Raw genomic sequence first — 68,262 nt, 5'->3', positions numbered from 1 at the left:
GAGACCACATCATGTTTTTTCAAAATACAGTACTCTAATTATATATACGTAGGAAAGAAATTGTGTTAAGATAGAGTTGCTGAAAATTTTCTTTTTTGTAATTGCGTACCTATTATAACATAAAGGAAAGGGTAAGAAACGGTAAAACACCTTTTCGCGAATTATTTCCCTTTCTCAAAAGAACAAACATGCTTTGCAGAGAAGGGGAAAGGCCACAGCTGCATGTAGTTGATTGTTAACACTTTCTGTATATTGCACTTCTGGTTTACTTAGTTGTTTCCTCTACTATCTAGCATCTGACCCAGTGGCGTGCCAACCAGGGGGAGGCAGAGGGCCCCTCTAAAGTTTAAGTGATGGGGCAAACGATGAGTTTCGCCCCTCCTGAAATTTAGACACTCACAAAAATAAAGTAAAATCGGAAATTTAAATTTTTTTTTTTTCAATTTTGAAGCTATTTTTGAAATAAGAAAATTTTATATTCCACTAACATTTATGTGCTTTGCCTCTTCTGATATTTAGTTATTCGCCAAGACGAAGTCCATTAAAATAGGTAGTTTTAGAGAAGAAAAAAAAAGCTATTCTTTCTCAGCTTTGAAGTTATACATCAAGTAGGAAACTTTATTTTGTTATGGGCGATAAATGTGTTTTTTGACTTATGGAAAAGTAAAGTGAAAGTGGAAAAAATATTTTATTTCCAATTATCACTCTTCCGAAATAGAAATGAGGGGGCGAACATAGTGTTTCGCCCCTTTTGAAATTTCAAAGTGCTAAAAATTAATAGAAATTGGTAACTAAAAAAAATTTCCTCTTTGAATCTATTTTCCAAATCGAAAACTTTATTTTCTTCTGAAATAAAAGTGAGAAGGGGGGGGGGAATTTGCTTTTTATCTTCAGAAATTTAGACATTAATAGAATAAAATCAAGTAAAGTAGGAAATTTTAGAAGAAAAAAATTGTTTTGTTTCATAGCTTCGACGATATTTTCCAAACAGAAAACTTCATTTTCCTCTTAAATTATAGTAAAGGGATAGGAAACCTTATTTTCTTCTGATATAAAGTAAGGGGGCTAAAATGTGTTTTGTTTCTTCTGAAATTTAGAGATTTGAAATAATAAAGTCTAGTAAAAGTTTTTTTTTTTTTTTAAAAAAAACTTTGAATCTATTTTCCAAAAAGAAAATTTTATTTTCCTCTTAAATTAAAGTGAAAGGGCGAAGAATATACTTCACTCCATCTGAAATTCAGACATTCGCAGGAATAAAGTCAAGTAAAATATATATTTAACTCTTATTTTCGACTTTAAAGCTATTTTCCAAATCGAAAACTTTATTTTCCTCTTAAATTTAATTGAGATGGAAGATAATGTGCGCCACCCCTTCTGAAAATTTGACATTCGCTACAATAAAGTAAAATAGAATTGAGAATTTTAGAAAAAAAAAACTACTTTTTTTCCATTTTACTAGCTATTTTCCAAATTGAAGTAGAAATTCCCCCCCCCCCTTCCCCACAAGAAAAATACTTTGGTTTTGTTTCAATTTTTTTCTACAAATTACGACTTTTAATTTATTAAAAAAATTTAAAACTAAAACACGAAAGGAGAAGAGGAGCACATCATAAGAAAACATAACAAGTGTTTCGAAAACTAAAATAAGTACCACTGTTTTGCATCCTGAAAAATGCATCCTACACCGAGACTAATAGATATATTTTAAAGAATCTTTTGATTGTGGGTGGTATGAAGGTGTTAAAACCTTCATATCACCCACAGAGTTGACCCACAGTTATCTGACTCCTCAAAAAATAGCCATCTCATTTTACACCATGTGAAAATGACCTTTTGCTTCTTTAAATTGCCTTAAACTAGCAATTATCTAGATGTTCTAAGAAAATAGATGTAAGCTTTTAAGGGATCCAAGGGGATGACTCCTGTTGACATTTACTTAGGTCATTTTGTCAAGAGATTTTTTCTGAGACAAACGCAAAACGTTCCAGTTTTTAGCTCATTTAATTGCGTCATTTAAATTAACCATTTTTAATTCAGATATAAAATTTCTGCTAGCTTTTATTTTATTCAATTTTTGAAATTAAAATTTAACTTTAATTAAGAGTTATTGAAATTACTTGCAACTTCCTTTTTTTCAAACATAAATCATGATATCAATAATTCCCATTCTTAATAAAAAATTTCTTTGGAAAACAAGAAAACCAAATGTAAATTTATTTAAAAAGAGGTAAGAAAATGTTTGCATTAACTCATTTAATACATTTAAATTTCATATTTATATACTGTTTGAATTCTTTTTTAAGAATGGTAACATAAAAATTGCTTTTTTTTATGTTCGTATATAAAATTTAATTTGTATAGTAAATACTTTAATTGATAATTTTACTGCTTATTGTGTGCATGGATTTTGTTCTTATTTTATATTTCTCAAATTATTAAGACCTTTAAATTTTTTAAATTGGAACTTCGAATTTTTAGGGTTTTTAACAATTTTGCTTTCATTAAAAAGTGAAATGCAATCTTTATTTTATATTTAAAAAATCATATTTAATTTAATAAAAGAACGCATTTAATTTAATAAAAAAGCTATGAATATCAGCTTAGAAATCCGTAGCAATTAAAATTCGTTTCCAAGACTAACAATTAAAAAGAATTTTTTTTAAATTAGCAAATATGCTTTGACTTTTTCTCATTTTTCTTTCATAAAAAAAGAAAAAAATATTACTCTTTGTCATAATTTTGTCACATATGACTACATGGCGTCATGAATACATAGGCCATATATTCAAGAACGATTTTCTAGGGACCTGTCCATATTGGAGTAAGGCAACTTTGTTTTTGTTAATCGATGTATATAGAGAAACAATTTCTGAATATTTTTTCAATTAGGACTATAGATCAATTAGGAATATTTTTTCAATTAAAATGTGGGTACATGTGCAGATAGGAAAAAAAAGTCTATAATTTCCATCAGTTTCCATAACGCGATCAAAAACTTTTAGATTTGAAACTAAAAAATTATTTTAATTTTTATAATGATTTTGTCTTGAAAAGACCTTCCTAACGATATAGTAACCGGATTCAACAGGTTTATAAAATTGGTATTTTATGATTAGCATTATATTTAGAGGGGAAGGAGGCTACTGTGGACATGGGGGACAGGATTGGACAACATGAATAGCTATTTTCCCCCTTGTCAAATTCCCTCGGTGAGATGTCGTAAATTGGTAACATTTACGTACAGTGAACCAAAAAAGTACCACACTGAATAACTTTTGATTTAATGATCGGATCTTCACGTTCTAGGACACCATCTTAATAATTCGAGGGTGGGACATCAAATATGCAAATTAATTAGTGCACGATATTTTATTTTAAGTTACGTAATCAGACACAAAAACATATTTTCTCTGAAGAAACATAACTTTTGTTCAACAGATTCGATTTTCTAACCCCCGTAATATAGGAGGTAGCTGTAATCTGGGGAATAAGCTCCCAATAGTTGGGTCGAGTGAGCTATCCAAAGTTTGGACCCCCAAATGTTAGTTTTATTTTTTTGTATTTCACTACAGATCGAGAGCTTTTTAAGGGAATTGAAAAAATTTTACACATGATTAGATAATTCTGTTATCTAAAGATAATTCCATGCAAAAAATAACTTTTAGTAAATATTTATTATTTTTTATTTAATAATAGTCTGATGTTGATCATTTACGTCGCACTAGTGCTGCACAAAAGACTATTGGCGACGGTCTGGGAAACATCCCTTGAGGTTTGATCCTTTGTAGGGATGGCACCCCCGCTTCGGTAGCCCGGTGACCTGCACCCGAAGTCGAGCACTTTATCGTAGAACAGTTTAACGAGGACCAATACCGCACACCCTCGGTCCCTAAGCAAAAATTATATTTTTTTAAATACTTTTGAAAAATATTTTTAATTATTTTCCATATTTTCTGAATATTATATTTTATATATATATATATATATATATATATATATATATATATATATATATATATATATATATATATATATATATATATATATATATATATATATATATATATATATATATATATATATATATATATATATATATATATATATGTATATATATATATATATATATATAGAAAAATTTTAATGGGAAAACGTGAAGTTCATCATCAGGACGCATCCTTTATTATGAATGCTATATTCCTGAATATAGAATAATTATCCTAAGATGGAAAATTATCATACCGCTGGAACGGCTTTTCGCAGAATGTTCTAATGTCGACAGAAACCTTCCTCGTGCTTTGAACTATCTCTATGCCAAGTTTCACAGCTTTCTGTCAGAAGGTTTAAGAGTTTATAGAGGACAAACAGTCAAACACACATTCACTTTATATATATATAGTCGGACCTCTATTTAACGAAGTCGCTAAATCCCGAAAAAAAGTTCGTTATATGGAAAATTCGTTAAATAGAAAATCATCTTTTGAAATACTTACACAACGTAGAATAGGTTTTAAATTCATGGATACTAGAAATAATTAAAATTGCAATTGATGCACCTTTATCTTGTAATTTTTTTCTTTAATAGTCAGGCACTTTCGCTTCGACATTTTGCAGCCGTAAGAAAAGCAACAAGCAGCACTCTGATCAGCAATCTTAAAACAGGAGCTCTACCGAGTGAACAACGAGAAAGTTGAAAGTTTTTCTAGAAAGGAAGTGAACAGTGGGGGTGGAGATAATAGGACATGTCAATAAGGGACCAGGGACCACACACTTTGATGACCCATTCCTTTTATCTTCTCTGCTCATTTCCTATACAAGGAATTTGACCCTTTCCCCCCTTTTCTAGTGAGATTGCATTTCCTGTATGAAATGCAAACAAAAAGGGAAAGGAATTTTACTGCTTTCTCTAAAAGTTAAGGGGATGCGAAAATCAGTTCAAGGTTATTTCCCTCATAAAATGCGTTAACTAGTTAATAATTTTCTCAAATATTTTGGGAAATGGGGAAAGTAGATCTAAAAAAAAAAATTCGTTAAATAGAAAATTCACTTCGCTATTTAGAAGTTATTTAACGAAGAAATTTCCAAAATGTTCTTTGTTCCACGAAAAAATTCGCAAAATAGAGAAATTCGTAAAATGGAAGTTCGTTAAATAGAAGTCCGACTGTATATATATATATATATATATATATATATATATATATATATATATATATATATATATATATATATATATATATATATAATATAGTATATATATATATAATTAATTCTTAATGGAACTAATATTAGTAATTAAATTTTTTAAACAACAAATTTGTAAGACAACAATTTGTAATTTGTAGAACAAATTTTTTTAAATTTAGCTCTTAATATTAATGAAGATAACAAAATTATATTTAAACTTTTTGACGAAAGAAATGATTTTTAACATTCCAATAAGAAAGAGCATTGATTTTAATTCTAACTTAGCCAAAAAGGCTTTTTCCGTCATTATTAATAATCAGATTCGTAGGTTTTGCAGAAATAATTCGAACTATAATGAGTTTTTTTGTAATAAATAAACTGATACGTTTAAAACAGATTTAATTAATGCCCATTTTCCTAGTTCATTTCTTCAATTTAATTTTAAAAATATTTTAAACCACTTAAAACCTTTTTTTTTTTTGTTTTCAGAATTAGCTCTGATTTATTTTAAGGTAGGAACTATCTATGATAAGCTATTCCTAATGCCACAGGATGGAATAGTTTGGATGTATGACCTTTTATACTGGATTAGTTAATTTATTAAGTGAACTTCCAAGTAAATTGTAACCCCAGATGAATGCAGGTAATACGTGTAGACTTTAAGATTATGAAAGGTTGTATGAATGAAGGATAAAGTCTATGAACGGCTTTCTATCCATGTATGCATGCTCTGATTTATGAACAATCACCCTATGAAAGAAGGAATATCAATTAAATGGTTTACTCTTAATTTAAGTCTGCAATTTAAACTACAACGATTGCCTATTCGACTGTTTTCCCTAAATTAATTTAAAATGTTTTGAAGAAATTTGAAATTTTGAAATTTTTATTTATTTATTTTTCCATTATTAAGGAAATTTTCTTCCTATGAAGGGTTTTGTTACGTAAATTTTCCAAATAATTTTTAATAACTACATTTTTTACATAGATGACAGCACTGACATGTAGTTTGTTTCATATTTTTTTCTAAACAATATATTTTAAAAATTGTTTTGTATGATTTAAGCTATAAACACTGTTTTTATTCTTTTCTTCTTTGCGAAATTTCGCTAACTGTTAAATTATTATATCTATTTTTAAGTCATTTCTTATTTTGCTCCACTTCGGTAAGTTTGTTTTCTGCTTTCTTTCATCTCAAACTCATTTTCAACTTAATTTTAATATTTTTTTTAGTGATATAGATACACTATAAAGAGTAATTTTCATCTTAGGATAATTATTCTATATTCAGGAATATAGCATTCATAATAAAGGATGTGTCCTGATGATGAACTTCACGTTTTCCCATTAAAATTTTTCTATTTTTTCTATATATATATATATATATATATATATATATATATATTGTACTCTCAAACCAACCAGAATCTGGTAAAATGTATCTTGTTTCTTGCTCTATGGGATCACCAAAAACGCTCAGAAATTTTTTCCACAGCGCTTTGGTAATAATTTAGTTAAAATTAACGATAAAATATGGTCTTATAATATGTGATAAAATTTTAGCATGATTACATAGGGCATGGCCTAAAAACCATTAATTCGGTTAAATTTACTTTTCAGTTATGCATTTTTTACTAAATGTGTGGTAATAAGAACTAAAATTATGGAAACTAGAATTTCGGGTAAAACATTAATCATATAAATGAAAAAATTACCAAAAAAATGGCTTAAATACCGTATATTTTGGTTTTATTTTCCAGAAAAGTACGATAATTTTAACCAGTTTTTTTTCCGAGTAAATTTTAATATCGTTTCAAAAATTGATGAAAATTTTGGTTCATTGAATGCGGCTATTATTAATAATCGTTCTTTATAGTTTTTAGTTTTGGATTAATCAAGGGAAGTGAGGGTCATTCCCCGTTTCCTCTTACACTGATATTTTCTAAGGTTACGTGTTACTGTAGGCGCAAAACTTTAATTTCAATTCTCGATGTATTGCTAAAAATGAAAAATAAAAATGCTGCATTTTCGAATGCTACCCTCTACTTCATTTGTTTCTTAAAATTTAAATAATCCGTCAAGTAAATTTTGAACATTTAATGTAATAGCTTAAAATAATCTGTCAATTTGTATACCATAGAACTGGAGAAATTTTTTCATGATATAATTAAATCTTTCTTTGTTTTGCACATTCAAGGTTAAAATTTGGCGGGATTCAGCACTTTAAACATAATAGTTATCAACATGAATATTTATTTTTCAGAATATAAAAGGCTGAAATTTCGAAAAATATAGGTTCAGGTAAAAAAAGGAACATTTGATTTTTATTTGTTAAGATTCAACTTGATAAATAATATTTTGCTAAAAAGATAATAAATAAAATAAAAAACTATTGCAAAAACTTGTAAAATGAACAATTAAAACAACGTTCCAGCATAATAGTGTATTAACATATTTTAACCAATAGCGTACTGCTGAACATAGTGAATTGAATAAGCACGCAATGAGTACATAAATTTTTATATGCGCATATGCTAAAAATATATATATAAAACATGTTTAAAAAATATTATATTTTGTCTTAGTCACTCGGCATGTAATAGTTAGCACAGGTGTCGTTAAAATCGATGATGTACGATATGACTTGGGTTAAAAGTTTCTGTTTAGCATGCATTTAATGTATATTATTACCTACTTCGGTTAGAGGCTCTTCATTGCTTTCTTATTATTATTAATAGCTTCTTTTCAGGGGATCAGTTGGTGGAGACTTTAATATTTTTTCATTTATTTTTGGCTCAAATGAGAACTTTGATACTAATACCAAGTCAAAGGATAGGTGTCGAAATTTCGAAAAACATGTACATATACTAAGAAATATTTATAAAACATTTTTAAAAAATATTTTATTTTGTCTTTGTCACTACATAGTTAGCACAAGTGTCTCTTAAAATGAATAATGTTGCAAATAACATATGAGGCTGTTTGAAAATTCTGTATTGCCTACATTTAATGTATATTATCGTCTACTTCAGTTAGAGGCATTCCTCTCCATTGCTTTCTAATTATTTTTAATAACTGGTTTTGAGCGGATCATTTGATGGACATTTTATGAATTTTTTACAATTTTTTGGTTCAAATGAGAACTTTGATATCAATACTATGTCAAAGGATGGGTGTCAAAATTTCGAAAAACATATACATTTGCTAAGAAATATTTATAAAACATTTATTAAAAATTTTTTATTTTGTCCTTGTCACTCTTTATAGTTAGCACAGGTGTCGCTATAATCGATGTTAAAGCAAAATACGATATGAGACGGATGAAAAAATTCTGTATAGCCTACATACACTCATGTCCATAAATTAAGGATAAATGAAGTTCAGGCACAGAAAGAGACAGAAGCCAAACAAATTTGACTTATTTGTTAAGTCTATGTATTAAACAAAAGGTAAAGAGAAAAAAAGATGCTATATGTTTGACATAATTAATAAAAATTGCGATTTTTACTCCCTGGAGCAAATTTCAAAAAAGAACCTATTTACAAAAAACAGTATAACATGGTTAGTATGATGGTTAATACGGAGTATGTCTCCCCGACGATGCAATACAGGCCGTACAACGCCTAGGCATGCTGATTATCAAATTATCAATCTGATCTTGTGGAATATTACACCACTCATCAAGCAGTGCCCTCCGAAAATCCGGTAGACAGGTGGGAGGGGGTTGACGGGCTGCAATTCGTCGGCCAAGCATATTTTACACATGCTCTATTGGATTCAAGTCCGGTGAGTATGCTGGCCAATCCATACGGGTGATATCCTCCGATTGAAGGCATTCGTCTACAATGTTTGCACGGTGAGGACGGGCGTTGTCGTCCATGAACGAAAATTCAGCACCCATGGCGCCCCGAAACAAACGTACATGTTGTTCCAGAATGACATCCCCATAGATGTGGCCTGTCATCGTTACACTCTGAACATGCAGGTCAGTTCTGGAACCAAGAATAATTCCTCCCCAAACGAGCCATCCTGCACCTCCGTAACGGTGTCGTTCAATGGTGTTGTCTTGGTGGTAACGGGTACCTGGCGCTCTCCATATGAAAGTCCGGCGAGAATCAGACTGGAAACTAAACCTGGACTCGTCGGAAAACATCACACAAGACCACTGTTGCGGTGTCCACAATGCAAGCTCTCTACTCCAGGCTAATCGCAGGCGACAGTGAGTTGCGGTAAGTGGAACACCGAGCATATAGACCAATGTGCCCTAAGCGTCTGTACACGGACTGCCTTGAAACTGTCGTAATGGTAGCTGAAGAGAGCTGACGAGACAGGTCTGATGCTGTGCTCCGTCTGTTTCTTTTGGCAGTAACTGCCAAATACCGGTCTTCATTCGGTGTCGAGAAACTGCGATGAACAATCTAACTTTAAAATTTTAACTGTAACTGTAGCGAGGCGGAAGTTTTGTAAACAGAAGGGGAATGATCGCCTCGAAGAGGTTGATATGTTATGCTCATTTCAAAAAAAGCTTAATGTTTCGTTTTCAATTATGTTTCTTGTTACGTTTTGTGTTAAATATTAAATGTTTTAAAAAGAAATAGTTAATTCCTTTAATGGCAGAACTTGTTACTTTTTATTATTGACATCTTTTTATTTTTACAAGAGTAGCGATCCTTTTTAAAGCGAAAGAAAAGCTTTCCATCTTCTCACCAGGAAAATTGAAGAACAACAGAAATTGCAGGTAAGGTAATTTTGCCTTTACCTTTAATTAAGAATTATTATTGAATTTATTTTGAGTTGATTGATAAATAATTTTTTACATGGCATCCCTGCCGGGATTGAGAAGACCGATTAGTTTTTCTTAAAAGATCGTGTATTTATCGAATTGATATATAATTTAAAAAGATGTCGGCGGATGAGAAAATTAAGCAGTTAAAAAGAAAACGAGGTTCCTTAAGAACAAGCGTAACTAATACACTGACTAAATTAGATGCAGAACTCTCGAAAACGGAAGATATAAATGCCAGTGTAATCGAAGAAATAATCGAAACATTAACAAACAAATTTGATTCTTTGAGTTCTGTTGATAAAGAACTAGAACCACTCTTCAACGATGACGAATATCAATCAGAATTTGAAAAAACAGAAGAGTATCAAGATAAGGTAGTTATTTCTAAACTAAGAGCAAAAAAGAAAATAAATGAAATGCAAACGTCAGTAAAGAGTATGGAAAGCGAAAATATAACCTTACAACGTTCAATAAATAAAACAGAAATAAACGAATCAGCAGCAGAAAAGGTGCGCATTCAACTCCCGAAACTGAGTATCGCGAAATTTTATGGTGATGTCAGCCAATGGCTAACCTTTTGGAATAGTTATGAAACAGCGATACACAATAATGAATTATTAGATAAAGTGGACGAATTTAACTATTTGAAGGCGCATTTAGGTGGGTCTGCTTTAAATACGGTTGAGGGTTTTTCAATTTCAAACGCATCATATGATTCCGCAATTGAATTATTAAAAGATAGATTTGCTAAGAAAGATTTACTTATTCACACACATATGAGCGCTATTTTAAATATGCAACCGTTGAAAAGTTCAAACGATATTCGCGCGTTTAGAAAATTTTATGATAATTGCATGACACATATACGCAGTTTAGAATCATTAGAATTAAAACCGGAAAATTATGGAAGTGTATTGTGTCCTATGTTGCTTAAAATATTACCCCAAGATTTAGTATTAGAGTATAATAAAATCGAAAATGAAAATGTATATTCAGATATAAAAGAGCTTTTAAATTTTCTTTCGAAAGCATTAAGTTGTAGAGAACGCTCAATTCAGATGAGTACAGTAAGTGACCTTGGAAATAAATATCAAGTGGATCGGAGAAATCCGAGACATATCAGTCGGCGCCATAATGAAGAAATAAATTTCTCCCCCTCTAGTAGAAAGTTAAATATTCAATCGCGTGAAAATGAGAAGCCGAAATATACGGCAACAGATTTATTGAGCTCTGAGATGAAACAGAACAGGAATAAAAAATCTTTCTGCGTTTTTTGTGAGGAACCGCATGATTCAGCGAGTTGTAAATTAGCAATGAGTTTATCGTTAGAAGAAAAAAAGAATATTTTGAAAAAAAGACGAGCTTGCTTTCGCTGTTTAATTATGAATCATAGGGCGGATCAGTGTTATTCAAAAATTGTTTGCACATTTTGTACGAAGCGCCATGCATCAATAATGTGTTATTTAAATCATGATTTAAAAGGGAATGGATCCGATAATTCTGATAATAGTAATAAACTTGTTGAAAGTAGTGTTTTAACTAATAATTGTTGTTCTAATGAAGTTTATTTACAAACTTTAATTGTATATGTTCATGGTCAGAATTCTAAACATTTAGTAAGAATAATTATTGATTTGGGTAGTCAAAGATCATATTGTAGTAAATTTATTGCTAAAACAATGGGTTTAAATTGCATTGGGCAGGAAACTGTCACCCACGGACTTTTTGGAGGTATTGAAAATACTGAACAACATAAGCGGTATAGTGTTAAGCTAACTAGCCTAGATGAAAAATTCAGCTGTGAATTTGACGTAATGGATCAGAAGCAGATTTGTGCTCCTATTCCTAAATTAAGTGATTCCAACTGTAAACATGAATTAAAAGGTATGGGTATTTTTGCAAGTGATATCGAAATAAAAGGGAATTCTTGTTTATATGAAAAAAACCCAAATGAAATTCACATACTTATTGGGGCAGATCTTGCAAGTACCTTGCTAACGGGGAATATTAAACATCTATCAGCAGGGTTAGTAGCTGCTAATACGCGTCTTGGGTGGACAGTGCTGGGAAAATCTGTACGAGAAAACGCATTTAATACTCCTCAGTTATTACTAACTTTACATGTAGACTATGCTAAAATATCGGATCTCTGGGAGTTAGATTCTTTAGGAATTCACGATATGAGTGAAAAACAAACAAAAACAGAAACACAAGAAATTGTTCTAAAGCATTTCCAAGAAACATTAACCAGAGATCAAAGCGGTAGGTACCAGGTTTGTTTACCTTGGTTGGAGGGTCGTGTAACATTGTCGGATCATAAAGAATTGGCCAAGAAAAGGCTTAGCAATACCGTGCAATCGCTTAATTGTAGTAATATGTTAAAGGCGTATCAAGATGTATTTAATGAGTGGGAAAAAGAAGGCATTATAGAGCAGGTTTTGTCAGATCAAAGCAATATAAATAAAGCAGAGTCCACTGAGCACTTCTTACCACATAGACCAGTCATCAAAGAGAATTCAACGACTAAAATTCGTCCCGTGTTTGATGGGTCAGCTAAAACTCGTAATTCCTTATCGTTAAATGAGTGTATTGAAAAGGGGCCAAATTTGATAGAGCTAATACCATCAGTTTTAAATCGCTTTAGATGGGGTAAAATCGGTCTTACAGCCGATATTCGCAAAGCCTTTTTACAAATAAGCCTGCAAGAAAGTGATAGGAATTTTTTGAAGTTTTTATGGTGGAGAGACGGTGACCCTCGCAAATTAATTACTTACAGGCACTGTCGCGTTGTTTTTGGTGTTTCGTGCAGCCCTTTTCTGCTAGCTGCCGTTTTAAACCACCATTTGGAAAACGTACCTGAAAACTTGAAGCATTTGGCTAAGAAACTAAAAGACTCCATGTACGTGGACAATTGTGTAGCAAGTGTTGATTCTGTTACAGAACTAGAATATTTTCGATCAGAATCTCAGAAACTGCTAGCTTCTGCGAAATTTGACTTGCGTGGCTGGATAGATAATGCACACACTTCAGAATATAAAGTTGAGGAAAATTTACAGATTGCGAATTCCGAAAACGTTAAAGTCCCAGTTTTAGGGCTTTTGTGGAACTTTAAGAACGATACGTTGTCTTGCGATATTAACGATATCAGTATCGATGATAAAAGCATAACTAAGAGAAAAATATTATCATTGGCACATAAGATATTCGACCCTATTGGGTTCACGTGCCCAGTGACTCTAATACCGAAACTACTTCTCCAAGATTGTTGGAAAGCTCAAGTCTCTTGGGATGCTGAACTGCCGAAAGATATCGTTCAAAAGTTTAATAATTGGAGAAACCAAATCTCAGATTTGAAAGACATTGAAATTCCTCGAAATTACTCATGCTTGGATTTGAATGACGCAAAATTGACTTTGCATGTTTTTTGCGACGCATCCAAACTTTCTTATGCTACTGGAATTTTCTTGAGATCAGAACGGGGAAATGAAGTGACTTGTCAGTTACTACAAGCTAGATCACGAGTGGCACCATTAAAGAATGTGTCTATCCCGAGATTGGAATTACTCGCCTGTAACATCGGAGTGAGACTAGCAACATCTGTAAAAAATGATCTGAACTTGAAGGATATCCAAACATTTTATTGGTCTGATTCCATGGACGCATTGTATTGGATAAAGAAAGAAGGTCCATGGGTTGTATTTGTGACCAATAGGGTAAAAGAAATAAGAGCTTTGTCCCAAGTTAGTGAATGGAATTATGTTCCAGGAATTCAAAACCCGGCCGATTTACCTTCTAGGGAGTGTTCGGTGAAGACGCTTATCAAGGGAAAATGGTGGCAGGGGCCACCATGGCTGAAAGACTCTAGAGACCGCTGGCCTAATTACAAATTGATTCCAGATGAAAAGGTGATAAACTCTGAGAAGAAGAAAACTGTCGTGTCTTCCTTGAATAAAGAAAATGACGAATACTATCATCGCATTTCTTCGTACAAAAGAATAATAAGAATCACCGGTTGGATTTTAAGATTTTCCAGAAATGCTAAGACGCCTAGTGATAAAAGATCTGGACAACTATGTGCTGAGGAACTGAAGAAGGCCGAGCTGAAAATTCTAAAGAAAGTCCAGGATGAAGAATTCTTTGGAGGAACAGAAAACCAATTGAAGTCTCTAAAAATTATAACAGACAATGATGGTCTCCTAAGGGTTAAAACCAAAGTTTTCATGAGAATAGATGAAGAGGATTTTAGACTTCCACTACTTTTACCATCAAATCATCACGTGGTAAAAAGTCTAATAATCAGTAAACATCAAGAGTTAGGACATGCCGGAGTACCATTTTTAATGACTGCCTTAAGAGAAAATTATTGGATCTTAAAGAGTAGAAGAACCATAAAGAAGGCCATAAAGATGTGCGTTGTATGCCAAAGGTTCAATACAAGACCAGCTAGTATTCCTGAAGGACCATTACCGGAAGATCGAGTAAAGGAAGCGTCTGTTTTTGAGATAATTGGTTTAGATGTGGCAGGTCCTTTGTACCTTAAAGAAAGACAAAAGGTGTGGATACTTTTAATAACATGTGCTATCTACCGAGCAGTTCATTTGGAACTTTTGACTGCTTTATCCACTGACAACTTCTTATTGGCTCTAAGAAGGTTCATTTCACGACACGGAAGACCTTCGAAGATCTATTCGGATAATGGGACTAACTTCGTCGGATTTGAAAAACTGCTGAGAAATGTTGATCTCGAGAGATTGAAAGGTGAAATCGCTCCCATCACTTGGAAATTTATACCACCTTCAGCTCCATGGTGGGGTGGTTTCTGGGAACGTTTAGTAGGTCTTATGAAGCAGATTTTGAGAAAAGTGCTGGGAAGAACTTCGCTAAGTTATGAGGAAATGGCTACTGTTTTGTGCGAATGTGAGTGTATTCTCAATTCAAGACCACTTACCCATGTTTCTGATGATGCAAATGACTTGAATCCAATTACACCAGCAATGTTTTTGCAAGAAAACAAAAGTAATGATGTTACAGATCTTGACCAATGCAGCCAAACAGATGGAAAAAGTTTAAATAAACGTTTGGCATACCGGTTAAGAATTTTAAAAGATCTACGTTCGAGATTTCGAGTGGATTACCTAGGACAACTACGAGAAAGTTACAGAAAGAAAAATAACGTCCCTGTTCCTAAAGTAGGTGACATAGTACTCGTATGGAGTGACAACATCAAGAGACTTAACTGGCCGATGGCACGAATTTTGGAAACATATCCCAGTCAAGATGGACTTGTTCGTTTAGCGAAAATAAAGACAAAATCTGGTGTCTTTATTCGCCCTGTTCAGAAACTGTGCCCTATGGAACTGGATAGTTGTGATGTTATTGCCAATAATACTCCGAATGATTGTGTCAACCCTAACCCTTCAGTGACTGATAACTGCAGAAAAACTGATTCTGTGACCACTCGAGCTGGTAGGGTTGTGAGAGTGCCTCAACGTTTTAGACAGTAATATTTTGAGTTTCAGTGATCGACATCTCTAAAACTCAAGAGGGGAGTGTTGAGAAACTGTGATGAACAATCTAACTTTAAAATTTTAACTGTAACTGTAGCGAGGCGGAAGTTTTGTAAACAGAAGGGGAATGATCGCCTCGAAGAGGTTGATATGTTATGCTCATTTCAAAAAAAGCTTAATGTTTCGTTTTCAATTATGTTTCTTGTTATGTTTTGTGTTAAATATTAAATGTTTTAAAAAGAAATAGTTAATTCCTTTAATGGCAGAACTTGTTACTTTTTATTATTGACATCTTTTTATTTTTACAAGAGTAGCGATCCTTTTTAAAGCGAAAGAAAAGCTTTCCATCTTCTCACCCGGAAAATTGAAGAACAACATAAATTGCAGGTAAGGTAATTTTGCCTTTACCTTTAATTAAGAATTATTATTGAATTTATTTTGAGTTGATTGATAAATAATTTTTTACATTCGGCGTTGTAACTCGGGGGCGACCTGTGCTGTAACGTCAACTCACATTACCATCATCTTGGAATCGTTGCCAAAGCCTGGAGATGACACTCTGGGTGATTCCAAGTTCCTCGGATACTTCCAGCTGGGTACGTCCACATTCCAGTCGTCCGATGATTCTGCCACGTAAAAAATCACCCAAATGCTTCCTTTGTGCCATAACTATGCGGTTATTGCACTGAAAGGCTGTTAAAGCGCTTGTGAACAATTTTACTTCTTTGCCACCATTCCTTATATACCCCTCTCTTACACTCTCGTCATTGTGACGTACTACCAGCGTGATCTAGTGGTTTCCTGTAATTTGCATATTCTTCTTCAGGATGTGTGTGATAATTCTACAGGTGAAATTTTAATTTTAGAGTTAAATTTCCGTGTGATTCTGAATTATCCTTAATTTATGGACAGGAGTGTATTTTGCATACTATTGTCTACTTCGGCTATTGACATTCCTCTCCATTGCTTTCGAATTACTATTAATAGCTTTCTTTTGATTTTATCATTTGGTGGACACTTTAACAATTTCTTATAATTTTTTGTTTCAAATTAGAACTTTGATACTAATACAAAGTCAAAGGATAGGTGCTAAAATTTCTAAAAACAGTAAATGTCATTTGATATCATTGGTTTATCTCAAAGGTTGTGAAAATTAGATTAAATATATTAAAAAAACGAGTGAAAAATCAAAAAATTCGTTGATCTGCCTTACAATAGCACTAAAAAGCTTCCATTTCTTAACAACAATAAATGAATAGTGCGCTAAATAAAAAGCAAACCACTTTTAATAACTTTCAATCTAATAACTGGATCCTCATGTTTTAGGACTCCTTCTTAATGATTCAAAAAGGTAACCCCAAATATGTTAATTAATTAGGGCAGCCGATATTTTAGGGCAGTGGTGGACTGCGCTCAGTAATTGCCTCAATTATAACACACACCCCTAACAGTACGCTGCTAGTTGGTTACGTTTCTTGGTATATCTCTCTTCTCGCTGACAAGTGAGGGGTGCAATTTATAAAAATCAAGCACGAACTTGGCGATAAGCTTCTATTAGGCCAAGAAATATATCAAAATATATTATGCCAAGTTACTAAGTTCGAGATATTGCAGACTGGATTAGATTTATAATTAGAATATAATACATTTATTGATAGCATTGCATCTATCATTACAATTTTATTATCTTTATGGGTAAGTGAACTTACAAATGTGCAGAATTATAGATTTTGGAATTAAAGAAAGGGTGAACTTATCCATTTGCGAACGTTGTGTTACTCTCCTTTCAACTTTTGATTTATTGTGAATAAAAAAATTTGATTGGGACACATTTAAACGCATTACTTTGTTTTAATATAGTACTCAGTGTTTTGTAGTTAAAATTTAGAAACAGTTTCAATCAGGAGATTGCTTAAGAGTAAGAATGAAATAATTTTTAAAAATTTTACAAAACAACTCCTTTATGGTTTTACTCCATGAAGTAAAAATTTGAATATTGAGTGCAACTTTCTAATTTTGGGAAAAACGAGTTAATATAATTTCTGATATTATGACATTTTATAAAATTTTATCTTAAAATTTATTGGTTAACAACAAATTACACACAAATTAACAAATAACAACAACGTTAACATTAACGTTAACAACAAATTTGTAATTTGTTGTTAAAATTTGTTGCAAAATTTTTTTATTAACTCTAAAAATAAAGATGAAAAGTGGAATAATATAAAAATATCAAATAAGTTACCAACTTTTATTTTTTTAAAAATAATTTATAAGAAATTCTTTTAACGCCTTTTATGACCAAAGTTATATTTAAAAAAAAAAACATGTACTTGGAAAATTAACTGAGACTATATCGACTCGACTCTCATAAGTTAGAAAGTTACACTCAGTATTTTAAGTTTTACTTTTCCTAACATAACCTTAGCAAAGTTGTTCTTTAAAACTATTTTATTTTATAGCATATATAAGGATTTTTATCAAGTGATTGAAGAATCTGCCTTTAAAAAAATTTTCCAATATTTTCTTCTTTTTTTAAATTTGGAATTGACAGCAAAACTCGATTATGAGATCATATTTGTATTGCATATAACTATAGAGTAAAGCTTATATTAATCTGCTGATCGACTCAATTATCAACTTAGTAGATAAAAAAGATAAAGATAGAGGCTTTTTTTATTAGCTTTCAAATTAGTTAAATAGTATTAAGTTATACTTATTACAAAAAAGTTATAAAAGATGATTTCCTAACAATTAATTCTTGCCTAGAATTGAGCGATAATTTTAATTTTGTTTATTGATCGGAGTCAAGTTTACGGGAAAATCCGGAATCAAAGTTGGATTCGAACAATTCAACAGACTCCCCAGCTCTATTCAATACTACAAAATCAAATTTAAATAAAAGACTTGTACCGACATTTTTTTTTTACTTATAGTCCTTGCCGATGGCTTTATGCTATTAGATTTGGACCATAATACAATAGTACATATTGAAAACAGCACCAATTGACATAATACCAGTAGAGCTAATTACCAAATTTAATTAAGCATTATAACTGACAATTATACATAGCAATTTGCTTATGGCTTCTATTAAGGAATCAGAATCTTTTCTCTATTTATTTTGCTTTATTGAAGGTATCTTATTTTTATTTCAATTACGGTTGTTGATCTTAAATCATTTAGCTCTATGGAAACGCGTTTTAAAGCCATTATTATAAACAAAATAATCTTGTGGTTTCAGATAGCTTTAAAAAGACTAAATCAGTGACGTATTACCGATTCACATGCTGTCCGCAGTGATGACTGAGTTTGTAAAAAATAATTAAGGATTAAAGAATGTGCAATATAATCATAAACAGAATCGTCTGCAGTTTCAGTTATGACAATGACTAATCTTAAACTAATGCGAAAAAATAATTTTTCAAACATCTCTCCCGAACTGACTGATAAAATTTTTTAAATGATTTTTAGAATAGGGGGTTAAAATTGTTTTTTGTATCGGATGTCCAAGTGTCAGAACTCCTGCACCAGCAACATAGCGTTCCGCGACAAGGTCAGAGAAAAATACTGAGTCAACTCAAAAGAAAAGTTGAAAATAACTAATTGCCCTTTGGGAAGAATTTCAATGCTTCTCATCCCAATATATTTGTTTTTATAGAAGTTTTGAAAAATGTTCTGATAGACGTGTACATTTCACGAAATAGTGTATCGGAAAACAAACGAATTTCCAATACTTCTTACCGATAAAGATCGGAAATTGTTGAGAGACTAATGACTAATCTCGCCACAGGTGTAATTTCAAGAGTACACTTTTTAGAATGCATCTCTTATTATTGTGGGATTTAAATGTTACCATTGTCAGTAGTTCTAACATTTTTTTTTCTTTCTCAGAAATTTTAAACATTCTGTAACATATTTACAATTTCTGATTTATTAAAATTACTTCATTTTGTTTATTCATTCATTTGTTTAGCACTAAATTGTTTTTAGAACAAAATATTTGTATGTAAGTAATATAATTGTAAATTAAATAAATGTTAAGCAGTGTAGAAATTATTTAATAATCTGTTTTCATATTTGTTATTAGATATAATTATACAGTTAAAATATGGTCTCAGCCTGGTCTCAGAAATTAACTACATAAGTCTAATAATGATATTTCGAATAGTTTTGACTTTGCATAACTTTATTTTGATTTCATAAATATGAAATTGTAGTTACTAGATTCCATCCCGTTGTAGGAAGTTTGCTATTGTTTACGCTCGATTTACCAGCCATATCAATGAACAAATGTGCAATTGAACTAGAACGTGTTTATAGGGTTAAATACTTTATTTAAACGTTAAACGAACTATTTTATGCAAATTTAGAAACTTACTCTTTCTTTTTTCTTTTTTTTCCCTCGTATTTATATATAGATATTTTTATTTCCCGATTTTCTCACTAATTTAGCAAAGAACATTATTTATGCCATCAATTAATGGATACTTTCCTATTGAATTGACATAATACAATTTTTTTTTCAATAAGAAGAGGTTTCCTCATACGGCACCTTGCTACTTATTTCAAAAATCTTCTCAACATTTTTTATTTAACTATAAATTTAGGGTAAAGTGCATAGATTTTTATGAAAGTAAAATCATTAATTTAAATATTTTCGTGTAAAATTGAGTGTTTGTTTTATTTATAGGAGTAAGTTAGTTACATTTAACAGCTTTAAGAAGAAAAAAAATTGTATAAATTTTGTTAACTTATCCTGGCATGTATAACAATGGCTTAAAAAATTAATGCTCAAATATTTTTCCAAATATTCTAAATATATATATATATATATATATATATATATATATATACACTGAGTGGCCAAATTATTATGACCACCTCAGAGTTTTATGCAAATGAGTTATTGCGTCACAGGGCTGCCGCTGGAGGGCAAGATAACTATAACACGGAAATGCTGGACAAGTGAGTCATCAGTTATACTGTGTTGCTCGCTCAGATATGGGAAAGGAAAGTGATTTAACTGAATTTCAACGTGGAATGTTTGTGGATGCGAGATGTGTCGGAACGAGTATCAGCAAAACGGCTGCACTTGTGCAGTGTTCTAGAGCAGCAGTTAATGTGTACAAAGAATGGACAATCAAGCAAAAAACCGGGTCTCAACGTCAGACTTGTGGTCGTCACAGGGTACTGAATGCTCGATCAGAGAGAAGGCTGGCCAGGGTTGTGCAGCGCAGCAGGAGAGCAACAGTGCGACAAATTGCAAGTGATCTTAATCAAGGAGCAACTGTGAACGTCTCTGAACGGACTATTCGACGCACATTGCGCCGTATAGGGTATGGAAGCAGACGATCTATTCGTAAGCCTCTACTGTCTGCTTTAAATAAGCGCAGACGTCTCAAATTTGCAAAGGAGCACAAACATTGGACAGTAGATGACTGGAAGAGGGTCATGTGGTCCGATGAATCACGATTTCAAATTCATCGCGCAGATGGCAGGATGGGAATATAGAGAAAACAGCACGAAAGCATGGAACCCAACTGCATTGCCATGACACTTCAAGCTGGTGGTGGCAACGTTTTGTATGGGGAATGTTCTCTTGGTATTGTATGGGTCCTTTAATTCCTGTACCACAATGCCTTAATACCCAAGGACATTTAAGTATCATCGCAGATCAAGTACATCCGTTTATGTCAATGGTGTACTCTGGCGGGGATGGATACTTCTAGCAGGACAACGCTCCTTGTCATAAAGCTGGCATTGTCCTAAGATGGTTCGAAGAGCATTACGGAGAAGTTAACTTGCTTCGTTGGGCAGCACAATCCCCAGATCTCAATCCAATTGAGAATTTGTGGGATGAAATTGAACGGGCGCTCAGACAGATGGATCCAGTACCATCAAATTTGCAGGAATTGGCAAGTGCAGTTCAGCGAGCATGGTCTGGCATACATTCCACCACCTACCAACATCTCATAGAATCAATGCCCAGACGAATTAAGGCAGTAATACACGCAAAAGGTGGCCCAACAGCGTACTGAAGGGGTGGTCATAATAATTTGGCCACTCAGTATATATATATATATATATATATATATATATATATATATATATATATATATATATATATATATATATATATATATATATATATATATATATATATATATATATATATATATATATATATAAGTGGAGCAAGGGAGGAAAAAAAGACATTAGCTTAATGATGAAACTTAACATTTAAGGAAAAAAGGAAATAAGTTTAACAGTGATATCAAGACCGGTGAGAGCTGCCTACACGCAGGGCAGGGTCAAGAAAGAATGCTTAATAGATTGTTGTACAGAAAAGAGTTAAAGTTAATTATCAATTCGGGACTTTTCCCGTCTGGACTCTATGGCACCGTGGATACCGGGGCTTTCCCTTCTTGGCTGGCGCCTTTCAACGAGGAAGTAAATGATGCAATTCGCCCAGCTCTTTCATATATCTATATCTATATCTATATATATATATATATATATATATATATATATTGACAATCAAATTCTTACTACGAAGTTACTGTAAGCAAAACAGAAAGAATTTGTTAAAAAACATTTCGAACGAGAAAAAATGAATGAAATAATTTAAATTTATTTTAAGGTTTTTCTTTGAAAACACATAAATTAAATAAAAACAAATATATACTAGATTTCCAAGTTTCTGATTGCTTCTGTCAGGGTTGGCATAATTTAAATCACTTGATTTTAGTCATAAATTAAATCCTGATTAAATAATTTCAGTTTTTTTAAAGAAATCACTAATTTAAATCAGTTAAATTTTAAAAAAAACATTAACCTAAACAAACAGAATTTTTATAACATTAATTACGAATTAATTTAGAAAAAAATAATTAATTTATGTTTTAAATATTTTCATACAGTATAAGTAATAAATACATTCTTAAATGCATGAGTTTTTATAAGTCTGATTTAATGTATGTTTATTGAGGAAGCTTTTTTTTTTTAACTACGGAATAATAAAAGGCATATTGTGGCGTTTTTCAATAGAATTAAATAAAGAATAAATAGAAGTCTTGCTTTTAACAAGTAACATTTTATTATTTAAGCAATTTAATAAATAACATAACTATATTAACCCGATTTAGCAATTACAGGACTATTTTAGAATTAGACCCCAATTATAGCCCTACAATACTATACTTCTAATCCACCAATTACCACTGAAATTAAAATACAAGCAGTTGGCACTTATGTTAAAATGAAAGCCTCCCATACAGCGCAATGGATGAATGAATCAAAACCAAGTTCCATGAAGACCCAAATCTCTCCTCTAGAGGTATGTGAAAAATTACTGCATGATTTCCAAGAAGATGAGCCAATTATCTGTAACAAGAACATCACAAACCCTCTCAAATTTATAGATGTCAGGCACCAACTAGATATCAATGATTTGGGTAAGAAAAACATATCTGACACAGTACTAAAAACAAATGCATTATGCATGCTACAAGAGCAATACCCTGAACCAGAATGGACGAGAGTGCACACTGACGGCTCAAAAATACAAGACAGCACCGGAGCAGGAGTACACAGTAAGCTCTTTTCTCACAGCGCCCCTGTGGGATACTATATGTCAAATTGTGATGCAGAGATCTTCGCTATATCGATAGCCCTGGAAAACCTTAAGAATAAGATCAATTACTTCACTAAAGCAGTAATCCTTGTCGACTCTAAGGCAGCTATCCAGGCAATTGCCATAAACCATGATTCAGATACTCAGACTATTTCAGATATTAGAGATAATTTGATTTTTCTCGAGAGTGCCAACAAAATTATTATGTTCCAGTGGATCCCTTCGCATGTAGGAATCAATGGCAATGAAAAGGCAGACCAACTAGCCAAGAAAGGGACACTCGAACCACAATGTAACAAATCGATTCCACCAGACTCCCTTAAAAAACAATTTTCCGAGAAACTTAAGACCAACCTAAAGCTCAATCAAGCAGTAAATTCCACTGGAAAACCCTGGGCTAACATCCAAAACAGTTGGAAGAAATTTTGTCACAGTCCTCGTAAGAAGGCTGTGGCAAACTTCAGACTCTCAACAGGCCATGACTGCTTGGTAGAGCACCTCAACAGAATAGGTATCCTTCCATCTAGCGAGTGCCAAATCTGCAATTCGGGAACCATGAACTCAGACCACTTGCTTGTATGCCCTTTATTGGACAAACAATCCCAAGAGCGAGGTGATCTGTGTAAACTTTACTGGGATGCCAGAGATCACATGAACTCTCTGTAAAGACTACTCCTCATTCTTCACTGTTTATATTCATATATATATATTTTTTTCTTACTTTAATTTTTTTCTATGTGTTCTTTTTGTATTAATATGTGTTTGTCATGTGTTTTCCGTGTTTGTTATTGTAATTTTGTTCCTTTTTACTCCTTGTTTAAGTCCACTTAAAGTTGAACATTGTATATGGATTAATATTTCCAATAAAGCTATATGTAACAACATTTTAGAATTAGAATATACAATTAATTCAACTCATCAATATCAACATAATTAATTCAACTTATCATTATTAATTCTTACGTGTGTTTAGAATAGATGGAGAGAGACTTACCAAGTTTAGTCATTGTTTCGGTTTCAGACGCACTCTGACTGATTGCTCCTTTGATTGCTTTTTGAACCCTTTCTTTCGGCTGCTTTTATATCGTATTTTTTGGGTGATAAAAAGTTACAAATCTGAGGAAAGGTCAAGTCCAAAAGTTATTGTTTTATTCGAGTTTGTCCCGTGATGGGGTCAATCCCATGATGGGGGTGACATTGTAAGATTTAAACCTAATCGTTTATTTGAATTACTTTATCCGTATTTAACTTACTATTTGCCGATGGAGATTTCCCTCAGTAGTTTTATTTAATCGAAGACTCTGAAATGTTCTAGAAATCTAATTTTAGCTCTTTCTCTTGATCTTAATTTTGAGTGAAGATAAGCGTCACATCTTCCTCAAAAGCCGAGAAAAAAAAGAGAAAAAAAATAATACTTGCCTAACCAGTTAAACTCAGAAGGAAAGTCTCTCTCTTATTTAACACATAACATAGTTTTCATTGTATTTAAAACTTTAAGTAAACTATCATCATAAGCACGATTAAAGTTAAGTACAAAGCAATATAAATAATGTGCAAGAAAAAAAATATAACATATACATAACAATAGAATACACCTGAAGATCTTGTAATCATTCATAGGAAAAAAAAATATTATTTAGACGAAAGATTTTCGCAAATTTGACAGAAGAATCCTAACATTGTAGATGATACATACATTGTGCAAAATAAATTGGTAATTTATTATTAGTATTTCATTTTATACAAAATTTGCACATTATATATATATATATAAGAAAATAATTTGTATTTAAAAGAGTTTAAAATATATAGGATTTAAAGAAATGTTGTTTGATTAAAAGGAAAGGATAGTTCAATACGTTCTAGGAAACTTATGTATCGTGATATTCCATTAAAAAAAATCTTTTCGCAAACAAAAATATACAATATATATATAGGAAAAATAAAAATATCTTAAAAAAAATATCCAAAATAATAGAAAATAAAATTTACATTTTATCGCCTACAACAAGTAATGCAAGTTGAGATGATGGTAATGCTTAAACAAATAATAATAAGAAAAGCTCCAAGCATTTTGAAACCAAAAAATACATTGCTCAATGGAGAAAAAGATAAAAAGTTAAAGAAACCTGAGCCAGAAGAATCAGAGCTGGTTATCGCCTTAATGTACGAGGAATTAAAATTTAAGAGATTTATACTAGGCTCAGTTAAACAAAATGAAAGAAGTTTGCAATGCTTCATTTCTCTTGCTACAAGGCATAATTTTTCCTCATAACATTTTTGTTCAGCCTGAAATTTAATAACAAATTCTCGTGGCTCAGTCTTCATAACAAATGATTGAGTGAATAAAACAATTTTTTGAAGTTCAACAGATACTGTTCCAGCTTGACAACTGGAATGAGCAGTAAACTTCAGCTCACTTAAAATCTGGCAAGAATAACAGCCTTTTGCAGTTACCTCACTTTCCATAATTTTGGGACAAATTTGTGACGTGTGTAGCATTATCTTGTAATCACTAAAACTAATTGTCAGTTTAACAGGTGCAGTTGCCAAGAGTTGTGATACTAGGGAACCCTTGCTCATAGAAAATAAGTGCAAGTCTCTGGCCAGTGGAAGGGCTTTTTCCTTTGAGCCGGTTATCAGGGTAAGGCCATCTGGTTTCCTTGTACATCTCAATGTTGTCTCGAAGAAATCACACTTAGTGATGTCGGGATCAAGTATGAAACTTTTGGTGAAGCTTTCATTGGCCTGAATCTGACCCACTAAACCAGCCATAGGAACATGTTGAGGGCTAGCTGGCATCAGATAAGCCTCTGATGGATTTCCAACTCGAACAACGAGGGAGTCAGAAATATGAAGTTGTGGTTGATTTAGCCAACCTTGAAAGCTATAAGTTCGGTAGGTAATACAACGTTGAGATCCTCTTGATACTGTTAGGTTGTGCTGTACAAAAACAGCACTTTCAAATTCCAGAAGTTGTCTTGATTTTCTCCCTGTGTGAGGTTTCCGAAATAAATATATATCGAAAGAAACTAAGGTAGTATTTGAAACCCAACGATTGGCTTCAAAATGACGGAGTTCGTATTTGACTTTTCTTACATCACATTTGCAAGAAGCTTTATTGTTGCAAGGACTTACGGAACAAAATGCAGCTGTCCCCGTACAATTTTTAGAGCAGTCACAAAGGAAGTCCATTGCGTCACCTCTGTTTACGTCAGTTTCTGAACAATAGAAAGAGGACATATTACCTCTATTGGTTGTAGGTCTGTCCATAAATTAAGTTGGAGATCTAAATGTTTCGTTCTGTTGAAGAAGTAAGGACCTTGATGACGCTACACAATTTTGGCAGGATGTTCCTATGCAAGCGTCGGATGGCAAATCCAAGTTCTCGATTTCTCCTGATTTCATAGTAGTGCATTTTTGTTTTGCTTCATTTAGCCTGCACACCTGAACATCATGTGCACTTACATAAGCAAATGAGAAATAGATCAGTAGAATGGCTGAAATAAACAAAGAAAGTTCTCTCCATCTACTCAATAAACTATTATAAAGTTCTAGTACTTAAGAGTTTTTTTTTCTCTTCCACTCATTCAGTACTAATCAAGTATTTGAAAATTTTCTTTCAAGAAATGACAAAAGATCATTTAACTTATTTGAGTATAAATGAACTCATTTAATTTTACACATTAAAACTATTCCCTATTTGCTCTAAATATAATTATTTCATTTCGATTATTCTTAGTATTTATGATTTAGTATAGATACTCATTATCATTTGATCCAGTTAATTTCAGTATTTGTGCTCATGTTAATTAATTGTATACCACCAAGAATGGTATAGTACAATATACTTGCTTTATTCATACATATTGCACATAAATATAAATTATTTATATACATATTTTAGAAGTAAAATTTACAAATATTATATAATTGAGAGGAAAAAAAAAAAGATTTTTTTTTCTCTTTTACTTATTTAGTACTATTATTTATTAGCATTATTATATTCAAAGTTGTTTTTCTTTTCTTTTTTTTTCTCTTTATTCCCTACTTATTTAGTGGACACATATTCGTCTCCAATTGTTTAGTCAACGTAACAAAGTTTTATAGCGCCTGCGCAAAACATTGTATTGACGCAACGAAACAATAAGGGGCCTCAAAAGGGGCCGCGGATTCCCATCCAAGAAATGATCCGAAATATCTATATAAACATTGACTAAAAAAAACAAAGAATAAATAGAGGAGGGAAAAAAAATTTTTTTTGCTAATAATTTGTATGAGATTGATTATAAAATATACGTGTTTGTTGAGAATAAAGCGTTATATTATTGATACTTGGGTCCCCTTCAGTTCGCAAATCATTCGAAAGCTTGGCAGATAAGGCATCGACTACTTTCTCTAAAATTCCCTTATCTGGGTTTGAGTGATCAGAGTTCATTGCCCAACCAAGAATTTTACTTGAAAGCGAATTATTAGCGGAGGATTGTTTTTGAGATGTTCGAATTTCTGGCTTATTTACCTGAATTGATGCTGCATTTTTCTCAGGTCTACGACGAAGGTTGTATCTCGGTGCTGGTGAATCTACCAGTGATATCGGAGAATCATTAGTTCCCTCAACTTGCCGTGTATGACTTTTTACTAAAGATGATTGAGAATTTTGAGTAGATTGTTGTTGCGATAGTGATCCCGTTGTATCAATATGCTTGTGTGATAATGTCTTTCTTGGACGGTATGTTGTATATGAAATATAATAATCCCCATCATCTTCCATATCATAAGGAAATGAAGCATCCTTACACTTTTCGTCATTTATTTTTAATACATGTGTCTGAGAAGAAATAGTGGCGTTCGATACATTCGTAGTGATTATTTGAGGAATTTCTAAATCTGGTCTGCGTTGTGTATATGACTTAGCGTAGTTTTAGTTTCAAAATAATTCTTAAATTTTTTTGCTATCGATTCAAAATTTTTTTTGTTTATAAGTTCCGGATCTTCGATAAAGAATTGAAGTGCGGGCCTTTTGAGTTCAGACTTTAATACCGCAATTAGTTCTGCGTCATTCCAATCAGCAATTTCACCGATTTCTTTTAGATTGTTAAAAAAGTAATTAACATTTGAAAAAATTTCCCCATCAAAAATATTAACCAAATTTTGATACCCCTCTATTTTATTTGGATTCGGATCCATTTTTTTTCGAGCAGTTATTCGTCGTACGAACTAATTATGATTTTCTCTTAACATGGAATAATAAAATAGAACCTCAATTAAACTATACAAACTGTATTGCATTCCAAACAGTAATGATAACAAAATATTGTATATGTAATGAATAAAGCATAGTATCATAGAAGAAAACAATCAAAATATACAAAATATATTAATCAAATAAAAACATAATCGTAACAAAATAAGGGATCAGATGACAAAAAGTAATAAATTGTTTTAAATTAATTAGTTTTAAAAGCATGGCGTGCTATACAATTAAGTTACAACGCTGATAGAATTTTTTTTCCATTTAAAAATCCGCATTTATTAAGGCACCACTTGTGGCGTTTTCAATAGAATTAAATAAAGAATAAATAGAAGTCTCTGTTTTAACAAGTAACATTTTATTATTTAAACAATTTAATAAATAACATAACTATATTAACCCGATTTAGCAATTAAAGGACTATTTTAGAATTAGAATATACAATTAATTCAACTCATCAATATCAACATAATTAATTCAACTTATCATTATTAATTCTTACGTGTTTTTAGAATAGATGGAAAGAGACTTACCAAGTTTAATCATTGTTTCGGTTTCAGACGCACTCTGACTGATTGCTCCTTTGATTGCTTTTTGAACCTTTTCCTTCGGCTGCTTTTATATCGTATTTTTTGGGTGATAAAAAGTTACAAATCTGAGGAAAGGTCAAGTCCAAAAGTTATTGTTGTTTTCGAGTTTGTCCCGTGATGTGGTCAATCCCATGATGGGGGTGACATTGTAAGATTTAAACCTAATCGTTTATTTGAATTACTTTATCCGTATTTAACTTACTATTTGCCGATGGAGATTTCCCACAGTAGTTTTATTTAATCGAAGACTCTGAAATGTTCTAGAAATCTAATTTTAGCCCTTTCTCTTGATTTTAATTTTGAGTGACGATAAGCGTCACAATATGCATTGAAATCACTATGTTATCACTTTCATTATTTCATTATAAAATGCATTGATGCAAATCAATAGTGATTATTTAAAAAAAAATCAATAATTTCAGAAAAATTATTAAAGAATATTAATCGAAGAAAATATAATTTAAAATATTTTTCTACTAAGAAATTTGATTTGAATTGAAAGATTTTTTTACTTAGAAATATCGAAAGGGATATGCATGTAAATTATTATGTTTCAAAATAGACTACACTTAAATAAGAGTGATATGAAACGCTTAAATAGTAATTTTCCATTTAATATGTTTAATAATTTTCTGGCACTAAACATATTTAAATTATATCCATTTAGTTTTTTGTTAATTAAAATGCAATACTTTTATATCTTATTGAATATAGAGTTAGAATGTATCAAAGACTTTCTCAAACCAGAATAACGTAATTTTTTTTTCAGTAATGTTTTCTTATCTAAACTAATTTACTTTTCATTAGATATCCGGTAGACAAATTGTCACCCGATTTTTAACAATTATCACCAAGTTGAACCTTAAAAATATAACTATAGTTTTTTTTTTTTTTTTTTTTAACGTATGTAATAATTTTATCCATTTTTAGTAAGAAATATTAACTATTTTACTTCTATTATTTTTAAACAATAGTGTTATTAAAATATTGTATCAGATGCTTTGTATGGTAAATTTTAAAAAATCCAATTAATTTTATTCAAATACAAAAATTCCAATTTAAATCAAATATGTACGATTTTAGAGTAAAAAAATAATGATTGCCAACCATGGTTTCTGGTCAGAGTTGTAGTCATAAACTTTTTAGTATATGAAATGTAAAAATTCAAACATTTTATGTTCATATCTTTTTTTAAAAATAATATGCAGAAGTTTGGTTAAGATAGATTGACTAAAACTGGTTTAAAATTCAAATTATTAAATATATTCTAAAATTGCATGTAAAAAATTATTTAAATTTTAAATTATTGAATATATTAAATAAACTCAAATTATTAAATATTAAAGTAAGGCTTTTTCAATTTAATTAAAACTTAATACTGCACCCTGAACTTTTACTTTTTAACCAACTTAAGACGACAAGTTTTCAACAAATATATTTTTTAAACTTTTTAACCAATATTCTAGAAAAAATTTCATCGGTCTAATTAAATTTTTGATCGATTTTGACCCAGCGGCAGCGGGCACCCGACTTCTTCATATGAATTAGGCTAAAACTATTGGTGTTAAGTTTTTAAAAAATTTATTATTCATTGATATTTAATTTTCAATCTGAATATAGTATTTTTTAATTCTTAATTGTAACTTTAAACGCTAGCAGCATCAATTCATCATATATCATTTTATTTTGTTTAATTCAAATTCAGAGATGTCAGCACAATTTTTGTTTGAGTCTGCGCAGTAGTAAGTTTCATTTTCGAACCTTTACCTTTACTTTGTTCTACGTACGCCACGGAGCATATAATATATATGGATTCGATGTGTTGTAGATGGTTATAATTTTCTTTTCGGGACCAGCTCCCAAAGATATTACGATGATACGTTCAAAATTGTTATTTATCGATAGCTATTAGCTATATTAATTTACGAGGTGAGTCGTTTTTATGTTTTGTGTCATTAGTTGTGTCATTAGTTCGAACAGTCTGAAATCGTTTTCATGTTTAATTAACTAAATAATTTGCTGCTATCTTATTTTCAACTTGTTTACTGTTAAAAATTTCAATTCAAGTTTATATTTTGTGAAATCAATTAATATCCAGTATTGTTAATTGTTCAATATATTATTTGCAGAATAAATGTTCTTAAGATTCTTAATTTGTCAGGGTTTAAATTTTACAATATATATTTTTTTTCTTTCTCTTTTTTATTTTGGTAATTAATTTTACCTGGTCCGTCGTTTTACAATTTACAACTATACATTTTTTGGTCCGTCGAGCCGGCCACTGAGTTATTGTTTGTCGTGAGAATTTGCATTTTCGTGCTTTTGATTTCGTACCGGAAACGACGCTGAGTCTTTTGTTTGTTTTGATTAGCATTTCGTATTTTCGATTTCGATATGGATTTGTTAAAAAAGAAGCGTAGTGTGTTAAAGGGGAAAATTACTAGAATTTCAAACATTCTTCATCCGAAATTTGATGTTGTTTCTATTGATGTCGCAGAGTTAGAAGTATTTAAAGAACAAATTAACGAAATTTGGTCTGAATTGAACAGCATACATAACGATATTATGTTACAATGTAAAGAAGATGAATTTGAAACGAATTCAAATGAATTTGATGAAATCGCATCTAAAATTTATTTATTAAAAATCAAATTTGCTCGTGAATTTTCAAAGAGTAAAACGGAAGTATGTAGTAATAATGGCGCTATTGTTAATGATAATAAATCGAAACTTTCGGAAACTTGTTTAAAGCTCCCAAAATTTGAATTACCAACGTTTTTTGGTGAAGGTTGTCATTTAAAGAATTATTTTTGACGTCTATCGATAAAAATTCTGATTTAACGGAACTTCAGAAATTTCAGTATTTATACGCTAGCGTAAAAGGGATTCGCTCTTAAATTAATTTCAGGTTTTTCACTTACCGAAGAAAATTATAAGCATGCTTGGGAAACTTTAAATTCAAGATTTGATAATAAAAGAGAATTAGCGTTTGCTCAAATTTCCAAATTATTTCGATTGAAGTCTATGAAACCGAATTCAGCTAAGTCTATTTTTGAAATTTTAGACACTTGTAACGAAGTTACGCGAATTTTATTAACTTTAGGTTTAGAAGTAAACTCGTTTGTCGATTTAATTTTAATTCATTTTATTTTGGGTAAATTAGACGAAACACTTAGGCAAAGATGGGAACTAAGTTTGACAAATCAAGATTTTCCAAAATTTTCTGATTTGGCTAAATTTTTAGAACAACAGGCGAAAGGTTTATCTTGTAAAGATGGAATGCAAACGGAAATAAAACAAAATTCGATTCCTAAGAAAGCATTCGTTAACAATATTGTTCTGAATAAAAAAGAAAATTCATGTTTTACATGCAGTGAAAGTCATTGGTTCATGCAAAGGAAGCCAAAGCATGCAAAGGAAGCCATTGGTTCTGACAGTGTGGATCTCCAGGTTCTGAAGACCCCCAAACAAGCTAAAACCGAAATCAAACAATATTTAATGGCAAGGTGGAAAACCAATTGGGAAAATTCTGAGAAAGGCAGGCATACATTTAAATTCATTAAGACCCCGTCAACTACAAGGTTGCAAACTAATTTCTATTTTAACCAATTTCTAACGGGGCACGGAGTGTTCGGAGTACACCAAAACAAATTTTTTAATAAATCAGATACTTGCTCTAACTGTAACCAAAGACAAACCATAGAGCATCTTTTATATTATTGTGATCGGTACCGAACACTCCGAAAAAATTATTTCTTCCAAAAAACAGACCAACAAATTTTTGCAGACAAGGTTTCTAGAGAAATTATCAAGATTATCATTAAAACTACTCTTGAGGACAAATGGAATTAATAAACAAAATTGACAATAACTAAAATTTTAACCTGCTTAATCTAACCACCTTGCCAAAACTTTTTTTTGGACCACATTGCCATTTTAGTGTTTTAATTTGACTTTTAACTTGACTTTGCATTTTATACATGCTTTAGGTTTGTTTACAACCTTTGGATTTTAATACATTTGGTATTTTACATTGCGATTGTATTTTATACATGGTTTTTAGATTGTTATACACCCCTTTTAACTCTTACCTTTTGGTATCTATTGGTATTTTGTCCTCTGTTTTTTTGTACTTCAATTGAATTTACTCTGCTTTACTTGTTGTTCTTCATTTTAACTACCTGTTACTACTTCACCCTCACTATTTTGGTTCCACCAGCAGGATTCAAGCTGGCTTGATTGGCTGGATCCTTTCAATGCCCTATTGGCAAGTGTATACATCTATGATTTTGTCTTAGTTTTAACTTTTCAATTTTAGCACTATATTCATTTATGTCATTTTATCCTTTCACCTTTTGGCGGTTTTATGAGCTGTATTTACGGCTGTTTTTGGTGAATTGTTAGATTTTTTGTCTTGTATTAAGGGTTCCACCAGCTCTGGCTCACAGCTCACTCAGTTTTTACTGGTTGTCTCAGGGTTCACAATTTTTGTATTATATATATATATAATTTTTGTATTCTATTTATATGAGGGTTAATGAGTTTTGTATTGTATATATACAGATAATTTTTGTATTTTATTTATATAAGGGTCTGTTGACCTTTTAAATGATTCATTGTATTTGGCGTATGGGCCTATTGGCCTAGGCCGCTGTATATATATTAAATGCAGTGAAAGTCATCCAATTTTTAAATGTCCTATTTATGGTAAAATGACCATCTATGACAGGTGGAATCTCATAAAAAGCCACAAAATTTGTGCTAATTGTTTAAGGAAGGGTCATTTTCCGAATTCTTGTTCTTCGAACTCTACTTGTAAATCTTGTCAAAAAAGACATCACACTTCACTGCATCGATTTTACCCTATAAATTCTAATGTTTACAATTCAGTTAGGCAAAATTCAAATTCATTTGCTAATACTGCAGCCAGATCTGAAAATTTAGTTGAAGCTAGGGATAATATTCAGCTCAGCACAACTTGTCAACAAAACTTTAAAGGTGAGGAACATACTTTATTATCAACAGCTTTAATAAAGGTTAAAAATGCTAAGGGACATTTCATTAATTGCAGAGCGCTGATTGACAACGGCAGTCAGAAATCTCTAGTGAGCAAAAACTGTGTTAAAAGACTGCAATTATCAAAGACTGTTACAAATCATTCGATTTCAGGAATTAATAATACGCTAGTAAAATCTTCTTTATCTGAAGTATCTTTGGTCTTTTCTCCACATTTTAATGAGAAAATTTTTTGCTGTAAAGCTTTAATTGTAGACTGCATAACAAGTGATTTACCGAACTTCACATTTTTTCATGCAACTGGCCACACCTGCATGGTCTAATGCTTGCAAATCCAACATTTCATGCAACTGGTCCAATAGACATTCTGTTAGGAGCCGACTTATACGCTGACTTGCTAATTGGAGAGCCAATTTTAGGGAAGAAAGGTACTCCAGCTGCACTCAATTCTCATCTAGGCTGGCTATTATCAGGAAGAGTGTTCTCAAACTCCAATAAGGAAAACTCCTTTGTGAACTGTCATCTTACCTCATCTTTGGATTGTCAGTTGGCTAAATTCTGGGAGCTCGAATCTTTACCTCAAGCTGAACTGAAATCAAAGAATGATACAGATTGTGAAGCATTTTGCGAAAAAACGATTGCTAGAGATCCATCTGGACGGTATATTGTGAGAATACCTTTCAAACATTCTATAGAATTTGGTGACTCAGCTACTCAAGCAAGTAAAAGATTCAACTACATTGAAAGAAAACTAAGTAAGAATAATGAACTTGAACATCAGTACACAACTTTCAGTCGGAATATCTTCAACTAGGTCATATGGAAAGAGTTCCTTCCGACGAACTGATTAAGGAATCAACATTTTATCTACCTCATCAATTCGTTATTAAAGAAGACAGCAACACAACCAAACTAAGAGTGGTCTTCGATGCGTCAGCTAAGGATTCTTCAGGGAATTCTCTCAACAATGCTTTGCATGCAGGTCCTCGTTTGCAGCCCGAATTATTTTCTCTATTACTAAAATTTAGAACTTTCAAAGTTGCATTTACTGCTGACATCGAGAAAATGTTTCGCCAAATTCGTATTCATGAAGAGGATGCTGATTACCAACGAATACTCTGGAGGTTCAAACCTGAAGAAGAAATCCAGATATACAGATTATTAACTGTCACCTATGGAACAGCCTGTTCTCCCTATCTTGCTGTAAAAACACTTCAACAACTCGCTAAGGACGAAGAGAAAGCCTTTCCTGATGCTTCAAGAGTTCTTAAGGAAGAATTTTATGTTGATGATCTGTTATCAGGTACAGATTCCATCCCCAATGCCAAAAATCTAGTTTCAAACTTAAAATCTCTTTTGCAACGAGGAGGTTTCAATCTCAGAAAATGGTCGTCTAACTGTTCAGAGGTTCTATCAGATCTTTCCAAAGACTCTCTCTCACAGCAGCACAATTTTACTATAGAAGAAAATCAATGTCAGAAGGTCTTAGGACTGTATTGGAATACACAGCAAGATACCTTTCAGGTGAACATTTCATTTCCAGAGATAGTTACATCAAAAAGAGAACTGCTTTCTGTCATAGCTAGGATTTTTGATCCCCTGGGCTTTCTTTCACCTGCCACAATCATCTTAAAAATTTTGATGCAAAGCCTATGGAAAAATAAATTAACTTGGGACGAACCTTTAACCGAAGAACTCTTATGTGTCTGGAAAACCTTCCAGGCTGAAAAACAGGCTTTAAAGGAAATAGCAATTCAAAGAAGACTGGTGTCTGTAAATAATTTAATTATTGATGCCCAGTTACACGGATTTTGCGACGCCTCACTCAAAGCATATTCAGCTGTTTTTTATTTGAAAGTAGTGGATAACGAAAATAGAGCTTCAGTGAACATAGTGGCAGCAAAAACCAGGGTCGCCCCTTTGAAAACAGTATCACTACCTCGCCTCGAACTGTGTGCAGCTCATTTGCTGGCAAAATTGTATAGTAATCTTCAAATTTCGATAGATCAATTTTGGAAGCAAGTGTTCTTATGGTCGGATTCAGAAATCGTTCTGAGTTGGATTCGATCAGACTCTTTAAAGGATCAGTTCGTAAAAAATAGAGTTGCAGCCATAACATCACTTACTAAGATTGGCGACTGGAACCATGTGGCTGGTATTACCAATCCTGCCGACTGCGCCACTCGAGGAATTTTTCCAAAGAAGCTTATGGACTTGGAACTTTGGTGGCAGGGCCCGGAGTGGCTATCTAATGCAAATTCAGCACTCACTGAAGAGGTTAAACCAAACTCTGTTCACACTTCCAACCCTGACACTTTAATACATGCCTCAGCAGTTGAAAGTAATTTGATGCAAGAGTTAACTCAAAAATATTCATCATTCAGCAAATTAATAAGAGTGATTGCTTGGTGTAAAAGATTCGTGTTCAACTCGAGAAATTCGGAAAATCGGATAAACGGTTGCCTTCAAGTTTGTGAACTGGATAATGCTCTTATCGCAATTATTAAAGAAATTCAAAGGGTGGAATTCAGTGCTGAAATTAAGTCAATCAAAAATAAAGGCTGTGTTCCAAGAAACTCTAAAATAATAACCCTTTCACCTTTTCTAGATTCTGACAAGGTCTTAAGAATTGGTGGGAGACTCAAAAATTCAAATCTGTCACTGTCGTCTAAACATCCTATTCTTTTGCCGAAAAGTCATCATTTTGTCACGCTTATTATAGAATATTATCATAAGCTTTCGTTACATTCTGGCATTTCTGTAGTTTTATCTTTAATTCAGCAAAAATTTTGGTTTCCAGCTGGGAGAAACACAGTAAGAAAGATCCTCAGAGGCTGTATAACTTGTTTAAAGGTAAATGCTGTTTCTTCAAGCCAGCTCATGGCCGATTTGCCTCGTGATCGAGTTATTCCATCTAAGCCTTTCCAACGTGTTGGGTTGGACTTTGCAGGTCCAATTTCAACCAAACCAAATTTACCAAGATCTAAAGTCACCTTAAAGTCGTACATTGCACTTTTCATTTGTTTTGCTACGAAGGCTGTCCACTTGGAACTTGTCTCTGATTTGTCAACAGAAACCTTCCTAGCATCCTTTCGTCGATTTATTGCTAGACGAGGATTGCCATCTGATGTATACAGTGATAATGCCGCAAATTTTAAAGGAGCCAGTAACTATTTGAAGTCTCTGTACAAAATTGTTCGAGACAATTCAGTTCAAGATTTTTCCAGCAATCTTCAAATCTCTTGGCACTTTATTCCTCCTGCAACACCTCATTTTGGCGGACTCTGGGAGTCTAATATTAAATCAACCAAGAGACATCTGCTAAAAGTATGCGGCTCAGCTATACTAAATTTCGAAGAACTGGCTACGCTCTTGTGCCAAATTGAGGCTTGCCTCAATTCTCGACCGTTATGTCCCTTAACCTCAGAAATAAGTGATCTAGAGGCTCTTACCCCTGGACATTTTATTGTGGGTGCTCCACTTCTTTCATTGACTGAGAGAGACCCATCACCATCCATTTGTCTCAAGTCTAGATGGTCTTTAATTCAAAAACTTCGTGCTCAATTTTGGAACAAATGGAGTAAAGATTATCTCCAAACTCTACAAACTAAATCTAAGTGGACTGGTACATCAACGAATGTTGCCGTTGGGGACTTAGTTCTCTTAAAAACTGACTCGATCTCCACACCTTTAAAATGGACTTCAGCCCGAATAGTAAGGACTTTTCCTGGCAGTGACGGACTGGTTCGGGTCGTAGAAGTCAAGACTTCTAGTGGACAATTCACCAGACCCATTACAAAAATCTGCCCATTACCCAAGAACTGACTCCTCCACCGCCTTGGCCGGCAGGATGTTTAGTTTTTAAAAAATTTATTATTCATTGATATTTAATTTTCAATCTGAATATAGTATTTCTTAATTCTTAATTGTAACTTTAAACGCTAGCAGTATCAATTCATCATATATCATTTTATTTTGTTTAATTCAAATTCAGAGATGTCAGCACAATTTTTGTTTGAGTCTGCGCAGTAGTAAGTTTCATTTTCGAACCTTTACCTTTACTTTGTTCTACGCCACGGAGCATATAATATATATGGATTCGATGTGTTGTAGATGGTTATAATTTTCTTTTCGGGACCAGCTCCCAAAGATATTACGATGATACGTTCAAAATTGTTATTTATCGATAGCTATTAGCTATATTAATTTACGAGGTGAGTCGTTTTTATGTTTTGTTGTCATTAGTTGTGCTGAACTGTCTGAATCGTTTTCATGTTTAATTAACTAAATAATTTGCTGCTATCTTATTTTCAACTTGTTTACTGTTAAAAATTTCAATTCAAGTTTATATTTTGTGAAATCAATTAATATCCAGTATTGTTAATTGTTCAATATATTATTTGCAGAATAAATGTTCTTAAGATTCTTAATTTGTCAGGGTTTAAATTTTACAATATATATTTTTTTTTTCTTTCTCTTTTTTATTTTGGTAATTAATTTTACCTGGTCCGTCGTTTTACAATTTACAACTATACAATTGGCATATGGGAAAAGCAAGGATAGTTGATGACTGGGTAGTCTGCTGCGTTTGCAGGTCATATCTGAGTATTTCTGTGATGAAAATAGCAAATGAGTATGGTTGTAGTTTAGTTACATGGGAGCACAATTAGGTTAAAGGCTAGGGGTGGTATACTCCCGAGCTAAGAATCACCCTTGTTCATTTCCTCTTCTCGGGAGCATCCATATATGATATAGTATAGGGGGGGGTATCTAAAAACTATGGATTGTAGTGGTCTGAAATTATCCCGTCAGAGAGCAGGAAGTGTAGAATTGGGTTATGCATCATTACATCCTGTATTGGTTCTTTATTTAGAATGAGATTTGTTGCTAATATACAAATAAAATCTCATTTTTTCTCTCCTTCTCAAATAAGTTGCGCGAGTTGCGTGATGTAATACAACGACTTCCCGATAGGGGAAATAGATATATATTTGTTGAAGAAGCTGACTAGTTGTTGGTTGATTCAGTTGTATAGCACTGTGTGAGCGAATTATTGTTTCCTCATATTATGTTTTAATAAATACTTTATTTGCCGGCATTAGCCTCTATGTTATTCAACCAAACAAGAAAATTGAAATCGGCAGTTGTGCTGTTCTTAGCGTCTCTGAAGAAATTAGCATTTTGTTTAGTCATGAATTCTTCAATTGAGTCCATATTTAGATCTTTCCTGATATATTTATTTGGCAAGTGCCAAGGGGCACCGGTCATTCTCCGAAGGAATTTATTTTGTAGAACTTCCAGCTTTTTGTATTTGTGTGTTGGTTAGGCAACTCCATGCTGGAAACCTAAGTCCAGCGTTTTCCAAAATGGGAGGCGCGCCTCCCTAGGGAGGCGCGGATTAGTCTAAAGGGAGCCACGAAAATTAGTCACAGTGGACAATTTTCCAAATTACTGCTGAAGTTTTCTATGTAAAAAATGAGAGAATAAATGAAAAAATACCATCGTGCTTTATCGCGCATAGTTCAACTAAACATTTCGTAACTTAACATCCATATACCTAGACGTCCTAGACCTCGGCAAATCTTTTGAACCAAGGCCGTCGTTAATTTAGCGACACTAGCGGCACTCGACCGACACAACTTTACAAAAGCCAGATGCCCGCGCACTAACAGCACTGGATGCCACACATCCAGAAAAGATCGACGCACGTTTTGCTCACCAATTTGTTTCGTGTCACAGCTAATATTTAATTGGTTCAGCAGTGTTAGGTTGTGTTTCTATTGTTATTGACGTGATTGCCCACTGATCATATTAGTAAGTAATTTAATAGTTTTATTTTTTTAGAATAATATAATATTATTCCTAATATTTCCAGACAAATGGATAAGTTTTTGATAGGATATAAGCGAAAATCCACTAATAATGAAGATTCTGAAGTTGGCACAAGTAGTGGGAATACAAGCCACAAGGAACAGGAAGGAAGAACTCCCAAGACAAGGAAATACGACTTATCCTATTTATCGTTCGGATTTACTAATATTATTAACGATAATGTGGAAAAACCAATGTGTTTGTTGTGTTCAAAAGTTTTGGCTGCTGATAGTATGAGACCCGGTAAATTGAAACGGCACCTTGTAACTATTCATTCTGAATACGTTGGTAAGCCCCAAGAATTTCTTCAATGAAAATTGGATGAGTTATCAAAAAACAAGCAAAATTTCAAAAAAATTCTTCATATTCCATCAAATGCATTACTAGCATCATACCTAGTGTCGTACAGAATCGCGCAATGTAAAAAACCCCACACAATAGCAGAAACCTTAGTTTTGCCAGCAGCTATTGATATGGTCAAAAAAATGTTTGGCCAATCTTATGCGAATCAGCTGCGACAAATACCGCTTGCTGATAATACAATTGGCAGAAGAATTGATGATATATCTGAAAATCTTTGTGACCAATTAGTTTCTCGAATGCGTACTTCAAAATTCGCCATACAAGTAGATGAAGCTACTGATGTAGTTAAAGACGCACATTTAATTGCATATGTTCGATATGTTGACGATACTAATATAATTGAAGATATCTTATTTTGCAGACCAATTCCTGACAGAGCCACATCCAATGAAATTTTCAAAATAATAGGCAGATTTTTTAATGAGACCGACGTAGTGTGTAATAATTGCATTGGGCTCTGTACTGACGGTGCACAATCAATGGCGGGACACAAAACTTGTCTTCAAACACCAGTTAAAATGAAAACACCTGAGGTTCTCTGGACGCACTGCATGCTCCACAGAGCAGCTCTCGTATCAAAAACTATAAGCGAGGAACTTAACAATCTTTTCGCAAAAGTAACGAAAGTTATAAATTACATAAAAAACAGTCCATTAAAAGCAAGGTTGTTCGCAAAACTGTGTGAAGATATGCGAGCTAATTACACGTCACTTCTGTACTATTGTGAAGTGCGCTGGCTATCTCGCGCAAAAATGATTCAAAGGATACTTGAACTTTGCCATGTTTCTCGAGGAAAATCATAATGAAGACGGCAATATGTTTAGGGATGATAATTTTATCGTTAAACTTACATATTTGGTTGACATTTTTGAAAAATTGAGTGTTCTTAATAAATCAATGCAGGGACCGTAAATGCATTTGCTTATACAAAAAGACAAAGTGAAAGCATTTATTAAAAAAGTAGAGCTATGGAAATCAAATTTGCAGAAAAATAAGTTTGATATGTTTCCACGTTTAAATTTATGCGCCCGAGATAACATAGAAGCAAACAAAAATCTCTTTGTGGAACACTTGAATGGTTTGTTGCTTCAATTTTCGAATTATTTTGGTGATCTTGATTTTACAAAGTTTGCGTGGATACAGAATCCATTTATCGACGAAGAAGATGATGAATTTGGATTGACAAGTATTGAAAAAGAAAAATTGATTGAGTTATCTTGTGATACTACATTAAAACATAAATTTCAGACTGTATCTCTGGTTCAATTCTGGTTGAATCTTCATACAGAATATAACACTTTGTCAAACAAAGCTTTGAAAGTACTGCTGCCGTTCGCAATATCATATTTATGCGAAACGGGATTTTCTACCTTGGCTGCAATGAAATCCAAATATCGAGCTCGTTTAGTTGTAGAAAAGGAGCTACGAGTAGCTATATCGTCACAAACACCAAGATTTGATAAACTTTGAGCTAATAGACAAGCACATCCATCTCATTAAAAACAATAATAAAATATCGTTTTCCATTAGTTTGTATGAATAAATTTCATAAGAGTAAAAATGTTTGTGTTTTTATTTTATGAAATCTTCAGGGGGGGGGGAGCGCCAAATGATTAAATATTTTTAAGGGAGGCGTTGTAACATCATGTTTGGAAACCACTGCCTCAGTCAAGGGGTGATAAGATGTTAGCAACGCAGTCCACCACGTTTTAGAAAACAATTAGCGCACTCAGCTATCACCGGATATTTTAAGTTATGAAATCAGACACTAAAACGCACTTCCTCTTAACATACCTTTTCGTCGATAGATTTTGGTTTCTGACCCGCTAAATGCAGGAGGTAAACGCTATCTGGAAAATATGGTCCCTATAGTTTGGTCAGAAGAGCAGTCCAAAGTTTGAACACCTGAACGTTAATTTTACTTTTTGCGCATTTCGCCATTTCTAGAGAACTTTTAAAAAGAATTTAAAAATTTTTGCGCATAATTATAAAATTCCTTTATCCACAGATAATTCCATGCAAAAAATACATTTTAATGAACATTTATCATTTGTTATTATTTTATTTAATATTAGTCGAAAAATTTTGCATCATAAAGTATACAATTTTTTACATAATTTTAAAGAACATAATTTTTCATTGCAAAATACAAAATTATAAAATGTTATTACCCAAATAAAACTCTATGCAGAAAATCGTAATTTTTAATAATTTTTGTATTATTTTGTTTCATGTCTGACGACGCGTAATTTACGAAAAAAATTCTTTGCGGGCTAAAAATACAAATTTCTATCTCATTTTGCAAGTTTTTTAAAAAGAATTTTTAAAGAAACAGTTTTCCTTTAATTCTTAAAAAATCAACTTTCATGAATATACTAAAAAATCAATTTCATATTTTTTCGTTCATATTGTTAAATGTTAACTTTTAGTAAAATTATTAATATTTACTAAATGTGAAAAATTATTTTACTTAAATTGCGGAGTATTACAAACACATATAAATATATATAAGAAAAACCCCAGCAATTAAAAAACATTTCACTTCTTGTAAGGAATTTCAACCGGTCCCTCAACAGTTCGGATCCTTAATTCCTACATCCTTTCACTCGCTTTTGAATTTAGTTTTGTGGAAGAAAATTTTTTGAATTATAAGACGTACACAGTCTTACAATAATTATAAGCCATGTAATTTTAAGAAAATTACCATGTAATTTTTCGAGAAAATATGAACAAAATCGATCGAATGATATCTGAGCTATATCTTACAGAAGTTGTAATTCTATTTTTTTCTCTCAAGACTACAATTTCAATAATTTTTCGACCATTATAAAATAAAATAATAGAAAATTATTATCAAAATTTCTTTTTGCATGAAATTATTTTTGGTTTAATGAGCTTTATTACAGTGTATAATAAATTTTCGATTCGATTAAAAAGTTTACAAAATATGGTAAAATGCACCAACAGTTATTTTAACATTAAAAGGCATAAACTGACCGACCCAGATTAAACTACTTCGATCATATTTTCCATATTTCAACTACCTCTCATTTATTATGAAGTTCGAGATTCAAAACCTGTCAGGAAAAAAGTATTTTTATCCGGAGAAAGTACGTCTGTGTCTGAAATCGTTGCTTAATTAATAAATAACGCAAATCAACTAACATATTCGAGATTAACCATTAAAAAAATTGAGATAAGCACTTAGTACGTGAAAATTTGATCTTTAGCAATTAGAAGACACCAGAAACTTTTCGTAAAAATGACTTGTTTATTTTCTTATAAACAAATAAAATTCTAAAAGCGTTAACAAAGTAAAATCAACCATCTAAGTAAGTGGAAGAGGCATGAATACTTCTGGACTCGGCTGGTTAATCGAAGTGGGATGCTGACCGCTGGAACGCTGGAAATTTTGTTTACCTCGGCCTTTGGCGCGAAGCGCCACTTACCGATTCATCGAATCTGTTTAGTCGTAAGGTAAATAAGTCGAAATAGTTCATAGGTCATATGTTGTTGAAGAAAATAAGTCCTTATCGTGGTGAGTCATTGGAGGAAAAGAGAGATCATCACTGGGAGGTGGGATGCTGACCAACGGAGAGCTGCTTTTTATACCAGTTGAGTGTAGGCGCGCACCGTTCGAGAAAGCTGATTTGCATATATCTGATCGATTTCTTCCAGCCGCGTTGCATTTTAGGGAAGGAAACTTTTGTGATGACGCCACAGGACTCCCCTACCAGTCCAGAACGCTAAGACACGGGAATCCGGAAACGGACGTGTCGATCGGACCAAGTTGTTGTGGACGTTTTAAGAGCAGGCTTCACGGGTTGTATCGGCGGCGGGATGACTGGAGCCTCTTTAATCTGTGAAAAAGAATGGGCAGGCTAAAGTCTATCAATGGAGATCCATTTCTTCTGAGTTCCGATCTGGACTTGAAAAAACTTCGGCTTGCGTTCGATCACCCCCTTACGAAAATTTAAGGTATATTTAAGGTTGATATGAGGTATTTTTGAGGTATCAAGGTTGATTTGAGGTATATTTGAGGTTGCTGAGAAAATAGCAATAAAAATTATACCTAGTAAAGGTTGTAATTAAGGTTGACGAGGTTGTTTTATATACACTTCAGCTTGTTTTGAGCTTGTTTTAAATCCACTTCAAATCAACCAGACTGATAAGATGATTTTGAAGGTATACGAGGTTGTTTCTCTTACATTTGTAACAAAAGAGGTATTTGTGAGGTATGAAAAAAATCAACCTTATATCAACTAACAAGAGTGAGGTATTTACGAGGTATAAAAAAACATACCTTATTTCAACTAAAGAGAGTGAGGTATTTATTGAGGTGTATGAGGTCATTTTATTTATACCTAAGCTTGTTTTAAGGTTGTTTAAGGTACACTTCATCTTAACTAGCTCACTTCCCAGAGTTCCATGCGAGTCGGCAAATGGCGTGTGTGTTGACAATCGAAAGTCTATTCGAAATTCTGTAAGTGTGCTTGACATTTATTAATTCAGTTTTATCACTTTTAATCAAATATGCTTCAATTTTCAAACTTAAATTTTATTATTTTTGTTTTAAAGACGCGTCCTGATCCTAAATAATTTAAGTTGGAGGATATTCTTAGAGTCTATTGGTGTAGGCTTAGCAATAAGGGAAAACAATTGAAATATTTCTCGTCGCTGTTTAGGGTAATGCTACTGGTCACATATGGCAACGTTACTTTTAAAAAGTAACGAGTAAAAGTACAAGTAATTTTAAAAAAAGTAACGAGTAAAAAGTAAAAAGTTCTTATTTTAAAAAGTAACGAGTAAAAGGTACAAGTAAAAGTACAAGTACTGAACAAAAAAAGTAACGATTTAAAAGTACATTTCTAGGAAACCGAAAATTCAAAGTAACCTAAAATTTTATTGAATAATACTCTTATGTTCTTGAATGTTTTTGCAAAATTGTTGTTATTTATTTAATTATTTTTAATTTTGAAAGTTATGAACATTAATTTATTTTTAAATTCGGAATATTATAATGTAATTTTATAACATAATCGTATAATATAATTTTAAAATCAAATATAATTTTAATATCAAGCTTTCTATGGATTTGCATGAAAAAGAAATTTTATCTATTAATTTTAATTTTTAGTTTATCATTTTATTTATTTAAATTACCATTGATTTAAAATTGTTTGACTCTATAGAAACGCGTTTTAAAAGCACAAACATAAACAAACCAAACACGTGGTTTCAGATAGCTTTGTGATTTTGAGCTTGTAAAAAATAATTGAATGTGCAGTAAAAGTTGAAACAGAACAGTTTTATATATACGGTTATATACAGTTTTATATATACAGTTATATACAGTTTATATATATACAGTTTTATTTGTAACAATGGCTAATGCTGAAGTCATGCGAGAAAATCATTTTCCGAACATTTCTGCCTAACGGAATAATTAAAATTTGTTAACGAATTTTTAGTATCAGCGGCTAAATTAATACCTTCGAGTTTTCAAGAGTTAAAATAGTAATTATAATAGTTTTCGATAGCACAAATAGTTCTGAAGTTCTTAGAGATTTGACTGGGCGTTGTTTGATAAGGTCGGGCATAAACATAATTTTAGTAAAAAATGTACTAGGTAAAGATGTATTTAGTAAAAAATGTGTTAAGTCATTAATGTATTATTAGTGAGTTCAAAAAGAAAATTAAAAAACTTAGTAGCAAAATCTAACATTTTTTATTTACAATGTATTAAATAAATGCATAAAACTCGAAAATGAATGAAAATAACTTGCTAATTAATATTTTTATTCATTTTGCAAAATAATTGCATTTCGAAAGTGGTGTCACTGAGTCTGCTGCGAGAATTTCTCAGAACGCGCTTATCCACGCTGAATAAGCGCTCCACGGAAGGTCAAGATATTTAAACACGAAGTTAGCTGTGAATGCATATACATTGCACATTAATTTTATAAATTAAAAGAACATAATCATTTTTTGTTAATTTAATTTTTTTTTAGAAAGCTTATCGAGTTTTAGAAAAAAGTAACGATTTCATTCGACATTTCCGTTACAAATACTTGTACTTTTTCCCCAAAAAAGTAACGAAAGTACAAGTAAAAGTACTAAATTTAAAAAGTAACGAAGTACAAGTAAAAGTACGTACTTTTTACTTGTACCGGTGGTACAAGTAACGAAAGTAAAAGTACTGCCATATATGCTACTGGTGAATCGTTACAGCAGGTTATGCACAGTATATTTTATTGTTTGTAAATTATTCAAATATAACTATTCTTTTTATTTTGTGTAAATGTATATGTTTTAACGTAGCAGTATGCAAGCTGATTAATTGAATAAAATGTTCATAATTTCTCTTATAAATAAATCATTGAAAATTAAAATATTTTTAAAATAGCAATTTTGCTTTGGATATCTGTTGCATATCTGTTATTTATCTATCTATCTGTTATTTTTTCGCAATTTACCCACATTAATTATTTACTAAGCAGATTGTTATTACTTGCGAATACTGAGCAGAATTATATTAAACCCAATTTCACGTTTATATGATAATTTGTTTTAAGGTTATAAGCATTTTTATGCAGCTGTTTACAGTTCACTACTTCAAAAATTAGCGATTTTCGGAAATCTTAATTCCTTTAGAAATAAGTCAGTATAGTTTCTTATGCAATTTTAATGCTGAATTGAATAAAATCAATTGCAAATAAATGCATTTAGTAAAATGTAAATGTATTAAAACATTTAGTAGTGCAGAAAGTAATAAGCATTTTGTAGAATTTCATCCTATGGGATGTGTTTTTATATTTTAAAAATAAAAACACGATTCAAATGTTTGTAACAACTGACTACTAGTTTTATTCTGCTCGGTATTATAAGTTATATGGGTCATTCTCACTGAAAAGATATAAATAGACTAAAAAAATTTCTTAAATTAAAGTAATTAAAAAAAGTGATAAAAATTACATAAATGCTTTTATTTATTTTTGTTATATGTCCTTATATAATAATGGTCAAGTTTTCTATTTTATTTTTTACAAGATTTAAAATATTTTAAATTCTGCCATGTCCACGGAGGAGATGTAATAGTCAACGGAGGAGACATTTTATGTTATAAAATGTCAATGAAGACTAATTCATTAATTATTGGGCACAACTGATATGAGTTTAACATTAATAAGTAAATAATAAAATAATTCATTATTAGAGATAGAGCTACTTTCGATTAATCATGCTGCTATGAAAGGAAACATCCATTTTTAACCTAGGTCTACAATTTCTTAAGTAACTCTTACTGAATATTAATAAATTAAAATGTAAAGACTATTGAAGTAAAAATTCAGACTCCACATGAAAGTTGAGTGTTGAGGGTACTCTTTTGTGACCATTTTATGCAAGCTAAACATACTGTCATCCAAATAACGTTTCTGTTTTTTCTTTTTTCTTCTTGTTATTGTTTCTTTTTTCCCTGGGCACAAACGACTAGCTCTATCAATTTCTAGAAATTTAAGTACATTTAATCACGATTTTTCTGTTAAATCTTTTTCTGATACAAATTTTAAAGTTTCTTGCTCTTTTTTTTTCTTCTTTTTTGTTACTTTCTTCAAACAATATAGGGTTTTCTTTTAATTTCTGTCTAGCTTGTCTCATACTAAGTTTTTTCTGTTCCCTTCTCTTTTGCATTTGAACATTTGATTACTTTCTTTTCTTAAATTTTGGTTTTGCAATTTTTTTCCTAAAATTTGAAGAGAAAAAAAATGTTAAACATCACAGAAATTATTTAGAAAAATTGCCAATATTTACTTCTCCGAAAAGAAAAAGTTAAACTTAATTGATTTTCTTTAAAAATAGAAACAAATTAACACATTTGTTCCATTTTAAAAAATATCAATTAAAAGAAAATAGTTTTTTAATTATTAAAATTGTATTATGGTTATCTAACACATTGTCTCTTACATTGACTGTGTCTTCTCCTCCGTGGACTTGTTATGTCCACGGAGAGGACGTCCACGGAGGAGACAAAAACTTGTTCTTGAATTTTTCTGATTTTTAATTTTAAAGTTAGAAAAATGGGGCAGTTCTTTTTGTTAAATATACTATTTTTGCAATCTGAAATTCATCTATCAAAAATAAAATAATTTTCTCTTACCTTCTTTATGATGTCCACGGAATATACGGTGAGAACTTTACCAAACCCCAGTTGAACACGACAATCCAAAACTGACACCAAAGAGAACAAAAACAACTGATATTTAACATTAGAAAATGGAATGGTTACCCCTCCCAGTAGCTGTCTTATAGGGATTTCGCATATGCTGCCCTTTATTGCATATTTACAGAACTATATTAATTATCCACGGAGGGAGACATCATTTTTGATGGACAAAGTTTACTAGTCATTTATTTTACAAAAATAAATTTTTTTTAAAAAATATTAAATGAAAAGTTACTATAAACATTTAACTAGGTAAAACTACAAAAATCATTAAAATAACATTTAAATTGTTTAACAGGCATTAAAACTTATTTTGTGCCACAGACGTAGGGACGTCCATGGAGGGGATTTTGAAGTCATGTTTATTAAAAAATAAGAATGAAATATTAAATACATTTAGCGGAAATGCATATGATTTGTTAGTGAAGAACTTCACGAAAAATGATAAAGAAAAATATTAAGAAATCTGCTGTATTTCCTAATATTTATTACTCAGGGACTTAAAAAATCACCTTTTTGTGAGAATGACCCATATAAGAGATATTGTACTCAACTTATTATAAAAATATTATTTCAAATCATTCTCCCTTAGACATTTTCCTCACATAAAATTACTCACAACTTTGAAATAAGTGCTCTTTATCAGCTTGTAATTTGTTCTATTCGATTGAGTGTAAAAAAATATTACAAATCGGTACATAACCTTAAATTTTTAATTCATTAAACGATTGTTGATTCTTGATTACATTGATTAAAAAATTTTAAAACAATTATTTTTTAAGAAACTCTGATGTGATTGACAATAACGGAAGTTCTTTTCGGAATCAGCATCAAACATTTATATAAAAGCTATTAGTTTCATGAAGTCTGACAAAAAGTTTAAAAATATAGACTAGGTTTACTGAGTTTAAAGATTTGTAAGAAAAAAAATCTAATTATCAAACTTACAAGTACCATAATGATACCAGATGTATAGAAAAATAAAAAGTGTTAAAATTGCATAATAAGATTGGAATTATATATTTGAATTTCTGTAAATGTTGGTAATGGTAGTACTGTCTTCAGTGTATTTTATTTTGTGGCTGTGGTACCTGTCATGCTTTTTAGCTACGACAATTGAATAGAAATGACAGAAGAGTAATTCTATTTATCAGAAAAAGAAAACTAATTTCATCCAGTTAATTTAAATCATAAAAAAACAATTTCTAATATTTTTATATTTTAAAACCTGGCACTATTATTGTAAATATGACTTTCTAACTAATTCATATTTTTTTTCTTTTAGGCTTCAATAATTACAAGTTTCAACAGGTAGACGGAAACAGTATTTAAAATGATTTTGTTGATTTGTAAAAAAAATGAAATTTTAGTTTTAAATAAATGTAATTTGAATTGCAGCTGACTAATTATTTAAATTTTTAGTTTTATAGCTTTAGAAATTCAAGCGCCTTAGACAACTATCTTCTAAAAATGTAAGTTCCGATAAATAATTTTTACTATTTGTAGAATTTGGATAAATGTTATTTTAAGATGATTTAATTCAATCTATTAAAATTACAGAAGAATTATGCATTTTAAACTTTCTTTTATAGCTTAACAAAAGAAACAATTACTGCCGAAGGTTTAATATTAAAAACTTCAGATTGATAAATGAAGATCTCTACTAGTGAAAAAATGTAATGATATTCATTATTCTTCATATAATATATATAATATCTTTATATATATTATAATTTTTATATAGTGAGCTTAAAAATTTATAAACTAGGTGGTCCGTATAACACCTCAACTTCGTAAGTACTAAAAAAAAACAGCGTTAGGTTGAGCTTTATAAACCTGAAGTGTAAAATGTCGCATCTTTGGTTGATAAATTAATACTTCTAAAAATACACTCGAGGTTACAAAATGATAACTTAAGGTAGAACATGGAGCACATGACGTTAATAAAAAATAACCTTTTGAAAATGCACTTCCGGTTGATTTATAACAACCAGAAGTGCAAAATGGCACACATTAGGTTGAAAATTATATACCTCTACAAGCATAAAATTAGATACCTGACGTTGAAAAATAATTACCTGAGGTAGAACAAAATACACCTGAGGTTGTTTTATGACAACCAGAAGTGTAAAGCGACACACCACAGGTTGATAAATATATACCTCTACAAGTATAATATTAGATATCTGAGGTTGAAAAATAATTACCTGAGGTTGATTTATAACAACCTGAAGTGTAAAACGAGACACCAAATGTTGATAAATATATACCTCTATAAGCATAAAATTAGATACCTGAGGTTGAAAAATAATTACCTGAAGTTGAACAAAATACACCTGAGGTTGATTTATAATAACCTGAAGTGTAAAATGACACACTTTAGGTTGTTGAATAAATACTTTCACAAGTGTAAAAAAATATACTTCAGACTGATAAGTAATAACCTAAGGTTGAAAATGAAACACTTTTAAGTAGTAAATATCAACCTCTCTACAGATGTAAAATTAAACACCTCAGGTTGAAACATATATACCTCTGGAGGTATATTCAAGGTATATTTGAGGTTGATTTTGAGGTATTCATTTGCACCCTTTTTAACCTTAACGACGTATTTAAATAACAACCTCCTTTATACCTTTAAAATATACCTCATTTATACCTCGATTTTTTCATAAGGGCCGGATAAGGACCAGAGTAAGGAGACTAGAACGGACGACGGACAGCATCGTCACGGATGAAGACATGCGAAGTGTCTTTCAGGGAAGCATGGAAAAACGTCCCCGTTGACCGATGACGTGACGTAGGTGTTGGTTAAATCTGCCGGAAGTGCTCCCTCAAAGATAGTAGCAGCTGCTGTGGAGACTTCGTACCTGAGAAAGAAGAAAAAATTCGCCAGGCAGGCGAAGATTACAGCCGTATACCAGCTCTGCTGTCGAGGTGTTAAGATCTTCCTTTAAGGCAGTTCGGATTCCCAGAAGGACGATCGGCTATTTCTCTATCCATCTTTCAGTGCCGGCGAGACTACACCTGAGAGCTCCCTTTAATTGCCGGTGAAAACGTTCGATCAAGCCATTTGCGGAAGAGTGGTAACCTGTGGTTCTATTACGTTTGGTACCCAGAGACTTCGAAAGCGCTGAAAATAAATTACTTTCAAAGTTATGACCTTGGTCAGTCGTGATAATCTCTGGGACACCGAACCGAGCGACCCATCCTGAAAAGAAAGCGTTAGCAACACTTTCAGCAGACTGATCTTTCAGGGGAGTAGCTTCCGGCTATCGAGTGAAGCGATCGATACACGTAAGGGGGTAAGTGTATCCTTGCGACGGGTGAAGGGGTCCAACAATGTCCAAGTGAACGTGTCGAAATCTGTCGACAACAGTTGGAAATCGTCAAAGAGGGGTTTTGATGTGCCGTGATATTTTTTATCTCTGGCAGTTCAAACATTTCTTGCACCATTCCACACGGTCTTTCTTCATTGATAGCCAATTGTATCGCTGTTCAACGGCGTGAGTGGTCGGTCTGGAGCTTGAATGAGACGAGCTGTGTATTGTCTTGAACACAAGGTGTCTGAGGCTCTCCGGAACATACGGGCGTATGTTACTCGTAGAGGTATCACAAAATAGTGGTTGATAACTTGAGCTAAAAACGATCGGCTTGATCGTCAACGAAGGGTTAGATTGTAATTCCCTCAGTTCAGCGTCTTTTGATTGCGCCTCCGCCATTGTCGCGTAATCTATCGTACTAGGTAAATCTATTTCCACTATACGAGAGAATGCATCAGCGGCAACGTTATCGCTACCTGAAATAAATTGAATATCAGTAGTATATTGACTAATAAAGTCTTAGTGCCTGAGTTGACGGGGGGTAATTTTTTCGTGCTTCTGGCTAAAAGCAAAAATTAACAGCTTATGGTCTGTAAAAACTGGGAAGGACCTTCCAGTGTATAATGGAAATTTTTAATGGCGCTATAAATTGCAAGCAACTCTCGGTCGTAAGTACTGTATTTACTTTCAGCAGGTGTTAAACGACGAGAGAAGAACGCAAGTGGTTCAGATCTATCAGCTATATGCTGTTGTAATACAGCTCCTATGCCAAGGTCTGAAGCATCAACTGACAGATAAATTTTAGCATTAGGGTATGGTAGCTAAAAGTGCACCGTTTGAGATTGACTGCTTGCAAATATTGAAAGCTTCATCAGATTCATCAGTCCATTGTAAAGGGATGGAGTCATTCTTCTTCCTGCCTTTTATTAGATCGTAAAGTGCCATTTGTTGAATCGCAGCTTTGGGAATAAATCTAAGAGAGAAATTGATCATTGCTGAAAACCGTAGTAAAGCGCGAACTGTGCTTGGTTTTGGATAGTTGCTAAGTACCGCAGCTTGGTCGGGATCTGGTCTGATCCCATCTTTCGAAACTAAACATCCCAAAAAGGTAAGTTCTTTTACACCAAATATGCATTTATCCAAATTTAAAACCAGTCCTTTAGTATTTAAACGTGTGAAAATACCCTCCAAGTCCGCTAGATGTGTTTTAAAATCGGTTGATGCGATAAGTAAGTCGTCAAGGTATGCGAAACATTTTAAGCCTCATAATGTTTCATCAATAAACCGTTGAAAAGTTTGGGCCGCATTTCTTAATCCGAAAGTCATATACTTAAATTCAAACAACCCTATTGTGGTGATTAAAGAATGTGTGGTATTGGATATCTGCTCGGCTCCGTGGCGCCGTTGAGCTGGCGGTAACCCCCACGAATACGCCAATTATTCTTCCCTTTAGGCACCAGATGTACGGGGCTGCTCCAAGGGCGGCAGATTCCCTGTCGACCATCTCCTGAAATTGCTTTTTAACGGCAGCTAATTTATGAGGCGGTAACCTACGGGCACTGGAACAGAGAGGAGGACCTTTCGTGATAATACAGTGCATAGTTCCATGATCCTTAACTACGACATTAACTGAAGGATTAGTCAAATTCGGAAATTTAAATAAAAGTTCATGATATACCGAATTTTTACCTATTGCGGTAATGCTGTTACTCGGCTGTGAGGTGTAAAAACCACGAATGTACTTCGCAGATGTGTTATCGATTAGTTGACAATTTTTAATATCCAGAATGAGTTTGAATCGTTCAAGGAAATCCGCACCTAATATCAGCCGTGCCACATCAGCCAGAATGAGGGTTCACAGAAAAGTTCGCGGGAATCCTAAGTCTAATGTAAGCACCTTTTTCCTATAAGTGGAAATCTTTGGGCCGTTAACAGCAAGTAATTGGATATTTTCATCAAGATGTTTCGCTGGACGCTGAACGGGATAAACCGAAACTGTTGATCCGCTATCTACCAGAAACTTCGTACCGGAAATGAATAAGCTAATGAATAATTTAATGAATAAGCAACTATGATCATTACTCGCAGCAGCCGTCGCCGAAACTTGCGAGCAAGCTAGTTTTCCTGAAAACTGCATGGCTGTTTGCATTTCAACGCTTTATTTCCGAATTTTAAATAGTACCAGCATGTAGAATACTGTTGTTTTCTCGAGGGAGACTTGCCTCGCAGCCTATTTGTGGGAGATTTTGACCTAAATTTTTTTTTTAATAATGGCAGGCACTGAACTTTCGTTCTTCGCCTTAGAAGATGCCGGAAGTGTTGCTCATTTATCGTTATCCAGTGGGCACCTGTGAACCAAAGTCACGGAGGTGAGCAACATTACCCACGCTACGCTGCCACAAATACCCGCTCATAGGGTGGGCCACATTCATACATTCACACATCAGAAGACAACACACAGAGAGAGAAACATTCATGCCCAGAGCGGGATTCGAACCCGCAGCCATTGACTTCGCAGTCAGGCACGCTAACCACTCGGCCACCTGGCCGGCATTTTTTGACCTAAGTGATGAAAGTCTCTTTATGGTTTTATTCAGTTCGGCAACAGTTACTTCTAGTCTACTAATTCTATCAGAGTCATCTTGTATTGCGGAAACGGTAGGGGTTATATTAGTAATTTCAGAGATTTCGTCGGCTGTTGTAGCCAAACTTTCTAACTTATCCGAACTGACTGATAGAATTTGTTGAATGTTTAATGGTAAACGTTGAAGCCAGATCATTTTAATTACTTCATCTGAAACCTTAGTATCGGACAATTGCGTCATTTTGAGTAAAAGTTGAGACCGTCTCAGATCACCCAACGACATATTAAATAATAAAGTCCTAATACGAGCAGTTTCAGAATCGGAAAATTGATCGATTAGACGTTTTTTGAGCGCTACGTAGAAATTTTCCGCCGGAGGGTTTTTCAATATGTCAGCGACAAAAAATGAAAGTTCACTGTCCAACGCAAAAATAACATAGTGAAATTCTGTACCGTCCGCAGTAATGATCGCAAATTCGGATTGGGACTCAATATTACTAAACCACAACTCTATATTATCCCGCCAAACAGGAGGTGTTTTAGCAGCCACACGCTTAACTTCACTATCAGTAGCCATTGTAAAAAAGAATTTTTTAAAAAAGCACAGAATATTCCTAGTACGGCAGATGGCAATCAGAAAGACCTTTTATGAGCAAAAATAAGGAACTTACGTGAGGAAATTTCTTCAACCTTGCACAACTCCTTTCAAATTCGTTCTAGTCCTGAGGTCACCATCTTTAGCAATTAGAGGACACCAGCAACTTTTCATAAAAATAACTTCGTTTATTTTCTTATAAACAAATGAAATTCTAAAGGCGTTAACAAAATAAAATCAACCATCTAAGTAAGTGGAAGAGGCATCAATACTTCCGGACTCGGCTGGTTAGGTCAGGCACACATCTCCAGGTGAGGACTGAAATCGAAGTGGGATGCTGACCAACGGCGAGCTGCTTTTTTATACTAGTTGAGTGTAGGCGCGTCGTTCGGGAAAGCTGATATGCATTTGGCTGATCGGCTTCTTCCAGCCGCGTTGCATTTTAATGAAGGAAACTTCTGTGATGACGTTCTGTGTGACGAGTCTGTGATGATGCCACAGATCGTTACAACAGAAGGTTTTCAGGGTAATATATAGATTTCTTTTTATCTCAGTGCACATTTTAACAAGTTTCTTAAAAAAACTTTAATCGCATGTTTATTATTGCACTAAGAAAAAAGTGTGGTCGAATCTACCAGAATATGGTTAAATTTACCGTGTTTCTGGCACTATGGAAGTACCAAAAAAGCCCAATAATTTTTAACGAAGCATTTTGGTTAGATGTTGGTTGAACTAACCATAAAATGTGATGGTAAAATATGTGAGAATATTTAGTAAATGTGGAACAATTTGGTTACATTATGATTTTTAGAAGCATGACATAAAATTTATTTATTTTATTATATTTAATTTTCAGTTTTGTATTTTTTGCATAATGTTTGATAATGAGAGCTATAATTTTAAAAACCAGAATTTCCAGTGAATCATTATCATATAAACATGAAAAATTACCAAACAAAAAAAACAACATTTATTTTATTAAATTTACTTCCTGATTCTGAAATTTTTACTAAATATTTGGTAATACGAACTATAATTTTAAAAACCAGAATTTCCAGTAAACCATCACCATAAGAGAACAGAAAAATTACCATTCAGATTATAGATCAGAACAGAAAAATTACCAAATGAATGGTTTATAAATATCATATATTTTGATTTTATTAGACACAGTACGGTAATTATACCAGAATTCTTTTTCTCCTTGCATAGTCAACGTTTTTGACCTAAAAAAATTTTCAACACAAGTTTTAATATTAAAACTGAATTTTTTTGAATTACGAAATATCTCATGTTAACACATTTTTTAGAGGATTCAAAGAAAGCAAAATTTTTTGAAAATCAATTCAGTAGTTTCTGAGAAAAAACCCTCAAATTTGGCAAATATTGAAATGGATTTGTTTATGTCTTTCAACGTAATTAAACCCTGCTTCGAAGTAAAATAAATTTCAATTTTTTTCTTAACCTTTCAAAATATTTCCTGGAAATGATTACACTTAAACAATTCAAATGTTTCTCTCCTTTTTTCTTTTTCTCAGATGTACATCATTAAATGAAGATCTTAATGAATCGAATATTTGATTTTAAATGAGCTAATTAATTAGTGATAATTGTTAGTTAAATTTCGAAAGCAGACAGAGAAACGAACTTACTCTGAATGCATAGTTTTTTTTCCTTTAGTCATCAAAGTATGGGGGGGAAGGGTGTATTTATAATTTTTAGCCTTCCTTGAAGAGCTGACCCACTTTTGGGTTTATGATTACCAATGTTCAACTCCGCAGTCTTGTAATTTTGAACCCGAGCAAGAAGACAAGGGAACTCCCGAATAAAGTATTGGGCAAAATTTTGCCCTCGTGGAGGACTTTTCGAGGGAAATAACGCGCATTTGCGTTACATGGAGAGGGAAACCACGAAAACCTCTCATGATTAGCCTGAAGGCAGAGGGACTCTTAACCCATGATTCGTCGACCACTGAGGTCAGCACTGTGGAAGGTCGAGCCGAGTGCAGAATTCGTATCAACCAGCCAACCCGGTTGAACCCGGTTAACCTCATTGGAAGGTGAATGCTCGATCCCCTTAGCCTCCTCGGCTCCCGGGGGGTATAGTCGTAGTTTGAAAAAAAAAATGGTCATAATAATTTATTTAGAAGAGCAGTCGAAAGTTAGGACTCCTTATATTAATTTACCCTTATGCTTATTTCTCTATATCTTGGGAACTTTTTAAGCGGATCAAAAACTTTCGGCTCTCAATTATAAACTTCGTTTAACCAAAAATAAATTCCACTTAAAATATAATTTTCATTAATTATTTATTATTTTCTTAAGAAAGGTAAAAAAAATTTTAATCTTTTTAAACTATGTAATTTTTAACGATCAGTTGAAGAGTTTCAATGTAATTTAACGATTGTAATATAACGATCAGTTGAAGAATTTCAATGTTTAAAAAATTCTTAGTCAACCTTTCGAACTATTAAGATTTAGCACTTAGTACATGAAAATCTGATCATTAGAACTAAAATTATTTAGGGTGACATTTTTTTCTGACTCACTTTACCACTATCAATTTATGCAAGGAAAATTGTTTATTTTTTTTTTCATCTCATAGTACAGAATAAATGAAAATTTTTTAGGACACCGCTAAATAAAAACTATTTAAATATTTCTTTTTAAGAAATAAGATCCTTTGAGTCATTTTTTTAAAACTTTCTACAAATAATTATATGAAAATTGGAAGTTTTTACTTTAGTAAATTTTTTTCTTTTTTCGAATATCAAACAAGCTTTGAAAAGGAGTAAAATTAAAAGCTAATATTTTTCGAAGTCTTTCATATGAATGTTATCGTAAAGATTATGTAGGTAACAGAAATATTTACTTTATCATGGTAATCTATTTATAAGAAGAATAAAACAGTATTTTTGAGTATTTCAAGTAAACACATTTACACTTTTTTAAATAATTCTTCTTGTTTCTTACCTTAGTTTGAAAGACTTACAATCTATTCAACAGTCAAAATCTTTCTCCTTTTATAAGCATAATTTCCACTTAGATGATAGCATAAGAAATTGGATTTATGCTTTTTAATAAAAATAATAAATAATACTTTTAATAAATAATACTTTTGTATGAAAAGGATTATTTTAGCTTAAACAAAACAGTTTATCTTTATTAATATTAAAACAATTTTTGACGTCTTTGATAACGCAAAATATTAATTTCAATAGTATCGAATAAATTTTATAAACTTGAAGGAACTAAGATGAAGTGATATGCCTGTACTGATAACATGTTCTTCTGTCGAAATAGCGAAAGGTTAGCAATTTTTAACTCGCTCTAAACGTATTTTAGTATTTTGACGTTGATTTCGTCGTTCTTAGTGTAATACTCAATATTCATTACATCAAGATTTTACTGCATTAACTTTTGAAAAAACCTTGTTACAATTACATATAAAGTGTCCAAAAAGTATCGAAAACTCGAAAAAAAATGTATCTGATCAAAAATCAGAAAATATAAGTGAGAAAATTTTTCAAAAAACGCATTCAATGATTTGAACCCTCCAAAACTTATTCCCTGGGAGTGAAGGGGCAAATCAGAAACCCTCATTTTTTAGCATACTAGAATTCCCAAGAAAAATCCGATTTGACAAAGCGTTTTGGTTTGCAAAGGGGATTGTAATCGATTTAAATGAAAATACGGAACAAATTACATCATATTAAAAAGAATACGGCATTTTTCGATAAATTTTACAAAGGTTTTGATAAGGGTACAAATTTTTTTTATTTATAATTAGTTAAAGATCGTTGCAATATTTCGGCAAATATTTTTAAGGAAATACTTTCTTCTACTACAGAAAAGTTAATGATTTTAACATCAAATATGAGCATTTATTTATAACGATATTTTTAGAACAACAGCAATTTCATTTGCTAATTTGAATTGTCGTTATGACGAATTTTTACTATATTTAGTAATATATACAGTATATATATGTATATATATGTAATATATATGTATAACGAGAGACTCGAAAAACTGAAAAACCTTGTTAAATTCGATTACTCTGTAAATTTGAGTTCATTCCTTTATTTTATGCAAAATTTTTTTTATCCTTTATCTAAGAGTATTATAATTTTGTCTTCTCCTTTTACGGATAAAACTTCTCTTTTTGACGTTCTAAATAGCTGAATGAAATATACATACATATATATATATATATATATATATATATATATATATATATATATATATATATATATATATATATATATATATATATATATATATATATATATATATATATATAAGTTCAAAATGAATAAAACAAAGAAAAATTATAGACATATGAAAAAAAGGGGGTGGGAAATAATAAGTAAAAAAATAGCAAACAACATTTTATTTAAAAAAAAAAAAATGAAATGTTAATTAAAAAACCGGAAAAAAAAGCCAGAAAAAAAAGATATAATCTTTTCTTCAGCCCACACGATTATATCCGCAAAACAGAGTGCTTTCTGATATTGTATCAATAAAGCCAAAGCAAAATATATTAATAAAATAGTGTGAGGAGCACTCAAAATTTTTTTTAATAAAATATCTACAAAAAAATAGATCATAAAAAGTAAAAATAACATGTAAAAACAGATAATAAAAATAAATAAATAAATAAAAACCATTAAAAAGGGGGGACTATAAAGCGAGTAGCAAAATCATAACAACTTACATGGACGGATATTTTTCAAGAATGATTTAAAAATGTTTTCGCAGAAAGATTGCCAGATTACAAAATATGAAAACAAAAGATGAAAACAAAAACGCAAATTGAGTGTAACAAGAGGGTTTTAAAGTGTCGTTCTTACTGCACTGCTGAAGTGATTTGTTATTCTGAGTTTTGATTTGTTAGTTACCAAGGAAGGGCCCGAAATGGATGCGCGCAAGGTAATATTATACTGGATAATTTTAAAAATTGATCATAAATAGTTTTAGAAGATAGATGTTTATTTAAGAAAAAATATAAAATAGAAAAGAGAAACATAAATTGCCTGCTTTGCAAATAATTTTAGCCGCGGATTTGCACGATATGGATTAGCACATGGAAAAAATTATTTAAATTATCAAAGAAAAAATTTTAATAGATAATTTTAACACGGATTTGCCCGAAATGGATTTGCACATGGAAAACTTAACAAAGAAAAATTTTTTTAGCAGATAATTTTAACCACGGATTTGCCCGAAATGGATTTGCACATGGAAAATTGTATAAATTAATAAAGAAATTTTTAGCAAACAATTTTATCCACGGATTTGCCCGAAATGGATTTGCACATGGAAAAACTGTATAGATTAACAAGGGAAATTATTTAGTAAGGAATTTTTAGTAAATAATTTTAACCACGGATTTGCCCGAAATGGATTTGCACATGGAAAGATTAACAAAGAAAAAATTTTAGTACATAATTTTAGCCACGGATTTGCCCGAAATGGATTTGCACATGGAAAATTGTATAAATTAATAAAGAAATTTTTAGCAAACAATTTTATCCACGGATTTGCCCGAAATGGATTTGCACATGGAAAAACTGTATAGATTAACAAGGGAAATTATTTAGTAAGGAATTTTTAGTAAATAATTTTAACCACGGATTTGCCCGAAATGGATTTGCACATGGAAAGATTAACAAAGAAAAAATTTTAGTACATAATTTTAGCCACGGATTTGCCCGAAATGGATTTGCACATGGAAAATTGTATAAATTAATAAAGAAATTTTTAGCAAACAATTTTATCCACGGATTTGCCCGAAATGGATTTGCACATGGAAAAACTGTATAGATTAACAAAGGAAATTATTTAGTAAAGGAATTTTGGGTAAATAAACTTCTTAACTTTCTTAGTGTTTTCTTGTATTTATTTATTTATTATATATATATTTATACAGGGTGTTTATAAAGTCCCAGACCCATTTTGATGTTTAATAACTCATAAAATAATAAAGATAAATTAAAATTAATAACATAAATGGTAAAATAGACTCAAAAAGTTTCGTGACCTTCGTCAATGAACCCGTGTGCCCCTTTCATCTCACGGAGAATATCAAGTCAATTTCACGCCAGGTAGCGGCAAGCATGTCGGCATCCACAGAGGCTATTGCAGTTGTAATTCTGGCTTTTAGGTCATCAATGTTCGACACGATCCTCCTGTAAACATTGTCCTTTATAAATCCCCAAGGAAAAAAGTCCAGCGTCGTTATATCAGGTGATCTGGGTGGCCAAGGAATTGGACCTCCTCGCCCAATCCATCTTCCTGGAAAATGGTCATTCAAAGAACTACGAACCATTATACCCCAATGAGGTGGTGCACCATCTTGTTGCAAAAAGACATGTGACTGAAGCTCTTCTAGTAGTGGAAATACGAAGTTTTCCAACATGTCTAAGTATACGACTGATGAGACCGTCTTTTCTGTAAAAAAGTAAGGCCCAATGACTCGGTCGTGCATTAGTCCACACCAAACATTAACCTTTGGGGAATCCCTTTGTGTCTCACGGTATTCCAGGGGGTTTTCAAATCCCCATAGGCGCACATTATGGCGATTAACAATGCCAGATACATAAGAACTTGCCGCTACCTGGCGTGAAATTGACTATCGACTTGATATTCTCCGTGCGACGAAGGGGTCACACGTGGAAGTTCATTGACAAGGGTCTGAAACTTTTTGAGTCTATCTAACCATTTATGTTATAAATTTGTATCTATCTTTATTATTTTATGAGTTATCAAACATCAAAATGGGTCCGGGACTTTATAAACACCCTGTATATATAATTTTTTGAAATCTATATTCTTGCAGCTTTAGCGCTTAATATTATTTATTATTAATTTATCAACTTACTTTCGTTTTCATTTTGTTTCCGTTTTTAATTCGTTTTTCTAATTTCATGTGTTTGGGAGGTTGCTTTTTGAGCTTATTTTTATGGTTTTGAACAGAAATAATTTTTAGCGCCTGGTAAAAAATCTGTGCAGAACTAGCAAATCATGTCTTTTTTTTAAAAAAAATAATTGTTAATTTTCTAAAATTATTAAAATTTTATAATTAAATATCAACTTTATTAATTATAAACTTTAAATTATCCAGTATAATATTATTACATTGCACACATCGGGCCAATCCAAGGTAACTAACAAATCAAACGCGCTTCAGTACTGCAGTAAGAGCTCGCCCTTAAAAAGACCCCTGTATTTACGCTTCAGTTTTCATATTTTGTATTCCGGCAATCATATTACGTAAATATTTCAAATCATACTTGAAAGATTCCGGTGAGTGTAAGTTCATTTGAATTTGCTATTCGCCTTATAGATTTTGCTTTGTGTTTTGTTCTGTATTTTCTTTAAATTTTATTTTTTGTTTTTTGCTTGATATGTTTTATTTCGTATATATTTTTCACTTACAAGGGAAACTAGGGAAGTGTGACTCGCCAATTTTGAAATAAACTAGTGGGATGTATGCCTTATGAGGAATAATTTTAGGGGGCAACATTCGTTTCGGCCCATAGAAGGTCCTGTGAGAGATAAAAAATTATTCAATATATAGAAAAATCGGTATTTTATTACTTCAATGCAGACTATTAATTATTATAATTGTCTCATACTCCAATTAATTTTGTGGTACTGTACTATATAATGCATATTTATTGTCAAAATTGATTAGGAAAGTTTTATATATCTGTAGTTTTTCATAAAAACCTGTTAGGTTAATTTAAAAATATAATTGACATCAAATTTTTTAAATTTTTTTTTCGAAAAACTTTCCAAATTAATTGGAGTATGTAATTGCAAATCAATTAATTAATTAATAATTAATTAACAATCAATGAATAATTAATCAACAATTAACCAACAATTAATTAATAATTAATTAATTTTTGATTAGTTTATTTATTAGCAAATTAATTCCAAATTAATTGGATTATGAGACAATTACAATAACTAATAGTCTGCATTGAAATAATAAAACACCGATTTTTCTACATTTTGAATTATTTTTTATCTCTCACAGGACCTTCTATGGGCCGAAACGAATGTTAATTAATTTATTAATTAGCAAATTAATTAATTATCCAATTAATTATAAATTAATTGGAGTATGAGACAATTATAATAATTAATAGTCTGCATTGAAGTAATAAAATACCGATTTTTCTATATATTGAATAATTTTTTATCTCTCACAGGACCTTCTATGGGCCGAAACGAATGTTGCCCCCTAAAATTATTCCTCATAAGGCATACATCCCACTAGTTTATTTCAAAATTGGCGAGTCACACTTCCCTAGTTTCCCTTGTTAGTGTGTTCTATTTTCGTTTCAATTTTTTTGAGTGCTCCTCACACTAATGTATTGATATATTTTGCTTTGGCCATATTGATACATTACTAGAAAGCACTCCTTTTTGCAGATATAATCATGTGAGCTGATGAAAAGATTATATCTTTTCATTATTTTGTTTTCCAGCTTTATAATTATTTATTTTAAATAAATGAAAAAAATTAAAAAATTTTTAAAAATATTTCATTTTAATAATTTTTATAAATTTTTTTTTCCAATAATCTTTAATATTTTCCATGTTTAATCCATGTTTAACAATATTCTTTAATATTTTCCATCATGCACAATTCAGCGAAGAGACAGTTCATCGTCAGCACAATTCTTCGCGAAAAATAATTCGTCACGGAAACAATTCATAGTGGGTACAATTCATCGCAACGACTATTCATTTTGAGCATAATTCGTCACGGCAGCAATTTGTTGTAGGCACAATTCATGGCAAACACAATTCGTCACAAGCACAATTCATTGCAGAGACAATTCGCTGCAGCGATAATTCGTCACGAGCACATTTTCTTGCAGGTTTCGATGAAATACATATATTTACGAAAACAAAATTCGTGCATTGTCTATTGAAGCTAACTGAATATTTAGTTTATATCATTCGAAAAATTACGAACGCTCTTAAGAGGGAAGGGTTTCATGATTCGTTTATTGTTACTTATGAAGGAAGTATATGCCTGCGTAAAACACTAAATTAAAAATAGTTGTGGTGGCTTGTCCTTAGTGTCCAATATGATAATTTCGTGAAAAACGTACATGTCGGTTGCAAAATTAGCATTTATCTAAAATTCTTATTTATTTAAATCTTATTTATTTAAAATTAGCACATAATTAGCATTTATCTTAGCTTGGAAAACTATCTTTATAAGTCGTAACATATTAGTCACAAGAAATATAATATTCTATCCATAGCCCTTGTTATTGAAAATATTCTAGATCATTCAAATTTAATTTGCTTCAGTTTAATAATTCTCTAAAAAATATTCGTAGTAATCATTTTTGTCATATTTTTCTTGTCTTTGCAGCGGTATATCTATTATTACAAAAAGTTACTAAATTTAGCAACCACATACGGAAATGTAAGACTTTTGCAACTGGGACTTTTCAGGATATGAGCCCAGTAAAAGTTTCAAACAAAATAAAAACAGAATATTCTAAATACTTTTTTGATCTAAAGAGGGAATTTTTACGCTTTAAAGTAATATCTCAATGATTCAAGAGGCAAGCTTTAAATTGAGTGAGAGATAAATTATGAAATCACATGAAAACATAAAGAAAGGCTCGATATAACGAGTACAGCATATTGCGATAAATTCGCCATTACAACAAATTTCATATTCACCGTCAAAATCCTATCAATAATTATGCAAATTATGTTTATATCGAGTTAAAAATTACTAGTACTATTACATTAAACAAGTGAATTGTGAGTAGGAAAATACATTTTCCTGTTGTTTAAGTGAGCAATGCTTTGCGAAAACGATTTAAATGGAAGATGTGGCGCCGCTGTGGTAGCAATCACTATTTGTGAGGCGAACTGAAGTGGTGCAGATCTTCAGAGTATAAATGTTACGACATGAATTCGATAATTGCTTTTCTATGTATTCATCTTTAACACCTAGCTGTATTGAACGAGAGCACACTGGACGTGTGAAATGTTTTGTTTAACTAAAATAAATGTTTTCTTTAGTTGTTCATTAGAGTCTCAAGTCTTATTTCCTGAACACAGGATGGTTCCAGAGTTCAAATCTAGATGAAGCTACAAGTGGTGACCCGGTGAGTTAGCATTTCTTGTCGTAACTTTTCGGGTCGGTCAAGATGCTGAATGTCAGATTTTGGTTAAATTTTTTAAAATGAAATGAGTTGTTTAAATGTTAGACTGATGTTTTCATTGTTATAAGTGCTTTAAAAAAATTTCCCTACTATATTTAGAATTGTTGCATTTCAAAATATTTACGCTATATTTATTACTGGTTTATAGTATAAAATTTGTAATATATTTTATGCTTATGTAGGTTTTTTTCCCTAAATTGTTAAGTGCTGCTATAATGGAAAGGGAAACTTTACTTTCGAATAATGAAAATTCAGTGTTAAGGGTATTTCATTTAGTGAAAATTCTGCTGTGGCAATTACGACTCCGGATTTTTGGAACGACAAACCTGAATTATGGTTTGCTCATCTTGAATCACAATTTAAATTAGCTAACATTACAGTTGATTCCATTAAATTTTATTATGTTGTTTCATCCTTAGGTAATGATGATTTAACTTGCGTTTCAGATATCGTTCTTAATAAACCTGATAGTGAAGCTTATACTCAAATAAAAAGTAGGCTAATTACTCAAAATGCTGATTCTGAATCATTACGTCTAAAAAAATTGCTTTCGGGTATTAAGTTAGGCGATAAAAAACCCTCAAAACTTCTTTATGAGATGCAAAGTTCAGCTGCAGATAAAATTTCCTCTGCGGTTTTGAAAAACTTGTGGTTGCAACGCTTGCCTTTGCAAATTCAGCAAATTTTATCAATCAGTAAAGATAATGTGCAATCTTTAGCTAAAATGGCTGATAGTGTTTTTCAGATTTCTAATTAGGATGCTGTCGCTTCGGTTTCATTTAATGTCGAATCGCACGGTTTTCAAAATATTGAAAAGTGCTTAACAGCTTGAAACAGCAAAAGTGCTTGAGCAGAGACTCTCAAAAATAGAAATTAGACATAGATCTCCCTCTCGTGGAAAAGGAGAAGCTCGAAACTCTATAAATCGGAAGTATTGCTGGTGGCATTTTAAATTTGGGAATAAAGCTAACAAATGTCAACAACCATGCACTTTTGGGTCGGAAAACTAAATAGACCTTCCGTTTTGGCGGTGATGGTAGAAAAAGGTTTGGTAAAGCGCTTATTTGTTTTTGATAAAATTACAGGTCATAAATATTTGGTTGACACAGGTTCTGCGGTTAGTATCTTACCTATGAAAAAAAGGAAAAAAGTTCAACATTCTAATTTTTTACTGTATGCCGCAAATGGAACCAAAATTAAAACTTTTGGTACTAAATTAGTTACTTTGGATTTAAGATTTTAAAAATTCTAGTGGCCATTTATCTTAGCAGCAATTTCGAAACCTATAATAGGGGTAGATTTTCTTGGGAATTACGGTTTGTTGGTGGATGTAAAGCGAAAAAAATTGCTTAATGGCACCGGTACTGTGTGGCTCGGAAAAACTGTTGCTGAGTTCGAGTCTTTAAGTATTTCGACTATTCAGGGTAACTCTCCCTATGTAAAATTGCTAAAAAAAATTTGGTGATATTACCAAACCAAGTCAACCAAAATCACCTATTAAGGTAAAACACAGCACCGAGCATCATACTGAAACTCGTGGTGCACCTGTTTATTCTAAAGCTCGAAGATTAACTCCTCAAAAGCTACAGGTTGCAAAGCGAGAATTTCAGTATATGGTATCTCAGGGTAGGTGTAGACCAGGAGTTTCCAACTGGCTGCCCGGGGCGCGCATCCGGCCCGCGAAGCTTTTTTTGTGGCCCGCGAACTAAAATATATTATTTGTCACTTTTTTGCGGAAAATTTTCGTAAAAAATCTATATGGGTTTAAAATACTTTTCTCGTTAATAAAACCTAATTTCTTCATTTCTGTGAAATTTAACATACCAACGGTGCAAAAAAATTTATTTCTCAGGTTTTACACCCAAGAAAATATTTATTTAAATACAAAAATAATCGTGTATGCTGCTCTTTTTTATTTTCATTTTTTTGTATTTTGCGAATATAATTTGGCATGTGCTTATCAGAAATTTTCTCGAAGAAATTCTCCCATTTAACTTTTTGAAACCACTAAATTAGACGAAAATATTTACACACATATTTGTATCTGGTGGTTGCAGCAGAAAACCTCAATTTTCTCATTGAATATTTTGTGTACTGTTATGTAAGTTTTAATACCAACCTTTTTAAAGTTTTATATCCCAACAATTAGATATCTGTTGCACCTTAATTGTTTAATTCATAGGTGCACATTAAAGTTATTGTAGCCCAAATTTTTATGATTTATTGAATATATTTAAAAATATTATTAGCAACAATTAAATATTTTTAAAAATCTACTTATTTTAATTTGTAATTCAATACTTTTGTTTTGTACAACTTGGTAAAAATCTGACAGTAATATTTAATGTTCCTTCAAATATAAAAGAGTCCTACATAAAATTTTGATAAAGTTGCGGCCCGCCATTTAATTTGTGTTTTTAATTGTGGCCCCCAGTCTTATGTAACTTGGAAACCCCTGGTGTAGACCATCGAAAAGTGCATGGGCTAGCCCACTTCACATGGTACCCCAAAAAATAATGATTGGAGACCATGCAGAGATTATAGGCAGTTAAATTCTCAAATTATTCCTGATAGATTTTCAATTCCTCATGTGCATGATTTCACTCATAATCTTTTTAATAAAAAGATATTCTCGACTATAGATCTTGTTAGAGCTTATCATCAGATTCCAGTTGCTGCTGAGGATGTTTCAAAAACAGCTGTAATAATTCCGTTTGAATTGTTTGAATTCCTTTTTATGCCTTTTTGGGTTGTGTAATACCGCGCAAACATTTCAGAGATTTATGTGCGAGATTTTCGGAGATTTGGATTTTTGTTTTCCTTATCTCGACGATGTACTTGTAGCATCTGAAAATGAAAATGAGCATTTAAGACATTTGGAAGAAACTTTTCATAGATTTCAAAAATAAGGACTTGCTCTGAATGCAGAAAAATGCGTTTTGGGACAATCCTCTGTTAATTTTTTAGGGTATTTGATTTCTGAAAAGGGAATTCAACCGCTACCAGACAGAGTTAAGGTAATAAAAGAATATCAACAATCTAAAACTATTAAAGAGTAAAGGCGATTTTTAGCTCTAATTAATTTTTATAGAAGGTTTTTGAGAAACTCTGCACATGAG

The 68,262-nt window shown here is 32.0% G+C and overlaps 5 protein-coding genes across 5 annotated transcripts; 4 read left to right on the top strand and 1 right to left on the bottom strand.

Annotated features, from left to right (window-relative positions):
• The first annotated feature begins 10,086 nt into the window (after positions 1 to 10,086).
• LOC122272855 (uncharacterized) lies at positions 10,087 to 15,474 on the top strand. The gene has a single exon (XM_043056885.3). The coding sequence runs from the start codon at positions 10,087 to 10,089 to the stop codon at positions 15,472 to 15,474; it is 5,388 nt and encodes a 1,795-aa protein (XP_042912819.2).
• A 9,098-nt stretch (positions 15,475 to 24,572) lies between these two features.
• On the bottom strand, positions 24,573 to 28,956 carry LOC147800873 (uncharacterized). The gene is made up of 2 exons (XM_087155881.1): positions 28,901 to 28,956; positions 24,573 to 26,616 (listed from the first exon to the last, which is right to left on the bottom strand). Exon 2 carries the CDS (start codon positions 26,387 to 26,389, stop codon positions 25,112 to 25,114), a length of 1,278 nt encoding a protein of 425 aa, XP_087012007.1. The 5' UTR covers positions 26,390 to 26,616; positions 28,901 to 28,956; the 3' UTR covers positions 24,573 to 25,111.
• Positions 28,957 to 34,295: 5,339 nt separating this feature from the next.
• LOC147800872 (uncharacterized) lies at positions 34,296 to 34,787 on the top strand. Its single transcript, XM_087156041.1, has one exon. It carries the CDS (start codon positions 34,296 to 34,298, stop codon positions 34,785 to 34,787), a length of 492 nt encoding a protein of 163 aa, XP_087012167.1.
• Positions 34,788 to 34,792: 5 nt separating this feature from the next.
• LOC147800871 (uncharacterized) lies at positions 34,793 to 37,798 on the top strand. The gene is made up of 2 exons (XM_087156040.1): positions 34,793 to 35,497; positions 35,696 to 37,798. The coding sequence occupies exons 1-2, from the start codon at positions 34,793 to 34,795 to the stop codon at positions 37,796 to 37,798; spliced, it is 2,808 nt and encodes a 935-aa protein (XP_087012166.1).
• Positions 37,799 to 39,852: 2,054 nt separating this feature from the next.
• Positions 39,853 to 41,010, top strand: LOC107438820 (zinc finger BED domain-containing protein 5-like). Its single transcript, XM_016051195.3, has 2 exons — positions 39,853 to 40,132; positions 40,232 to 41,010. Exons 1-2 carry the CDS (start codon positions 39,853 to 39,855, stop codon positions 41,008 to 41,010), a joined length of 1,059 nt encoding a protein of 352 aa, XP_015906681.3.
• Positions 41,011 to 68,262: the final 27,252 nt, after the last annotated feature.

This window comes from Parasteatoda tepidariorum, chromosome 12 (genome assembly GCF_982258835.1).
Source record: "Parasteatoda tepidariorum strain Cologne lab strain chromosome 12, Ptep-v5.0, whole genome shotgun sequence".
NCBI lineage: Eukaryota > Metazoa > Arthropoda > Arachnida > Araneae > Theridiidae > Parasteatoda > Parasteatoda tepidariorum.
The sequence above is the reverse complement of the archived record's forward strand: the minus strand, read 5'-3'. Positions and strand labels throughout refer to the sequence as shown.

Coding starts and splice junctions, on each gene's coding strand:
- LOC107438820 (XM_016051195.3), top strand. CDS start 39,853: ATGGATAAGTTTTTGATAGGATATAAGCGAAAATCCACTAATAATGAA. Junction 40,133..40,231: donor TATTCATTCTGAATACGTTG/GTAAGCCCCAAG, acceptor ATGCATTACTAG/CATCATACCTAGTGTCGTAC.
- LOC122272855 (XM_043056885.3), top strand. CDS start 10,087: ATGTCGGCGGATGAGAAAATTAAGCAGTTAAAAAGAAAACGAGGTTCC.
- LOC147800873 (XM_087155881.1), bottom strand. CDS start 26,389: ATGGACAGACCTACAACCAATAGAGGTAATATGTCCTCTTTCTATTGT.
- LOC147800872 (XM_087156041.1), top strand. CDS start 34,296: ATGCTTGCAAATCCAACATTTCATGCAACTGGTCCAATAGACATTCTG.
- LOC147800871 (XM_087156040.1), top strand. CDS start 34,793: ATGGAAAGAGTTCCTTCCGACGAACTGATTAAGGAATCAACATTTTAT. Junction 35,498..35,695: donor CACAGCAAGATACCTTTCAG/GTGAACATTTCA, acceptor AAAACCTTCCAG/GCTGAAAAACAGGCTTTAAA.